The 68,303-nt window shown below is 44.9% G+C and overlaps 2 protein-coding genes across 4 annotated transcripts; both read left to right on the forward strand.

Moving 5' to 3' along the window:
• The first annotated feature begins 6,268 nt into the window (after nt 1-6,268).
• On the forward strand, nt 6,269-31,195 carry ANXA13 (annexin A13). Of its 3 annotated transcripts, XM_034065389.1 has the most exons (12): nt 6,313-6,327; nt 7,987-8,061; nt 19,100-19,178; nt 21,354-21,448; nt 23,159-23,329; nt 24,281-24,314; nt 24,396-24,475; nt 26,446-26,514; nt 26,730-26,831; nt 28,698-28,773; nt 29,601-29,713; nt 30,864-31,195. In XM_034065389.1, exons 1-12 carry the CDS (start codon nt 6,313-6,315, stop codon nt 30,981-30,983), a joined length of 1,029 nt encoding a protein of 342 aa, XP_033921280.1. In that variant the 3' UTR covers nt 30,984-31,195. The 3 variants fall into 3 exon arrangements, with proteins under 3 accessions (XP_005143900.2, XP_033921280.1, XP_005143901.2); XM_005143843.2 differs by lacking the exon at nt 7,987-8,061 and having other exon boundaries at nt 6,269-6,327; XM_005143844.2 differs by lacking the exons at nt 6,313-6,327; nt 7,987-8,061 and adding an exon at nt 13,899-13,916.
• A 7,170-nt stretch (nt 31,196-38,365) lies between these two features.
• On the forward strand, nt 38,366-43,393 carry KLHL38 (kelch like family member 38). The gene is made up of 3 exons (XM_005143842.2): nt 38,366-39,715; nt 41,087-41,192; nt 43,107-43,393. The coding sequence occupies exons 1-3, from the start codon at nt 38,366-38,368 to the stop codon at nt 43,391-43,393; spliced, it is 1,743 nt and encodes a 580-aa protein (XP_005143899.2).
• Nucleotides 43,394-68,303: the final 24,910 nt, after the last annotated feature.

Genomic DNA, 68,303 nt, shown 5'->3' on the forward strand with positions numbered 1-68,303 from the left:
AGCAGCTCACAGGATCTCCAGTGTCTCAGATAAGGACTCACTGTCAGAAGTCAGTCCAAAAACAGTCACTGCCTGGACATCTGACCTCATCCCTCAATTCTTTCAACCCCAGTTGTCAGGTTTCTTAGGAGCCTTCCTCTGTCACACCCTACAATGGTTTATAAATAAACTATGGAAAGACATTAATAAGAAACCCTTTTTACTTTGCCCATTGCCACATAAACCAGATGGTACAGGTCGTTGGGTAGTACTGCCTGTTTGCTTTATTATCAGGAATTAGACACACCTCTTGGTAGGCCCAGGCAATTATTTTCTTGTATGGTTCTCAGGTAAATTATCTTACTAGTGGCACATGCACATGAATAATACTTTTAGTAGGACATAGATATTAGAATGCACAAGCTAAAACATTAGATGCTCAGAGTAACTGTAATGTATGCAGTATTTGTGTTCCATTATATTCTTATTGGCTGCCTCAAACTTCTCAGTGATAGCACTGGCAAAAGGGAAGAAAAGCCAAAACAGTTAGAAAGGAATACTGATATGGGGTGGATCTTCAGAAAGGCAGGATAATTGGGCAGAGCTCTGATTAGAAGATATGAGTGGAAGTACTTGATTTTGAACAGGATTTTCATTTATTACCAGGAAGGGACCATACAACAGAATTGTTCTGTGTGTATTAATGAGTTTGAGAATTTGCAGACAACTGATTCAATTTCACTTTGTAAGCCTCTGTCCATCATATTTGAAAAATCATGGCAGTCAGGTGAAGTTCCTGATGACTGGGAAAGGGAAATGTAACCCCCATTTTCAAGAAGGGGGAAATGGATGACCCAGGGAATTACAGACCAGTCAGTCTCACCTCTGTGCCTGACAGAATCTTGGAGCAGATTCTCTTGGAAGGCATGCTAGGGCACATGAAAAACAACAAGGTGCTTGGTGACAGCCAGTGTGTCTTAACCAAGGGCAAATTCTGCCTGACCAATTTGGTGGCCTTCTATGATGGGGCTATGGAACTGATGGACAGGGGCAGAGCAGTTGATGTCATCTACCTGGACTTGTGCAAAGCGTTTGACACTGTCCCACATGACATCCTTGTCTCTAAATTGGAGAGACATCAGTTTGATAGGTGGACCACTCGGAGGATAAAGAACTGGCTGGATGGTCGCACTCAAAGAGTTGTGGTCAATGGCTCAATGTCCAGCTGGAGACCAGTAATGAGTGGTGTCCCTCAGGGATTGGTGTTGGGACTGGTCTTGTTCAACACCTTTGTCTGTGACATAGACAGTGGGATTGAGTGTGCCCTCAGCAAGTTTGCCGATGACACCAAGCTGTGTGGTTCTGTTGATACGCTGGAGGGAAGGAATGCCATCCAGAGGGACCTTGACACACTTGTGAGGTGGGCTGACACCAACCTCATGAAGTTTAACCATGCCAAGTGCAAGGTCCTACACCTGGGTCGGAGCAATCCCAGGCACAGCTACAGGTTGGGCAAAAAGGACATTCAGAGCAGCCCTGCGGAGAAGGACTTGGGGGTGTTGGTTGATGAGAAAATGAACATGAACCGGCTTCAGTGTGCACTCACAGCCCAGAAAGCCAACTGTATTCTGGGCTGCATCAAAAGGAGTATGACCAGCAGGTCAAAGGAAAAGCCTGGAGAAGAGGAGGCTGTGTGGAGACCTCACAGCAGTCTTCCAGTATCTGAAAGGAGTCTATAAGGAGACCAGAGGGTGACTCCTCATCAGGGACTGTAGGAATAGGACAAGGGGTAATGGATTTAAACTGAAAACCAGGGGAAGAGAAGGTTAGATACAAGGAAGAAGTTCTGTACTGTAAGGGTGGCGAGATATGGATATGTGGATATGTGTGTGTAGGATGTTGCACAGTTTACAGTTTCTCCAGCGGATTCTTCAGGCAATTGCAGCAATGAACAGATTTATCCTGGAACACAGGTACTACATATAACCTTCTCCAGTCTTTTATGACTTTCCCTGATCTACGCTAGTGCTCACAGTTAATCAGCCCTGGTTCAAAGATTGCTGCCCCTAGTTTGATGCTGAGTAGACCTATGTCACTGACTATATATAATGTATATTCATGAATTTATTTTTTCTGCTGGTTCGTACACTACTACTTACTTACATGCATTCATTTCTGGCATGAGTAATCTTTTTCTATGAGACAAGCAAAATAAATATCGAACACTTTAACCTGGTGTGCATCATCCATTAGCTGCTCTCCTGTAATAAATCTCCACTTACATTTGTTTACCCTTCTTTCTGAGATATTTTTAGACCAACTTCTCTTTTGCCTTTGATGTCTCTTGCCGTTCATAACTCATTCTGTCCATTTGCTTTTCTACATTGATTCCTGTGTTCTTGTTCTCCATATCTACTTGCAGACTCAGTTATGGTTAATCGACTTGTGGAGTTTCATCTTCTTAAAGAGAACTTGTTGCAGACTTATTCTTACTGTTCTTCCTTCCTATGGAGAAAATTTGCTTCTTGGGTTTTAATGGTTTTAATGCATTTGCTTTCAGTTATTCTCAGCAGCCTTTATTCTTGAGAGACATTCTCAAGAGGCATTACCTTTTGGTTCATTGGCCTTTCAAAAGTCTGCTTTCTTCCTTATTCCAAGTCTTTTGTAATTTTGTGCTTTAGCAACAAATTAACTCCGTTTGTCATTACCACTTACAAACAAACTACCTTCCCTTTCTGGATTTTCAGCCAGCTCATCCTTGTTTAAAATCAGAAACAGCAGTTTGGCTTCCTCTAGTGACTTCCTCTATTTCCTGAGACAGAAGGTGATTCCATTGTGCTCAGCAAGTTCGATGGACTGGTGGGGGCCTACCAGTTTGCATTTCCTACTGACAGGTAGCTGGGGTATATCTGCACAGTAAAATAGAGTGTTCTGAAAGAGCAAGCTGAGCTCAGTCAGTGCAGCTCTCCTCTGAACTGAGCACGGAGAAGTTGCAATGAGATCTCTTGTTCACGTTCTTTCTGCTCCTGGCTGGCCTGATCAGCTGCATGCCACCTTCACCAGCATGTAAAGAATATCTGCTCTCCGGGATGACTCTTGTCTCTTTCTTGGGATTGATTTGTGCAGCTGCTTGTTCAATTGGCAACTGTGAATTAGATCTTAAGACCAAATAGTTCCTAAGGAACTCTGTCCTCTGAAATAATGGGCTTTTTGCATGTCCAGGAATGGGACAGTGACTTCCTTCAAGGACACTGACTTCCAGCTGGAAGCAAATTAATTGTAAATGCATGGGTTTAGTAACGTTTGTTAACAGGCTGAGTCATTTATTTAGGACTCCCACTCCACTTTTTAGCCCCTTAAATTCCTCTCCAAAGTGAACATTTGAAACCTGTCCTTCCCACAGCTCATCCCTGTTACTAAGTATCTTGGTAACCCTATCTGAAAATCTTTTGGCCCCTGAGAGTCCCTGCTCAGTCTCTGGTCAACCCACTGCCCTTTTTGGCTGGCCTGGATAAATCTCCAAACACTGTTCAGAATTCTTGTGGTTGTCTTTACCTTCTGCAATCTCTCAGTCTCACACAGGTTCACCAGGGGTCAGTAGAGTTGAACAGAAATGCCAGGCACCGCTGCTCTGTAAGAGCTGTTTCACATACCAATGCTGCAGTGGAGGTTGAAGGCATTAATTCTGTGGACTCCACAAGCCACGTTTCTTCTGTCACAGAGAAATCCAGGTGCCTGCCTCTCCAGGGAAAGTTCTGCCTCTTCTTGCAGACAAAGCATCATCCCATTGCCCAGCTGTGTGGGCAGGCTGCTACCACAGATACTGTCTGCAAAAAGTACAAAGCTCAGCTTCATGTAGTTCTGACCTGTTACCACCTTGGTCCTTTATTTCACTTGCTTCACTAGGCTTTGGTTTTCATTGCCTTTTCCATTTAACCTCAGCTAAGGCCCATCAGCTGTAACCAATTCTATGGTTACCTATAGAGCAAAGACTTGCTGGGTGGTTACCAGCAATAATCTCCAAGAACAGCAGTGTTATCAGTCAGCAGTTATGCATTGCAGTGTGGGGTGTTTCTTTCCTAGGATAATATTTTATCTCCTTTTCACCATTTGAATTCTCCCCACTCCACCTTTCAGAGGAGAATGTTTATAGGGACCTTTTTGGCAAGCCATTAGTGCCTTATTGTCTTCTGCATCCAGCCTGCTTGGTCTTGTCATGGCATAATACCTGTCCCTCAGTTTTCCATCCTGCTGGCAAAAGAAAGGAAAAATAGGTGGAGGTGAGCTCCATTCACTAGATACCAAGAAATGCTCCAGTCTCGTTGCCTGGGGTATGTCACCCACAGAAGTACAGTCCTCAGGTCTCCTGCAGGGACTCAGTCCTGTTATTTACAAAGCTGGAAAGTACCATACAATCCTTAATTTTTGTTAATTGTACAAACTTTTAAATACCCAATACATAAGCTAAGTCAACCAAATTGTTCAGTGGGAGTAGTACGTAGTTTTCCTGCTGATAACCTATTTGCACATTTAGATAGACAACTTGCATGCACAGCACAATATAGTATGACTCAATCGGCTGTTTGGTTTAAATCCATAATGACTTGTGCGTTCATTCACAACCAGTGAAAGCAGTAGGATTGCCAGTCTGTAACATATCAAAACTGATCATATAAGTGTGTTTGAATGGGAGCAAAGTCTTCACAGGGAAGTACTGTCTACCAAAGCATTTAAAACCTAGAATTACTACCACACTTTCAGTAACACTGATTTTCTTTTGCTTATTGTTTGGATAATTTCACAGATTTTGTTTTTCCTCCTGAACTGCTACAAATTCAAGTGTACTTATTTTCTGCTCTTAAGTTTTCTCTGGCTGTTCTACCTGAGGTCTAAAGCAGGACCTTAGCTGGATGCCAGATGCCCACTAAGCTGATTTCTTACTCCCCCTCCTGAAATGGGCAGGGGTCTCCCTGATAAATAAGATGAAAATAAGATGAAAAAGGTCATGGGCTGAGATAAAGACGGGGAAACTGTTCATCAATTACAGTCACAGGTAAACCAGGCTTGACTTAAGGAAATTAATTTACTTTACTGCCAGTTAAAGATAGAGTAGTATAGAGAGAAATAAAGACAAAACTAAAACCACCTTCCTCTCCACCTTCACTCCTTCATTCACAGCTTTTCCTCCTCCTTCCCCTAAGCAGTGCAGGGGGACAGGGAATGATGGTTGCAGTCAGTCCATAATATTTTGCCTCTGCAACTCCTTCCTTTTCATGTTCTTCCACTGCTCTAGTGTCATTCCCCACAGCATCACAGGTCCTGCCAGAAAACCTGCTGCTGCATGTGGGCTCCTCTCCACAGGCCATTGCTCCTGCCAGGAGCCTGCTCCAGCACAGGCTCTCCACAGGCTGCAGCTTCCCACAGGGCACATCCCACTGCTCCAGTGTGGGGTCCTCTCCATGCTTCATGTAGGTATCTCTGCTCTACCATGGATCTTCATGGACTGCAGGAGCACAGCCTGCCTCACCATGGTCTTCTCTACAGGCTGCAGGAGAATCTTTGCTGTAGTGCCTGGAGCACCTCCTGTCTCCTTCTTCGCTGACCTTGGTATCTGCAGGGCACTTCCTCTCATGCTTTTCTCGTTCCTTTCTCACAGCTGCTGTGCAGTATTTTTTACCCTTTTATCAAAGTTATCATGAAGTCCCCATGAACATAACTGATGGGGCTCAGCTTTGCTCAGCAGTGAGTCCATTTCGGAGTCAGCTGGCACTGGCTTGAAAGCAGCCCAGGTCTCTTCTCACAAAGATCACTTGTGCAATGCCCCCACTACCAAAACCTTGCTCCCTAAACCCAATAGAGGCAGTGAGATTATGTTTGAAATATTCTGTAGGAGCTGAGGGTTCCCAATTACACATTACACATATACTACTAAATGCTATAAGATCTGATATAAACTCCTCAGTGGAGGCATCCTTCCTTCTGCAGTGTTTGAAAGCTCATGTTGAACACTCCAATAACTATCAGTTGTAAATCATTGTAATAACAATTAGATAAGTGAGTGTATATAATCTGGAGGCTTATATTGTGAAATCCTGATTTCCTTGGAGAAAGCAGCCAGCTCCATGACCCAGCAGGATGTGGTGTTAGATAATAAAGCCACCATGAATACACCCCACCTTGAAATGACTAGAATTTAAATAATGTCAGAAGTTATTGATTAACCTGGGGTTGGGTAGAACTTAGCTGCTCTAGTAAAAGTTGACTGCCTCATCTGTATGCGTCCTTTATTGAAGAGCAGAAGAATTGCATCTTCCACACTCAGGCTAAGCAAAAATGGGCAGTTCACATGTAAGTAGTTATTAAATTTGGGTTGTCAAGAATGCAACAATTTGCTGGATTTATTGTTGTTAATTTTCATTTTAAATTACATTAATACAGCTGCAAATGAAGATTTAAGCTCAAAATCTACTTTAAGTGTGGGTTGGAAACTTGCATGTAGCTGGTAGCACTGCTTAGTTGCAGTACACAAAAAGGAGTGCTTTAATGCTTATTGTGGATTAGTTAAAAAGACCAGCACTTTAATCTTGAGGTAAAGAGATGATGTGTATGATGTCATGGAAAGACTAATCTTAGTTTATCAAATTTATGTTGGAACATTCTGAACACTAAAATAATTCCCTAAAGATTTAGGAAGAGCTTCCTGTCCCAAAGGCAAACACTTTCAAAATGTGGCTGTTTATCACTGAGTAGCAAGGACAGGATTAATCTCAAAGTGCAGTGCTCACAGAAGGGCCTGATTAAAATCTATGTGTCAGGATTTACTACATCAAATTAACTTGAGTTTCAACTGAGTCAATTTTGGCTAACATTTGGGTGTTTAATAGTAACTATCTAAATCTTCATAAAGATACTTAACCTCAAAACAACCTGATGGTCAAAAGTTTGTGTGTGGTAGCTGTGAATGATCAGTCCTTCTGAAAGTTAAGGAGCTTGTGCTGAAGAAGTTGGGGGGTTTAGCTCCAATTTTTAAACTAATTAAAAGCAGTATTTATTCAGCAGGACATTTTCTCCTTGGATGCTGACAACCTGCCGTTTTACAGCATGTGTCAATAGGAGGCAGCCTGTTTGCTGAGACAGGCTAATGTTACATTAGTTTCTCTAAGATCTGTATTATTTTATTACATGACTGCTTTTTAATTCAAATTCAGCAAGGCCTTGAGAGATGCCAAACATCTGCTGCTTTTGGACCAGCTCTCCAAGACATTTTCTTGGGCACACTGAGCAAGAGACCTTATGCCATTTGCATAAAGCTCCGGCTACTAAGCCAAGGAGCTTTCTGTCTCCCTGTGGAAGGGTGGGTGGTTCCATACTTTTGTAGACTGTTTGCTTGCATGAGGGGGGAGAAGCAAGCAGTTCAGCAACCTATCTTTGCATAGGAAACAAGACCAAGGAGGCTCCTGCAGCTCAGCCCCGTGTGTCAACATAAGCACACATTGTAAGGTTGTCAGCCGGCATCTCCTCTGATCCTGGAGGGCTTTTCACTGGATAATACACTGAATGCAGTGTAGAGCTAGCATACTCAATTCAGGTTTAAACTAGCCAGTTGAGGTCTCTCTATGTCAAAAGAGATCAGAACACTGCACCTCAGGCGGGTTTAGCGGTTGTATGAGCTCCAAGCTGGACTTGGTGGCCTGGATATAGGTGCAGTACATCAGAGCTGTGCCGTAGGCATCAGTGCAAAGAGATGTGAGCCAATGTTGATGAAAATACCATGATTCAGCCCATGACTCATCTGGGAATTGCATCATTCTGCGTTTGTCCCTAGGAAATTCCAGGTAACCTTGGAGAAACGCCTGCATCTGTATCAGAGAACTGCTTCTGGAACACCCTGAAAATACTAAGTTCTTCACAGAGCTTTTCAGCTGAAGTTTTTTCTTTCTCCTAATGGTGTGTTTTGCAACCACAGGTTCACGAGTGTCTTGTGTGTTGTGTTTTTTAAACCTCCAGAGCAAGTCTTACAATCTCTCAGAGGATATACGGAAAACAACCCTAGGGACTACCAGTTTGTCAGCAGATGAACCAGTAAGCACTTCTCTCATGAAGGATGAAAGGGGCACAGTGGTGTTGCAGCATCTGTTGCTGTGGTTGTTGGTGGCTTTGGGACACACTGCAGTGCGCATAGGCAGCTCCTCTTTCATGGCCAGTACTGGTGCTAGAAAGCTGGGTAAAACTGGGTGGTTTCATTCGGTTGAATATTGCATCTTTTCCAAAATTTTGTGTGCTTTCAAATTTCAGAAATTAGATTTTTTTTAATAGCCCAAATTCTGCCGTGAGAAATATAAAATGAAGCAAACAAGTATTTTATTTGGTTAAATGGATTTAGGCTTTAAACTTTCTTGTATTTTAAAATGTCATTGTTAAATGAAGTTTTCACTGAAAGCTAAGCATTGTTCAAAGAAAAGTTTCCATTATGGGGATGTTTAAATGGAACTTTTCACTTTTTGATATGTCATTGAGACGTATCAAAATGTCTCATTTTAAGATGGAGCTTTCGCCAAAATTATTATCCCTGTGAACATGGTAATTTGAACCAAAATATAAAATTTTACTGAAAAAAAAGTGCTTTCAACAAAAGATTTCTGACCAGCTCCAAAATGTACCTTTCTCTTAGAAACTGAGCTCTCAAGTAAGAGGTGTAACTGATGCAACATTACCACTCCTGCGTATTTCCACGTGCTTTTCGCTCTCTGAACTCAATCCGGTGGCTTTTTTCCACAATCAACGTTTTTGACTGCACATCCTTAGAGATTTAAAGTCTGTAGTTACCTTGTCTGTGTGCAGTCTTGCATCAAGCTTACATGTACTTCTGCTGCCTTCAAATTACCACAAGTAGAATCAATCCACCTGAAAATCTGGGTAGCTGCTCTGCTGTAACTAAGGTGCTTTGGGGACATTTTGGCAATAGCAACAGTGATTTTGATGATACAGTGGTTTGAAAAGTTTGATGGATTTTGACTTTTTGTGTAATTGTGTCATTTTTTAATCTTCTGTCTCTGAAGAATCTTCATGCATTATTCTGTTGTTCTCTGTGATGTTTGTGACTTGAATTAAGCTGGGGGGTGGGCGAGTTCTTTGTTTTTAATTGAAACCACTATTTCAGATTCTCTGGGACTCCCTTATATCTTCTCATTGTAAAGCAGCCCAGACCTTCTGCCAGGGAGGACTCTATAGTGTAAGAAGGGGGTGGCAGCTTGTTGTGAGCCAGGGTTTGAGAACTTAAAGGTAAAAAAGTAAGTATAACATAGAATCATAGAATCACAGAATGGTTTGGGTTGGAAATGAGCTTGAGGATTGTCTAGTTCCACCTCCTCTGCTGTGGGCAGGGACACCTTCCACTAGAGCAGGTTGCTCCAAGCCCTGTCCAACCTGGCCTTGAACACTGCCAGGGATGGGACAGCAACAGCTTCCTTCAGCAACTTGTGCCAGTGCCTCACCACTCTCACAGTAAAGAACTTCTTCCTTATATCTAACCTGAATCTCCCCTGTTTAAACCCATTACCTCTTGTTCTGTTGCTACAGTCCCTGATGAAGAGTCTCTCTCCAGCATCCTTGAAGGCCTCCTTCAGGTACTGGAAGGATGCTATGAGATATAACCTGAAGAACATATCTGCCTCTTAGGCATAGGCTTACAAACACCTGTGGACCTCTATGTTGCCTATGGACATTTCTATCCTTGTAGAAATGTTTCCTTAGTACAAGTATTACTTATCACAGTGTGATTTTATTATCTCATCTCAAAGCTCAACAATTGCTATTTGTTACTTCACTGGGCAAACTAATTATTCACTGACAGTGGATTCTTGTTCAAGTCCCTGGCCATAAGCCCACAGTCTGCAGAAGACAGAAATACCTTCTTGTTCAAAGCCCTTCTTGTTCAAAGCACTGAAGAAGAGCTGAACAAGTCAGAATATGACAGTTTCCAACCATTTTAGTTATTATTCCTAATGGCCCAGGATATAAAGTGTTTTCCAATCAGGAATTATAGTCAATAAAATAAAAGTAGACAGTCCACCCCCAGTGTAACAGAGAATGATTCCAGATTTGAAATTCTGCTTTTTTCCTAGGTGAATAAAGCCATTTTTTGCCACTTTTGTTTTTCTACTTCTGTTTGCAAGACAAGTACTGAAAGGACTTGACACAGGCATGGTATCTCTGGAGATTTCTGGCATCCTTTAGTGCCTTGGCTTCAGCTGCTGCACCAGGGGAGTCAGGTTCCTGTCAGCCCTGTGTCACCTCTGCCAGCCCCATGCAGATGCCAGGTGCTCTGGCACATCTCAAAGGTATTTAAGGAACTGCACTGAGGCCCCTGGAAATAAAAGCTGTAGTTTTGCAACTTCAGCATTCCCGCTGCATGGTACCCTGGTAGCTAACTCTCATCTTAGAAGTAATCTGTGTCAAGGAGTCCCACCAGCCACAGGAAGGTTTGAACACATTAAAACTGGACAGTGGAAAATTCAGCCATGAGATAATTGCCCCCCCAGCTAAGTTTTTTCTCTTAATTGTGGACTTCTCTATCATGTTGATTTGTGTGAAAAAATGGAATGCATAAAAGATTAGCCATGATATTTTAACAGGTACTTGGAAACAGGAGGAGCATTGTAGGAGAGAGATGGATTTAATTTTGCCATTTGAGTAACTGTCAGAGCAAGTACCTTCATTGTTGCCACTTGTTTGTAATAGGAAAAAGTAAATGTTACTAATTCTATTAGGATCATGTTGTCACTGTAGTTTAATCTCAGATGTAGAAAATAAGGTTAGTTGCACACCTCTGTTTGGAAAGAGTCACTGAGTTATTGCAAAGGCTGCTGAATAATGAAGTCTGATCTACATGACTTACATTGTCTTATCCAGTATTGACTTCATACAGACATTGGTTTATTCCTCATAGCAACAAACTCACCCAACAGTATATGTTGCTGTTGTACAGCTGTTAGACCTAAAACAGCAGTGAGGATTTGGGAGAGGGACAGCCTGCCTGGCAGATGGCAAGTGGCATTCGGAGACACTGATACCATTCTCTGAGCAGTCAAAGAGGCAGATGGCAGTTTTCCAGTTACATATTGTGTTTGACTGGGAAAATTACTCAAGCAGACAAAAATGACAGGAATGTTCTACAAAACAACAAAGGAAGAAACCTTGTGCCCAAAGGACACACACAGTCCTTAAGGTAGCATTTGTCAATTGACATACATCAAATAGGTGTTTAGCAACCCCACCTTTTTATTACCACGGAACAAACCCTGGTGCTTGCTGGTACTGCCCCATTGCCAACATGCCACAGCTGTTTGCTTCTGTTTGATTTTAAATCTTAGTGCCCATCTACCCTGACCTGTGTGCTAAAAGCCTTTACATTTCACATAAATTCCTGCCTGAATAATTGCACCCAACTGTTTGAATTTCACTGAAGAACTTGTAGAGCGTCTTTCTCTGATGCAAGGATGATAGGAGACAGTGAACCCACCATTATCTAATGACAGATATCCTCACTCCTGAGCAGCCTTTCCCTGTTAGATGACACCTTACCTTGTGTGGTAGTGATTGTTCGTTGTTTCTTTTAGTTCTCCACTGTATTAAAGAGCTCTGATACTTGGAAGCCTGTCTCATGAAATTACCTATACACTGAAATGAAATGGCCTTTGTCTGCTTTTCTGCCCTTTCTAATTGATGGTCTGGAGCTTTCTGAGCAAGTCACCCTCTTATATCCAAGGAATATTTGCAGCCCTGTGCCAGGCTGGCTAACACAGGGCCCATTTGCTGGCTAACACAGGGCCACAAGTTACAGGGCCCATTGCCAGCTTGTCTCAGGGCCCTTGTCCACCCCATGGCAAAGCCAGAAGCTCCCAGTTGAGGGGCAACCCTCTGCCTCCAAGAGTTCTTCCACCCTCAGCTCTGAGGTGTGTGAGACATAGAGTCACGTCTCCAGGCTGTTTGCCATGGGTGAGGGAGGTATGCTGCTTGTCAGGCAGGTTGGGTCTTACAGCTGAAGATGTTTTTCCTCCTCTCTGTTGATGTTCATTCCAGCCTCAACTGCATTTTTAACTGACACAAGCAGGAAGATGTATTTTCTATTAGGAATGCATGGGTTTAGAATAGGGTGACGTTATTATCTAAGAATAATGTACCTTATATAGGAGTTGGAGGCTGTGACTATGCTTGTTAAACTCATACTTTCTGCTATGATCCAAAAATTGGCCCAGTTCAAAGGGGCCTAAGGTGTAAAAAAATCCTTATGACTGGCAATATCTGATTTAGGAAATCAGACTATTGAAGTACAAACAGCACCATGCTTTCAGTCCGTCTTTGAAAGTAGATCAGAATCAAAATACAGCAGTCTGCTCCCATGTTTGTTCTTACGTTTTATTCTTAACACACGGAAATGCTTAAAAATGAGTGATGAGATTTGGGCTGTGATTAGGACTGTCCCTTGGGGTGAAAGTTCAGAGTTTGTTCTGCTAACAGGATGTTACCCTGACAATGTGTGATACACCAGAAGACTAAAACCACAAGAGCTAAGACAATATTCCCCCCTTTCCCTGCCCAGTACTGTTAGCCTAGTTAACCTTGGATTCCAGTCACATTATGCTTCATTAAAGGCTTCTTCCAAGATAAACAATTCATTCTGAGTGTACTGATAAAAAATTAATCATGTGGGTGCTGATTTGCCAAAAGCTGTCTTCTGTGATCCTGGTATATTAGATACAATTTAACTAACGAGATGAGCACTCCAGTCCCATAGTTTATTATGCTAACAAGGTGACTGCCTGGTTTGGTACCTTTCTTGTAGACACAGAGAATAAATCTTCTTCACACAAAAGAGAAATAGAGAAAATCATAGAACTGGAAGGCACCTTGAGATGTCAGCTCACTTATTCATTGCCTCCAGCCAGATCAGCTCTGCTCAAACCAGTCCTGACAGCGCTAGCAGTGCTGAGAGGGAGGAGAACTGGTTCATGACTTGGAGAGGAGGTTCCCCAAAGGTCTTTGAGCTGGTGACTCAGTGACTGTGTATGGTGAGAACAAAGAAATCTCCACAGGCTCCACAGCTTCCTGTCTGTGATGGGTTTTCAGTTTGTTTTTCTGGCACTCCTGTGCTCATCTTTGGGACATCATGGATCGTTTGGGGGTTGGCTTCTTACAGGATGCATGACACTGCAGTATGTATAAATGTTACTTTCACTAAAAGTATTTGAACCCATTGGGCAATTTTTAGATCAAATTATCAGCAGGATGTTACAATACACAAAAGTATTAGTGGCTGTTATATTCCTTGAAAATCTTGAGAAGAGACTGTATTAGAAATCCCTGAACAGAAGACTGAGGCATGAGCTCAACCCTTATAAGACACTAGAGAATCCACACAGTATTGGGCCATTATGCCTGTGCCCATAACAGGAATTCTATCTTCAGCTGCAGTAGAGGCACCGAAGTCAGCCAGGCAGGAGATGTAAATCTGTGGGAGACCAGGCAAAGGGGTTTCTGGTGCTCAGCTGCTTGGTAGAAAGGACAGCTCAGATTGCTGCACAAGGAACTGGTTTATGTCATTCTTTTGAAAACCTCAGTTTCATCCAATGCATTTTTGTAACTTAATTAAACGTGTATGAAGAATAAGAAAACTGGTGAAATAGCTGTGGCATGATTCTGTTGCTCACCACCAGTAACCACTGGTGATGCCCTCAGGTGTGCGAGACATCCACACCAAGTTGACAGATGGGGGTCCAATAGGAGACCACTCATTTCTGACCAGCAGCAGGCAGTTTACCCAGGGCCATCTCTAACAGCATGAGATATCTGTGTTTGGACAACTGAATACTGCCATATGTTTCATTCCAGACCCCACTCATGTAGGTGTCAGTGATATGATGGGCACAGCTGGGTCAGTCTACACCTTCCTTCCATGTGCTGCCATTTTGACATTGAATTTTTGTTTTTGTTAAGCCAGAGAAAAATGAAAACAGCAACCAATGAGAAGCTTGAAATCAGTCATACACTAAATAAAGCATAGAAAATGGACCTGTCAAAAGTGAAGACTGGGGTAGACACTTAACATCCTTGGATCAATCCAGCCCTTTTTAGAGCTCTGCCCATAGCTATCAGACCTGCATCTCAAGTGCTCTGGTCAGCAGCTACACTCCTGCTGACTCTTCCTAGAGATTTGCTTGTAAGGGTCTGTGTCTGCATTTATCCATGTGCATTATCAGCATCGATCTGTGTTAACTGCAGTGGGTGAGCACTGTAAGCATCATCCCGAGCAGCTGCCCTTTCTGTTGTTTTCATAGAATCACAGGATCTCAGAATGGTTTGGATTGGAAGAGCCCTTACAGATCATCTAGTTCCAAACCCCCTGAAGGGACACCTTCTACTAGACCAGGTAGAAAAGGAAGCCCCATCCAACCCTGAACACTGCCAGGGATGGGGCACACAACTTCTCTGGGCAACTTGTGCCAGTGCCTCACCACCCTCACAGGGAAGACCTTCTTCCTAACATCTAATCTACACCTCCCCTTTGTCAGTTTAAAGCCTTTCCCCCTTGTCCTGTCCCTACCTGTCCTTGTAAAAAGTCCCTCTCCTGATTTCTCATAGGCCCCCTTCAGCTACAGAAAGGCTGCTCTAAGGTCTCCCTTCTCCAGGCTGAACAGCCCCAGTTGTCTCAGCCTGTATTCATACAGGAGGTGCTCCAGTCCCCTATCATCAAAGAACAGTCTCCAAACCCTCCTCTAAGCACTGCAGACCATCTTCAACTATAAACTCATCCTACATCTCCTTAAAGTCAAATGTAATTTACAATAGGAAAAACTACTTTACAACAAGATAGAAGTGTTAATTTTAGATTAGTTACACTCTATCCAGTTTAATAGAAATAAGTCCTTGGCAGTTCTAGCCAAAGCTGCAAGGGAAAATGATTGCTGTATAGAATATGCCGGAGTGAGGCAAAAACTGCTCAAGCTAAGGAATACTGTTGGCATTAAAAGTAAGTGGACACAGGCCATGAATACAGGTAGACTGGAAGTGAGATTTCTTACCACCAGAACTCTGGTTGCACTGATAAATACAGAAGTATTGGAGAGAAATGTAGAAGAAAACGAAGTGACTGAGTAGAGGGAGCTGGACCCTCAGTTTATGAAAGAAAGTTCCCTTACATCCTATGTTCCCCTGCAATATTTGTATTCAGTCTGTCCACTCGGTATTTCAGACTCCACACCATGCTATCACCAAAATTGCTACAACACTTGCAAGTCATTAACTACCCAAATCAAGGATCCTAACTCTAAATCAAGAACTATATTGAAGTGATTCTGCCCATAACTTTAAAGGCTTACAAGTTAGAAATGGCATTGAACATCAAATTCTTTTGTTATTTATCCCTTGCAGGAAAACACACTTGTCAAAATCCACAGGGCAGGAAGCAATTCAGTTCTGAGACAGCTCTCCCTCTCCTGCATAGGAAAGCTGTATCGGTGGGAAAGATCATGGCTGGGACCCAGCAGGTGGTGAATTTTAACCAGGGCTTTGCAGATGACTCAGGAGTTGGCCTTGACAGTCACCCAGAGTATCAGCTTTCCTATCTTAAAGCTGATGCTAGTATTACACACAGTACTATGATATCGCCCAGGCACATCATTTAATGTTTTACAGTGATTTATTTGAAGACAGAGGCTTCAGCAGAGCTGACCCAATAGATTAGATTTCTTTGGTGCTTTAAAACAAACATGCCCTGAGCATCATTAAGAAACAGGCATTCCTTCCCTTCCATGTGATTTTCCTGGAATTGTGCTTTGTTATTTATGTCTTTATGAATCCTCATAAATTCACAATGTAGTTTCAGTTGCTGGTACTACCATCTTCCTGCCTGTTGCAACTGTGTTACAGTTGACATTACAAGGATGAGGTGTGTGTGTGCAGAGGTGGGACAGCAGGAGCTGCATTAACAGCATTAGTATGATAAAGTGCCATAGCCCAGAACTGCTAGTGTATAAGACAAAGCACAGACCAGCTCCTTACTTTTAAGTGTTTGCATGGGTGTTTCTGACTGAATGACTGGAAGTAGGATGAAGCCTTTTTCCTCTCATTTCTCACCAGTGCGTCATCTGTCCCTGGTCAGAAGGAAGTGACTGTGCAGCAGTAGTTCTCAATCTGTATTATTAGAGTGATCTCGAAACATTGTTGGGGATCTATAAATTAGAATAGTACTTGGATGCTACAAAGTAGTTAAATCTATGTATTTAATATGTTAGCACTTGTCTCTGTATTATATGCTCCAGAACTGATTTTCCAGCTGTCTCCCTGATCCTTACCCTCATAAAGTGATGCCTTGCAAATGACTAGAATAACTTCAGTACTGGCTGCCTAACAAAGACAGCAGCATCAACTGTGTGAGTGGTGTGAACATAATCTGGAAAGCATGCTAACACTATAAATAACAATATTTTAATGTCACCATCATTTACTTTATTCACGTATTGTACCCTGTTCCTGCAAATAGCTTTACACATTGTGCAGGGAAAGGCAGGGATACTGACTCTCCAGATTACAGTGTCATTTGGGATTGCTCCAGAGAGTATGACACAGATGCAAGTAGTAATTAGGAGCACATTAGCCAACAGCGTGGTAACTCTGACAATACTACCAAATGTATGTTAAAGTATGGACTGAAGTGGTGCAAAACAATTTGCATGTTAAACTTAGTATTACAGAGAGGAGAAAACCATGCTGGCCCCAGTGCTGTCTGCAGGACACACTCAATTTAACAGGCAGTAGAGCATCCTCCTCCTGAATGCTACTCCATGATGCTTATTGAGTCCACCACCTGCTGAGGAGCACCTGGACCACGCTCCTTGTGTCAACACCAGCCTGTGCAGCTCTCCAGCACAGAGGCCCATTGTGCATTCAGTATTTGCATCCTAGGGGTGTATATCCAGAGTAAACTTCTCTTGTATTGTGGGATCCCATTATTGTCTTCCCCCAAATTCATCACCCACTGAGTCTGGTTAGCTGTCATTGTTTGTTTTGTCATTACAGAGAACAGAGGTGAGGTTTATTCTCATTAGAAGGATAATGAGTGTGTAGCAATCGGAAAAGGAGGAGGACATTAGAGCTGCTTAATTCTCAAACATGTGCAAAAAAATGATCTTCTGTACATGATTCCATCAAAGGAGAAGCATGTATACCCTGTCATAATAGAAAAATGGGAATGCAATTAATTCTGGATAAAGGCAATGATCAGTGCATCTGTTTTCTAACTTCGTGCTTTTCCCCTTCCTGTTTGACAAAATTCCTGAGAAATTTGAAGACTATTAAATACAATCTTCCCCTATAAAATATTAGTTATGTATATGCATCTATTTCCATCTTTGAAAGGTTTAGAGAAGTGTGTGTGTTGAGCACACAGCAGGATACACGTTTATAAGCAGCAGTTGTGGTAATGATGTGGCAATGAAAGTGTTACCTGGTGTGCTAGAGATGAAGAGGAATTATTGCATTGTTGTTGTACCTTACTAATTGCTATTGCTGTAAAAGTAACTTCCAGTTTCAGTGGATGGCTGCAGTACAGCAACTGCCACTACTAGTAAGTTGTATCCTAGCTGCTAACTGCATTAGAAAAGCCAGGTACCTAAATGGTCTTTATCACAAAGGTACATTGGTTAAGTAGTGCAGGGACTAGATTTGGCTCTTCTCCTTCAGAAAAGACATTTTGTCTTTTGACAGAGGATTCCGTTATCCAGAGCTGTAGTTCTTCCACCAGAGCTAGTAGATCAGCATGAAACTCTTGATGAATTCCAACAGCAGACTTCCAGGCCATGGCTATACTTGTAAATAAAACAGGTTGTTCTCTGGCCAGGTGGGTACATGGCAGAGGTCGGCCCACAGCCATATGATGAAATTCTCTTTATCCCACAAGCAGAATGATCTTATGCCTAATGTCTTTCAGGAATTGCCTCTGCCCTGTCGGGTCCCCAAAGACAAGGAGGTTAATCAGCCGTTTAACCTTCTCTGCTCTTCAGAAGGCTGGTGGCATTTTCAGAAGAGCATTTAAGCTCTTTTGAAGGAGGACATCAGAAGGACTGCCATGCCCTTGAGTATCATAATCCTTAATTAACAGTGGTGGTGTCAGCGCCTGGAAGCCCTGCAAAGCACATAGCCTGATCCACATGTTGCTATTTGAATGGAAATGACAAAACACTTGCAGTGCCTACTTAGACCCCCCAAGTCCATGGTGTGCATATAGTTAGTTCTACTTGATTTAAGAGCCCAGGACCTATTTTCAGTATTATTTTAGAGTTTAGGCATTTAAAAGATCTGATTCATCAAATTACAGGTGTTGAGAATGCTGCTGACCTGGTCTCAGATATTTCTACCCTTGTGTGAGAAACAATAGAATAGAGTATGACAGCATTTCAGCTCTTGTGATTCACAGCTTGTCAGATTAGTAGGAGCAGGCATGGTTTTCTGTTTACATTGATATGTCAGGCTGTAAACTGCCACTGCCCTGTGGACTCTGTGTTACTGTCCCGGATAGGTTTAGCGCAAGGTAACCACATGTGTTGCCAAAATAAAAACCCCAACAACTTTATCACCCTATATATCTCCAATTATCTTGTTCACATGAATGCATCTATGCAAGAAAGGTTTGCAGGACCAGTTTTTATTCGGCTGATTTGACTATAAGCTCCTAATACTTAGAAATGTACTGCAGTGCCTGGGCCTGGTTCTATACACATCTGATAAGGCATTTATATTGGCCTTTTGTTAAAGTGGTACAAACAAATAATATTTGATTTGGCATTAAGATGCTTAGTATGAAGATATTACCTTTAAATTGTTTGAACAAGCCTGAACTGGCAGAACAAAGTTATATAGGATCAGCACCATGTGTCATGTGGTGACAACTATTTGTGGACCCATTTTAGGAGCCGTAGTGATAAGTATTTCATCAAAGCCCAGTGTGAACTTCATGGTTTAGATGATGGGAACAAAGATCAAACAAGAACCAGTCCCAAACTGCTGTCATCTAGACTAATGCAAAATTGTTTCCCACGTGTCTGTTGTGCCTCTGTTTTCCTAGTCAACCAATAAACACCATCACCATGGTTTTGATGCAGACCGAGATGCCAAGAAAATACATAGTGCCTGCAAAGGAGCAGGTAAGAAAGCTCTTGTTTTGTATACAAAGGTCAATTCAATATTATAAAAAGCATATACATAATCTTAGGGCAAACCAACTGTTCCAGTTTCTTTATGCTTTCTATCACCTAGTGACTTGAACATGCACACCCATGAGTTTTTATATGACCAAGATATATGGGAAGGGAAGCCAGTTTGTTCCTCAAATACTGGTAAGATCTAGTTTGTTAATTGCTTGGCTGCAAGGGATTGGGGTAAACATGATATTTGCTCCCTGCAATAGGAACATCAAGCTGTCAAGACTCTTATGACAGTCATGGACTCTAGCCAGTCAGATCAGATTAAGGTCATGGCTCTATGTCCTTTCCCAGGCCTTCAAGGGCCCACAGAAATATCACCACCTCCATATGTTCATCAGAGCTTACTGCAACTCCATCAGCTGAAAGGAACATATGGTGTGAGAATCTGCACCAATGATTTTTAACCAAGAACACTGGCTTCCACCATCTTCTAAGGTAGTTTGAAGTAAGTTGGCTGACAGTGCACTGATGTGAATGAGGAATGCACAGTGTTCATGGGATCCTCAGGTGCACAGAGGTGACCATGTCCAGCAGAGGAAGAACAGCCAGGCAGCACATGAGAGCAGAGAGTTATTAATTCACTTCAGGCATTTTCACAGTAAACATGTATTTAAGCCTTTCTTCCTGGTATAGCACTGACATTCAGAATCAGCTAGTTAAGTGCTGAACTGTTCCTGTCCTACCAACTGAACCCTCTCCAAACAGTTCCACAGAGGACTATCCTATGGAGGGTTTCACCCCACATTGTCAGGTACGAGTGCTTTTCCTTCTGAAATTGAACCATGCCTTCTCCCTTGCTTCTAAGCAGGAAGAACTGGGCAAGATGCCCTAAACTTGTCCTGTAAATACCTGGTGGTACATGCAGGGATGGAAACATATCAGCTGTTGTGAATGCCAATATCATTTGTATTTTTATCATCTGTATTTCCTTGGAAACTCTTGTTAGTCCCTGATCCTGGGAGCCTGAGGTGAGGCATGGCATAAAGCCCAGTAGGTGGATGCACAGCACAGATGGAAGAGCACACAGAGAGCACAGAGCAGTGTCCACCAATGTGACACACATGGATCAGCAGACTGGTATAAGGCTTGATGCCTTTCATCTGCTATCTAAACCTATGCTATAGGCACTTTGGTGGTCCCTGTCACATACACATTCTGCATTTCAATACTTGTCTTGAAGAAATAACGTGTGAGACAAGCTTCTGGCCTTAGACACAAGTGCACCAGGATAAGTGTGTTAATGCAATAGCTACTGTATTGTGTGTTTCAGGAGTCTGGGTAACATCACTGCCATCCTGTCCCTTTAGCCACAAACATAACAAATGCCTTCAGGCATCTTTGTTTAGTGCAAACATCTGTTTATATGGCTGAGGGCAAGAAAAGTGCAACAGCAAGGTCACTGCCTTTAGTAAGCTGTTTCCATCCATTGCTTAAGTTACAACTCAGCACTGCCTGAGGGCTTTCTCCTGGAGAGTTCAGCTCCCCTGTGCATTCCCAGCAGATGTAGCTGCTGTGGTGCCCATAACCAGGGCTCCCAATGCTCCTACTTCACTCTCACTTTTGCCAAGCAGAACAGCAGCAGCAGAGTCTCAGACCATGAAGGCTGGTTCCTGTGCCTCTTCCTGACTCCATTTAGCACAAGGCACAACCCATTTTGTACAGGCTGTGCATCCAGGCTGTGGGTTAATGAAGCTGATTCAAACCTACCCCAGCCTCTCACCCCACACTGTTCATTCTGCTGTGCCAGTGTAGGTGTTTGCACGCTTCATGACCTGGATCTGGTGGCTGATCCCTCGGGACTACTCAAACAAGCTTTGCCACCAAAAAGGTATATGTCAGCCCATGGACACTGATTTTAGGAGCAGGTTCTGACCTTCTCAAACAGAAGACTCAGTTCCTCTGACAAAAAACAAGCGGCATGAGAGGGTGAATCTTATTTTATGGTCTGAGCATTGTAGCTGACTCCAGTTAAATATATCCTCAAAAGAATCTTAGGTGCTGCAAATCCTGCTGTTGACACCAGTGGGTATATACGTATAGTGATTTTTTCTCTATAGAGATCATGTTTACTCTTCCTCCTGATTCAGTGACTCTTGTGCACAACTTCTTTTTCAGGAACTGATGAAAAGAAAATCATTGAAATCTTGTCGAGTCGAACATCAGAGCAGAGACAACAAATAAAACAGAAATACAAGTCTCTCTATAGCAAGGTATTGTGGAATAAACGGCCTCTCTGTTTCAAACTGTGTACCTGAAATAGAAATACAGCCTCCAGGCCTCTGCTTTTGAAAATATCAACGGCACGGTAGATTTAAGGGGGACACCATTTAGTGTCTGATTCAGCAATTTATTTTATCTCCTAAATACCAATTGTACTTCTAATCTTAAGCCTCACAGTCTTCTTGAAATCAGCTTTAACCAGAGCAAGAGCGTTTTAATCAAAACTGACAGAGCTACAAAATAATTCATAGCTAAAATGAAATATATTTCAGTTTGTGTTCATCTTCAGCACATTCAGATGAAAGAATTAATGTAAAAGGGAAATTTTAAGTCAGAATTCTTCTCAGACCAAATGCAAATTCAGAGGAACTATTTGATCTCACATCATTGTATTTTTGTTGAGTTTAATAGATGTGGAATTGATTTCTTCCAGTGGTGAAGCAGAATACACATTGTAAAACTAAGAAGTCTCATTGGGCGCTTGATTTCTGGAGGAGGAAATGTAGACTGCCTTCATGATTTTGCATGGAAGGAAAATAAAGCTTCCAATGTATCATTTAGGAAAACAGCTGAATCCTGCAGAGTTTATTATTAAATTGGTATTTTCTTAAGGTCTGCTTGCTCATTAGTCATTAATGTCATTAATCATTAACAGTTAATAAGACAAGCAGCACTGAACCTGAAAGCCTGAAAGCATGATGAAAGATTTTGGCTACATAAGTACTATGAATTTAGTTCAATAATGAGGCTTAATAATAATAGGCACTAGAAATACGCAAATGCCACAAGACATCTCAGTTACACCAGCTTGTAGCGACACTTCTTGCTAGCCTGAATCTCTCAGGAAGAAGCTGCAGGTTGTACCATTTCACTTCCCTGCTGCTCCAGGCAGCAAGTTTCATGGTGGGTGTTGAAACTGCTCCAACACCAGTGTCAGCCTCTGACTTCAGTAGACTGAGTGTTCTCTCACAGTTGTGTAAGAGGGTATTTGAGAACAATAGATTTAGAGCTGGGCTTCTCGTTTGTTGTTCTGAACTTGTCAAGTACTTCCCATACTGCAGGAAATGTTAACTGCAGATACGGCTTCAAATAAATCATCAGTAGGCATCCTGCTCAGCATACATACACCAGCAGGCTCCCCTCTGGGTCTTACTAAATTTTGAATTAAGAAGATCACAGCATGGAAGGTTGATTTACTTATCAATCTGTCTGTCTGTTTATCTATCTCTCTATCTATCTATTTATTTTGGTAGAAAAAAATGCTAATCATGTGGCACCAAAGCACTTCTAGAATCTGATGTTTTCTCCAGTAAATCAATTTTAACCAAAACTGGAAGAGAAGTTTGGTAGATTTGATCCATTCTGCTGCATCTCTTTCAAAGCAGGAACTTGCTGTGTTGTGTTTCAGGCTGTTAAGCTTTCAAAAACACTGGGTTGCACCTATTTAAACTAGGAGAAAACTGGACTCATATCAGCTGGTACTTAAAGACAGGGCAATCATTTAATCTGAAACAAAAAAAAATAGGGAATTTATTATAAAAAAAAGTCTACATATTTAAAAGATTTTTTATGGTTTTGTCCCTTTTTAATATAGAAGCAGCTTTGAAATCATTAATTTCCACCCCTCCAAAAAAAATAAAATAAGAAAACCTATAATCCCACCTCAGCTTTTGCACTAACCCTTCTGACTGTCCCCACAGGATTTGGAAGAGGTCCTGAAGGGAGAGCTGAGTGGGAATTTCGAGAAGGCTGTGCTGGCTCTGCTGGACCTGCCCTGCGAGTACGAGGCCCGAGAGCTTCGGAAGGCGATGAAGGGTGCTGGGACGGATGAGTCGCTGCTGATTGAGATTCTCTGCACACGAAGCAATAAGGTTGGGACACCACATATGACCTTCCTTAGGTAGCACGACAAAGAGCTCACCAAGGGCATCCCTGGGAGGATGAGGAGGAGGGAATCAGACCAGCTCCTGTGTCTGAAACTCTTGTTGTCAGTGGCTGCAGCAGTAAGGTTGCCATACCAGGAGTTAAGAGCAATATAGAATTGTAGAATCATAGAATTGTGTTGGAAAGGCCCTTAAGGTCATCTGGTCCAACACCCCTGCCATGGCAGGGACACCTCACACTAAAACATGTCACCCAAGGCTCTGTCCAATCCAGCCTTGAACACTGCCAGGGATGGAGCATTCACAACCTCTCTGGGCAACCCATTCCAGTACCTCACCACCCTAACAGTAAAGAATTTCTTCCTTATATCCAATTTAAACTTCCCTTGTTTAAGTTTGAACCCATTACCCCTTGTCCTATCACTACAATCCCTTATGAAGATTCCCTCCCCAGCATCCTTATAATTCTAATTCCTTCCTTGGTCCTAATTATATCTCCTGTGGATGGCACAGAGGCAACACTGGTGATAGAGAAATCCCCAGGTGCCTGTATAAGGCTGCTTTAACACTCTTCTGACCATTCAGGTGGCTCCTGCCAGGTATGCAAACAGGATTCTCTTCAAAAAGCCCTTTAGCTTATGTCTAAACACAAATGAAACAAGGGGAACACCTGCATGAGTCAAGCATCTCTTAAAGTGCTGTCCTGAGCTGGGCTGGGTTTGAGCCATGTCTCTGCACTACAGTGAGTCCCAGCATGAGGAGGGAATGGGACTTTGGCTTCTATTGCCTCCATACCTGCTACACCTCATGCAACATGGGTATGGTACCGACTTCCTGAAAGAGGGGGTGTGTTTGTTTATTTATTTATGTATGCCTTTATTAAATTTATTTATTTAATTATTTATGTTTTTCCCTTTTTTGTTTGATTTATTTGCCTAGGAAATCGTAAACGTAAAGGAGGCATACAAACGGCGTAAGTAGACTTGTCATTCAAACACCTTCATTTAAAGTCTTTATCACTGGGTGAACACTCACAAAATCTTTTATTCTCCAGTCTTTGATAGGGATCTAGAGTCTGATGTTAGAAGTGACACAAGTGGCTCCCTACGGAAGATATTAGTCACTGTACTAGAGGTAAGGCTGGAGGCTTTCCTTTTATGCTGCTGCCTGACAGAGATGTTTCCTTTATCCTGCCTACCCTGAGTAATCATAATAAGTATAAGCTGGTATTTATAATAATGTAAGTATGGTATACAATATAATAATGAGTTAATCATAGTAAGCAAACTGCATTCTTAAGTATAAGAGCCTTCTATCTCTATCGCTTTTAATATATAAAATTTTAATTTATAAAATCAGAAGCAATAATATAAATCTGATACTTTGTAGACAACAGCATTATTTTATTATTATTTATAGCATGGTAATGGCTAGAATACCCATTCAAGTTCATGGCTTCATTATGCTGAAGTCTGTCCAAGTCTAGTAAAATCTGATTTCCGTCTCAGTGGAGGATTTTGCAATTCTGATAGATACAGAACAAGTAAGGAAGATTGCTGTTGTGTAGTTTTCTATTCACCAAAAAAACAGCAGATTTACCATTAGAACACACTTTATTTTAAACCACCTACCTGAAACAAATAGGTTCTTAAAGACACAGTATAGGACCAAGAGATTTTCCCTGAGGCTGGACAGCCATGAGTGGCAGGGTGTGTGGGGTAGGGGTAGGATCACACCTAGAAATGCAGCATGGAGGTCAGTCTGATCAGACGGCCCTGAGAAATTGAAAGATTCAATAAGTAGAATCTTTAAAGATCTAACAGACACATCACTGAATACATCAGGGTTAGATTCCCATTCTGGAAAGCACTGATACAGCTTTCTTCAGCCTCTTGGGGGATACTTTCCAGAGTGGTATTCATAAAATAAATTCATAAAATAAATACATATTATTCATAGATGGTTTTCATAGATTAGTCCTTCATATTTTCTACCAGGAATCCCAGGGTAAGTGAATTCTCAGAGTATACAGGTCAGTGAGGAAAACATTTTGCAGTTACCAGGGTATATCCAGCACCATGAAAACCATCAGCACTTCACTGCAGGTGCTGGAAACCTTCTGCAGTAGCTGGATGTGGTGCAGCAGCTGCTTTCCTGAGAAACATCATGGTTTGAGCCCAGGGTGCTGGACATACCCAGTAGCTCAGCTCTTTTGGGGCTGTGTTGGACCATCCTGCCCAGCTCTGCCTGCACATCTCAGCCCCATTCCCACCCCAGCATCTGGCTGCATATGCTACCACTTCCCACCAGTGTAGAAATAACTGAAACAAATGGCAGAAAGCAAAACCAAAGGACAAGCTGGGTGAGAAGGGACCTCCAGAGCTCCTCTAGTCCATCCCTCCTCAAACAAGCCTAACTCTGAACTCAGATCTCAGGTTTTCCTCTGATTTTGTCTTCTGCTCTGGACACATGGTGGCTGAGGGGAGAGTAGGAACACCCATGGGATGGCAAAGAGCCTTAGGACAAGGGGAATGGACCAGCAAGCCACCCAGCCCCAGGGGAGCATCCACAGGGATGTGGATGTCCATGCCAACCCTGATAGTCCCTTCCTGCACCAGAGGCATCAGAGTTGCAACCTCGTTAGCACCCCAGCACACAGCAAATGAAGCTGGGAGAGAAACCTCACCATACAAGCTCCATCCACTTCTAAAGCCAGTAAAGCCAGGAGCTGCGGGAAACATGGACACACCATTCAGAGCTGTACCAAGCCCCACTGAGCCCCAGTACAAGGCAATTGTCAGCAGATGGCAGCAAAGCCATAACCAAAGGACTCAGGAGGCCGTAAGCTCACAGAATCATAGACTCATAGAATAGTTAGGATTGGAAAGGACCTCAAGATCATCTAGTTCCAACCCCCCTGCCATGGGCAGGGGCACCTCACACTAAACCATATCACCCAAGGCTTCATCCAACCTGGTCTTGAACACTGCCAGGGATGGAGCATTCACTACCTCCCTGGGCAAAACATCTTCCTTTCCACTGCAAAACTTGGGGTTAGGGTTAGGGTTGATCTGGTTTTGTTATGGTCATGTCCTTCCCTGTAGGCAACCCGAGATGAGACCCAAGAGGTCAATGAAGAGCTCGCCGTGCAAGATGCCACAGATCTCTATAAAGTAAGTGCAACAGTAGGAAAGTCCTGTTTGCCCCATGCTTTGCAGTAAGGGGAACCTCGGGGTGACTGTATGCACCATGCACAGGGGTGATGGCAGTGTAAGAAATGGGTAAGGGGGGCTCCCCAGGCTGGAGCTTTGTGGATCAAGGGCTCTGGCTGACTTGTCTCTACTGTGAATAAACAAGTGCTTCAAAGAAATAATGTGGAATCTTTAAGGCAGGAGAAGGCCATTGGGGAACAGACGAGCTGGCTTTCAATGTGGTCTTAGCAAAGAGAAGCTATAGTCAGCTGAGAGCTACTTTTCAAGCCTACGAGAAGGTGAGTTATTCTCTTCCACAGTGTGGGTTGCACAGAGCCTGACATGTAATTTGCAGACCCTACAATGAGATGTAATGATCTTAAGGGTCTTTTCCAATCTAAATGATTCTGTGTAGAGCAGGTGATCCTTCCCTTGCCATTTTAAAACTTCCTGAATGAAAGACATTTTTATACAAGTGGATCCTGATCTTATGGAAGTGGGGATACAAGCTGTGTTTTCTGTCAGTGATAACCTATACAACATCCAGCCAAAGAAATGTCACCATGTTGTTCCCTTCCCACAGCTGCTTGATGCTGGTTGTCCCACTCCTGCAGGAGGACCAGCAAAGGTCAGGTTCACAGACTCCTTCCTTGAAGCAGGGTTTTGCTTTTCTGGTCTTTTCCTCTTCCATTCCAAAGCAGAGCCTGTCAAGGTCTCTCCTCCTGATCCCCTGCTTCACACACTCATATTGGCTGGGCAGAGACACATCTTCTGCCTCTTTCTCTCTGCCCATGCTGGGCAGACAACCTGTGCAGGTATTTTGCTGTCTTCAAACAAAAGGCGAAGCAGGCAGCAGGATCCTGTTTGGTTCTTTTCCCTGTGTTACCCACCAGGGACATCTTACTCTTGCCTGGGCCTCCAGTGAGACCTTCACTGAGACCTCTCGCATGGAAATGACCCAAGAAAGTCGAAGCAATGGGAGATCCAATGACTTCTCCTGCAGTGAGATGGAAGCTCAGCAGTGACATTATTCCCAGGAGAGTGTACCCCCTCCAGCCTCTGGCTCACAGTCCTGAACTTCCCAAGGATGACTTGGAGATTCATCAGAAAACTGTAACCCTTGGCAGCAAAGATGAAAAATCTCCAGTCAAGGCCATATTTAAGTGTCAGCATAATAAGGAACCCGTAGTTGGAAAAATGTTTGAAACTTAATCCAAGTTTTGGTTTGTTTCTGGCAGGAAAACAAACCCAGTCACTAACTGATACTCCCCTGGAGTGGCCCAAACCATGGGGGTGCAGCTAAGTGCTCTGATAGCCAAACTACCTTGGCTTTTTGATTCCTAAAACCAAGCAGATCAGATTGCCCAAACTGATCCACCACATCCTGCCTGGCTGTACTTGAAGTAGAAGTGGGACAAGATTAGAGCCATGCAAACATCAGTCCTCTGCAGCTGGAAAGATAAATAAGGAAGATGTAAACCAGGCTGGGGACTTGCAGAACTTAAGCCTTAATCCTCAGAAGGTACCTTGCATGTGTACTTCCCAGCTTTGACTTAGAGGTCCACTAAAACCATGCAGGGCTAACCCGGTAGGCAAACCAGAACAAAGTAAAAGCCTTTGAGGCTCATGAATTTCAGGATAAACTCTGTTTTGAAGTCTGTTTTTCCCCTTTCCTACAGACTAACACAAAAGCTGGGGGACAACTGCAGTGTTTGCAAACTTGCCCTGGGAAGCCAAAGACAATAAGCAACAAAACTTCACAGAGCTGGTAAAGCTCCAAAACTTATCTTCTTTGTGTGGGAGCCATCCAGAGCCTTTGATAGAAGGCTTAGAGAAAGCTTGATAACTAGAGGGGGGTCACTGAAGAAGAAGCTGCAGCTTCTTTGTCCTAGAAGCCCCGAGACGCAATGTGACTGATTGATGTAGGTTATCTATCTCTTAACTGCTGTGCTTTACTTGGATGCATAGACCTTCTCTTGGTGCCACTGGATCTGTGAGTGCTTATAACAGAGAAGAACTTCCTGTGCCCTCAAATTACTCCCTTGGAAAGGTTCTAAAGGATCTGAATTGGCTTTTTGCCATTGGATCCTAAATTGGATACTGGTTTTACTAGGATGGTGTGTACAGACAGCAGCTCTCAAGGCTCGTTTTTGCTGTCTTTGTAGGTGTGTGGGAAGGACATAGAAGAATCCATTAAAAGTGAAACTTCTGGAGATCTTGAGAAGGCTTATCTCACTCTTGGTAAGAAAAAAAGTGTCAAGAGCTTTCTTTTCTAGTTCTTGTCATCATCTGACATAGGTTGTGGGGATCTGTGTATAGCCTGGTGACAGCCATCGAGATAGACCTAAACTGAGGTGTCCAATCTGCGAGGAAAAGAAGAGCCAGTTTTCAGTAGTGTATTTGGACCTTTTGGTTTTAGAAATAAAACTTGCTAGACACAACTCTCCATGCAGCTGAATTATTTGCACTCTAACACATGGAAGCCATCTCCAAGCTGCCTCTGAGGCCATGGCTGTTGATAACTTCCAGTAGATGCCTGGGCATCATCAGAAGCATGCTAGCCAGCCACCACAAAATGTACAGGGTCTTCACCAGCAGTTTAGCACTGGGAATGACTGTGACAGGCATTTAAGCTTGTGTCCTGGATCTGGTTATCTTACTGGTATTGCTGTTATCCATCTGGATCTGGGTTCTCCCAAATCTTGCTCCTGTGAGCAGTGGAGTGAGCAGCTACCACAAGAATAAATGGGCAAGAGGAACTCCATAAGGGAAGATGCTCATTCTCATTCATATAATTTTCACTGTGGAATGGCAGAGTACTTAATGCTGATAATGCCACTGTGTAACACACTTTCCCCATGGAGAAATGTATGTCCTGTTCAGACTCCAAGACTTCTCCTTGCAACTGATAGGAGCCAGTCAAGATGAAAGCCTTACCAGCTTATATGTCTGAGCATAAACCCTAGATAGTTTCCTGAATTTATTCCTTATTTATTTCCTTCTTGTTGAAGATGTATTACAAAATGTAAATACATAAGTATAATGAAGCCTATTTCTGTTTTCTATAGTCAGCTGTGCCAAAGACTGCCCAGGTTACTTTGCTACACTTCTGCATAAGTCAATGAAAGGAGTTGGGACTGATGAAGACACCTTGATTCGCATCCTTGTGACCAGGGCTGAGGTAGGGTACCCTGAGACCTGCCATACCTCACATCAGCTCTGGGAGAAATGCAGATGTAGAGGGTATGGAGTGGGTCCTGTAGATCATGTATTCAGTCAAGCCATCTCAGCCCAATGACATCAATGGTCACACTTTGTACCCAGGCAACTCTAATTTTGATGTTACATATATTTCTGTTCTCAAAAGAACTGAAGCAGAAAGCATGCTCAGGTGGAGTCAACTGTACCTGGTTAAAACTAACCCATGGGGAGATCTGGCCCCAATAGGATGTGAAAAACCAAATTCCTAGTTAAGTAATGATAAAGCAGCAGTTCCCAAATTGAGAATTGCTTATGAACATATGTTGCAAATTCTCTCTGATTCCAGCTGGTAAAACACAGATGGGGAGTAGGGAAGAAAAATAAAGAGCCAAAGGAGATAATTGTCGTTTGAAAAGGCACAAAACTGCACAAGACATTTGAGATCTCAGAAACAGTCTTTAAGTCTTCCTTCCTCATAACTTGTGTAGGTTGTCACCCCAGGGCTGTGTCAGTCTTGACATAGAGGAGGAGTTGTTCACAGGGATGAGGAGAGCATATTTCTCAGTGATGACAGTGTGAGAAATTAGGCTCCAGGGTAGCCTTTCTGTTGAGGCACAGGCCAATCATGATAACATTTAATACCCCACAGAGATAAAGATCAGGCCTGTGCTGTGGGTGCCTTTTCACAGCAAAGCTCAAGACAAGGCATTTCATTCCCTCCCCATAGTAACCAGAAAATTACTGCTGTGGGTGGAACAAAACTGTCTTTTAGCCACACTCTTGGAAGTGCCTCTTTCCCTGCTTGCCACAATGGAATTGCACTAAGGCTGTGCCTGCACAGCATTGCTGAGCACAGGGCAGAGGTGCTCCTGGCCACAGGTCTCCAAACAAGCCTGTACCCCTCTTTGTAGCCAGTGTCCCCTCATCACACATCTGACACAGACTTACCTCAAACCTGAATGGTGAGCTGAAAGACCTTCAAGATATTTAGACCTCCTGGTCTAAAGACCTCTCCTCCTCCCATTGGGTGCAGTGGACCTTGGATCAAAGCCCAAGGGTCCTGGTAGGAGCAGCACATATTGCTCAAAGCACATCCCACTCTTCTAAAGAGGCTCTTGATGTCTTCTCAGAGCGACCTGCCAGCAATACAGGAGAAGTTCCAGCAAATGTACAAGAAGTCGTTAGCTGAAGCTGTCCGATCTGATACCTCTGGGGACTTCAGGAAGCTGCTGCTGGCTATTTTGCACTGAAAAGCCGTCAGGAATGAAGAGGCATGCTGAGCAGCCACCTCTTGAGTAGCTTCCAAAATAGCATTCAGAAAAATGTGGCATTAGCACAAAGGAAAAAAATCCAATTTATTTTCTTTCCAGCTGGGAAATGTGTTGCCAAGTAATGCTGGACGTGAGGTTTATGTTATGGCTATCTCGCCAAATGTACTTAAGCAATAAAGACGTGTTAAAAACCCCGAGTGTAAATTGACCTCTTTGTGTTTGCATATGTGAAAGAATCCTCTGTCATTGTTCCTTCAGGGTAGATTTTTCTGTCTTTCTCTCATTCTGGAGATTATCCCTGTTCTGTCTCCCATCTGATGGGTGCCATGTCATGCCATTACAATCCTGCCAGGAGAAAATGGATAGCAATTTCTTCTCAGCCCATTATCACAGCTCTTTAAACAACCTGAGGGCTGTGAACTAATGATTTTATTCAGGCCCTGATTAAAGTCCCGCTATCAGTAGGGAAGGTCAAAATGATTTCCCTGTCTGTGAATTGCCTTCTCAGCATCGTCACCTCCTAAGTTATTCCATGAAGGAGATAAGGACTTGCAGTCCCCCTTGACACCACCCGCTGGGATATGGTGCAGGAGCACAGCTGAAGAAGAGATGGGGCTTCATGGGGTGGATCTGTCAGGCAAGCAAATGCTGTTCCCAGAGAGGCTGACATGGGCCTCAGGACCGCTTCATGGTTTCCAGGATCTGGCTGGATAAAAGCCTGAGCAACCTGATCACACCTCATGGCTCACCCTGCTTCGAGCAGGAGGCAGAACTCCAGACCATTGGAGGTCCTTTCCTCACTGAATTACCCTAAAATCCTATAATGTAGGTGAAAAATAATACGACCCAGCCTGACAAATAAGAGAAATAGAAGAATCTGTCAAGGAGATAGGCTTGTGAGCATTTCTGTGTGTCTGGCCTCTTCCTCCTTTTGGGTGTACCACTCTGCATGGGTAAGGGTCTTTCAGGCTTAGACCCTCAGAGGTATGATGGTTGATGGCATCTAATTCCCATTGAAAACAGTATTTCTGAAGCACTGGCGCTGTTTCTCCCTGCTTGTATCAATGTCACAGCAGCAGCCCCTGGCCATTTAGGTATAATACATAAAGATGGGGAAGAACAAATGGGAGATGGGAAAGATGGACAGCTTTTAAGGGTAATGAACTGTGTGCCACACAGGTATAACAGGATGTTCTGGCATTTTAGATGCCTGACCCTCCTTTGGCACTATTTCTAAACATAAATAAGTGAAAATATCAGGGCAGATCACGGACCTGAAATGAGCCACCCAATTTGGGATTTGCCTCTATCAGAGACACTTTAATGTTCAGACTCAGAAAGAGCAGAGCAGTGCAGGATCTGCATAGCTTCCTGTTGCTGTTGCTGTGGGGCTCATGTAACCAGAGACTATAGAAAGGACAGACAAATAATCTACTTAGGTGTCCAGTGTTCCTGGTGATATTTTATCCTCTGGAGGTCACACCGCAAGATAAGCTGTCAGGTACCCGTTCTCAATTGATGTAGTTTGGAGTAAGAGACAGCAGGTGTCTGGAATGCACATGAAGGAGCTGATTTAGGCAAAGGCTTCATTTTAGGATATTCCAATCAGAGTTCCCAAAGCTACCTGAGGGGGTTCTGTGAAACCTCTAGAAGCTCAATACACTTTAAACCCAGCTATGTCCTTATTTAATGCCAAGCACATAACTTTGGCAGCCAAATTTATTCTTGCCTGAAGACTGTTTTAATTAACACTAGTAGGTCATTCTGACTGAAGAAGGAAGAGCACAACTGCTTTCATCTTAATCTTTCACTCTTTAATTAGAGATTGGCCTGAAACCAAGCCAGGAGCCCACACATCTTCACACCCACACATACTGGGCCAAAGTCATTATTGAATTACATGCTGTATCTCACTATCTGTGCACAATACACACAGTGGTGGCAGTGACACTTGTGGGGTTGCTATGTGTCTGCAGTGCTGTAAGGGTAAAATTTGTCCCTATGTTTAGGTTAGGGGTTCAGAATTTGAGTTCAGGTTTCAAGACCAGTGTCTGTAGATGTAATCTGTTACTTCCATACAAAACCACAACCAAACCCAGATTCAATCAAGTCTTCAGCTAAGCCTTAGTTCAGAATTAAGTACCGCACCAATGTGATCAACAGCTGTGGTGATAGGGCACTCAGGGAACTCATGTTTCCTGAGCATCTACATAGAATATGAGTAATGCAATAGTTACAGTTTCACTGCTTCAATGAACCTAGGATGTCAGCCAGGGAGCAGGACAGTCTAAGGGTTTTTTTCCCAGTCCAATGAAGTAAATAGTAAACCACACTGAGCATAGACAGGACTCTGGGAGGCTGCTTCAGTGGGGAGTATCAGGATGAGTCCAAAACCAGGTGCTGGAAGTGGGGAACCATTTCCTTCATGGGCATCTGGCATAGACATCACATGTGGAGTCAGGTCCCCTGGTGGTGTCATCAGCTGAGTGAGATACATATGTGTTGAGTGGAAAGGTCCCTATCCATGCCATCTCTTGACAGTAATTTGCTAGTATAGGCATACCTTCACTCTTTCAATGCACATAATTATGATATACATTTACTTGCATGTGTAAATATGCGATACATAAATCTAATAATTCCCCAACACATTAGTCTACCTTTCTGCTCCTGTACTCTTGCCTTCAGCTTATAATAAGCAAAATGGTGTCAGGTGCCCATCTGACCCTGGTCAGGGCCCACCAACCAAGCTCCACATTGCCAGGGCATGCAGCATTCCAAGCAGTGCTGGCTGCTTTCCCAACCTGCACTCAAGGCTGTGACCCAGGCAGCCACCACTGGTGCTTGGCGTATCTACCCATCCTTTCCAGCTCATGGCATCTGATTCATTATGATCCCTGTAACTGTCTCATTTTACAATGAGGAATGTTAATCCTGGATTCTGTTCCCTCCCCTGGTTTTGTAAAGACCGTAGCAAGGAATATTTTTACTTGTCCTCCTATCCATTTAGACTGCAAATCTGGGGACAGGATGCTCTTTCTCAACAGTTGGGGGGGCTGGTAGTCACTGGGGCAGAGCACATAATACTGAGTGAGACAAGTGAAGTCTGTGCCTTGAACAGTCCTTTTCCCTTATCCATATTTGTTCATTTTCACCTGAATTGTTATAGGGTCGGTGTGTGGGTTCTAGCAGTTGTCTGACATCACCAGTCTCCTCTGAGCACGGGTCTGCTGGATGATTAGATCACAGCTTTTTTCCGCTCTGTTGCTTAGTGCGTGGTAATAGACATTTCATCATCCCATTACATTAAAACATAAGAAGAGCTACTCTGGGCCAGATAAAAGGTTCAACCATCCTAATTCCAACACTGAGCGATCCCAAACACTTAAGGATAGAGAGCAGAAGGAGCAGGATGAGTATACAGCATTGCCGCAGAGGTTGTCCTTTGGTAGACATTGCCACTGTCTAGAAACCAGCCATTGATGGAGTTCATACAGCAGCAGTTACAGTGTGTCACTGTTTTTAACAGCCCCCAGTGGGTCCAGCCTTCCTGAAGGGCTATGTGGGACTTGCAGAATCATGTCCCACAGTGCTGGTTGGGTCACCTAACCTGTGAAGGAGCCCACTTTCCCACTCTACATGGTGTTCAGACCAGCCCTTTATCCATGTATCATCCCACTGCCATGGTTAATGCAATATCCTGTCCTCCCAAAAAGTACACTCAGTCCTGGTTTGGTCCATAGCATGTCAACCTAGGGAAACTGTTTCCTATCGGACATACAGAAAAACATCTTCACCAGGAGAGTGGCTCGGGACTGGAGCATTCATTCAGAACTCATTCAGAAAGAGACTTTCTCACACAGGGTACACTGTCCTACAGAGGAAACGGCTCTATCCTCTCACCAAGGATCGTGCTGCAGCAGTAGGGGCCATACAGGACATACTGTTCTAGGATATGCCATGAAAAATGATTTCTAGTTTATTTATAGAGGAAATCCTAACTGAGCACTGCTGATGTGCCCACTTGGTTGGAGATGTATCTGAAACCATAATCTCTGGGAAAGAAAGAAGAGAGCTGTGAAGCAGGCAGCAGGAGCTTCATTGCTTGGGAGCCTTGGCCCCAAATTGGCAGGGACCTGTGCGGGGACTCAGCAGGGAGCAGCAACCCCCCCGAGAGCAATAAGCTATTTAAACAGCACACGATGTACTCTGGGTTAGCAGGAGTTTGCATAACCGTGCAAAGCCCTCAAGCCTGGGATCTTCTAAATAAATGCCACACTTATCAGTATCTAAAGCAGAAGCACATCCCACCTCCCCTTCCCCGACCCCGTAAAACAGTGTCATTAGTGAAGGCATAGCGTCATTTGTTGCTGTAAGGGTTAAAAGAATAATCCACAGCCGCTGCCAGGAAGAGGCAGGACTAAACAGGCAGCAAAGAGAGCCAGAACAGAGATATAAAACTAAATCAATCATCAAAACAGACCGCAGTGAGAGCATATACATACAGAGCAAGAAAGAAACCGAGAAGCGCTTTGTTTGGGTAGCTAATGTTCTCTGGACAAGGAGAGAGAACTTCTCCTTCAGGTTTTTAATGCCACTCTAAATATTTATGGCAAGATCATAGCCAGCTGGTGAGGCAGCAGCGATGGGGAGCAGGGATAGGAGGGCACATTTTCCCCAGTGCCCCAACACCACCCTCCAGGTTGTCTCTTTAATGAAAGAGGGGGAAAAGGCTGCACATTGCCAGGTTTACCCTCAAAGTGTAAAGTTTACCCTCAAATCTGCAGGAGTCAAGCCCAGTGGCTTCTGCTCTTCCCCTCCCTCACCTCCTTTGGCCATTATCACATGCATGTGCACACAGATTGTGTGGGAAAGGAAGATGCCACAAGCTCCAAAAAGCTACTCCAGCCCAATTCCACCCTGCCCTTATCCTTCAGGGTTTTGTCCAGCAGCATTTCACCATGTTGTTATGCTGCATTGAAAAGTCTCTGGGAAAGGCCACGTATGGCACGACCTGTGATGCAAAGCTGCTGTTTTTAGAGGAGCAGACTGCCCCTGGCCCTGCAGTCTGCTGGGCCACGGATGTGGGGGCAGGAACATATGGAGGACCACAAACACCAGCGCAGCACGGGAGTTGACATAAGGGCACTGTGGCTCCCAAGGATTTTCGCTCATCTGCCCCGCTGTGAGGAGACACAGACATGACTCACCCGTGAGCTTTGGCTTTGCAAATATGAGAGGGCTTGTGCTTTAACCTCGTGTTTCCCTGTGGCAGCGATGCTTAGAAATGGCACTTTGGATTCAATCCCAGGGGAGGAATTTCAGCACAGAGGAGGGGCCCAAAACAGTTACCCGGACACAGGCAGCCAATGCCACTTCTGAAACACCCAGGATATTGGCAAAGAGCTAGGACACATCACACTGGACCTGGACCTGCTGGAGACCACAGCCAGAAGTCAGCTGGGATTGTGGAGGATCTTCCAGTGGCACAAGGTGCTCCACTGATCCCGCCCTAGAGATGGATTTAGGTTCATCATCACAGATACCTACATGTGAGTGTTAAATATGGGCACCTACATGTGGTTGGGGCAGCTGAGTACCTGAGGAGACCCAGCAGTGACTGGAGGACTGTTCACCTGCCCAGACATAGGTGGTACTTACTGGTGACCTGAATAACTCAGCAGACTTGGTTTTATCAACCAGACCTCACTGGCTGCAAAAGGAGCTCAGACACATTGCTCATGCACAGGCAACGCAGTCAAGGACCCCACTGAGGTGTCTGCCCTGGGGAGCTAAGTGCCATCCAGGGACCTGGTTCCCTGCTTGCTGCACTCATTTCAGCAACCTGCTCCAGTCCTCCTGCCTGTGATGCTGAGCTTCTTCGAGCCATCTTGAGAAGTTCTTTGCTAAAGGTTTCAGAAAGCTGAAGTCCTTACAAAAAAAGGCCACAACCTGGTGTTTTCTATATGAAATATTAAGCATCACCATAAACTGCTCCAAAAGTGAACTTCACTCCGCTTGACAGAGGTAGCTGGGCTCTCCCTGCCCACCTTGGGTCAACCATGGGCACAGCGCATCAGCATCTTCCACCAGAGTGCAACGGGGTGACGCTCCCCAGATCTCTCCATAAGGTGGAGACATGATCCATACTGGCAGGATTCCTGGAAGCCCTCCTCTCTCCCTCTTTTTCCATGAAGCTACGGTGACAGAGCATTACCTAGCGCGAGGCATTGCAGACTGTTTACAGGCTTCTAGAGTTCCCAGGCACTTTAGGACAGGGTCCTGTTTCCAAGCGGACAGCCAGGACTTTTATAAGTGAACTTTCCTCTCTGTGTCTATTTATTAGATGTAAACATTTGCCAGAAAAACACCACTCGAGCATGCTCAGTCCTGGCCAGGTCATTGCAAAAGGGAACGCGGCGTCACATGTGATAACAGCGAGAAGCCCGTGTCCCTATTCTTAGTGCTGGAATGTATACAATGCCCCACCGCCGCGCTGCTCCTGCGCACAGCTCCCGAGAGGCAAAAGTGACTGCAGAGTAAACACAGCCAGAAATCACCCTCTATGAATCACTTACCTACTGAAAGAAACGTCCTGTGGGTTTATAGGTTTTTATCCAGGCTCTAGCTATGGAAAATCTCAGCAGAGAATAAACGACAGAGAGTAAGTGCATGCAGTGAAGGACAACAGAAGGTAAACGTTTCTACCTTACCGTTGCACTGCAGGTTGAGCAGTTAGCCATGACAATAGATACTCATCCTATTGTTCTGCCTGGCACTTAATTTAGCCATTGTGTGTTGTGATTAACATAAAAACCCACAGCTAAGCAGAGTTAATAAATAACTGTTTTAATGAAGATTCCCGTCTCCAGGGTTTCGTTTTCCCTGCTGCAGAGTTCAGCTCTGCCAGATTTACATTCTTTGGGAGTGACTAACTCTAGGGGAAAGAGGCGCAAGCTACTAAACTGCTAATACTTAAAAATAGTGAATAAATGTCTAAGCACATTTATTCAACCAACAAACCGATTGCTTCAGGCATCCAGCTTTAATCCCAAATCAGTGAGATAACTTCAGTGCTTTTGCTTCTTGCCAGGGACATAGGCAGTTCTGGCCTCAGAGCTGCAACCTAGCTGATAACTTCATGTGAATTTTAAAGGGTCTTAGTGACCTTTTAGCTTCTTTATGATTTTCCCACTGTGCTTAACCCATGTTCCATTTTTATGCATAGCAGCGAATGGATATTTAGAGCAACATCAAAGTCCCAGTTTGTTCCCTTGAAGCTGGATATTTCAATAAAAGTTACTAAAAATCTTGAGTTTTTTTTCTGCCAAGTCCAGAATTCATCTCTCTCCTATTTTGCTATGGAGGAAGGATCCACTGAGGAGTTTCTCTTCAAAGACCAGGACTTCTCCTCCGAGCTGCTGAGGCAGCTGAATGCTCTGCGGCAGAGCGGGATGCTGACTGATGTTACCCTCTGCTCCGGGGGCTTTGAAATCCCTTGCCACCGAAACGTGCTGGCTTCCAGCAGTCCATACTTCAAGGCAATGTTCTGTAACAACTTCAGGGAGAGTCGCCAGGCTAAAGTCATCCTGAAGGGCATCGACGCCGAGATTTTGGACCAGCTCATCCTTTATGTTTACACAGGGGAGATTCTTATATCCACTGAGAATGTCCTGTGCCTATTGGAGACAGCTTCCATGCTGCAGTATTCAAAGCTGTTTGAGGCCTGCTCTGCCTACCTCCAGGACAAGCTGACTCCTGACAACTGTCTGAGCATGTTCAGACTAGCAAAAGCCTTGAACTGCCAAAGCCTGACTAAGAAAGCCAAGGCTATGGCCTTGAAATGCTTCCCTCAGGTGGCCTCTTCTGAGGACCTGAAGGACCTTTGTCCCTTGGAGCTCATTGATTACCTTGGGGATGATGAGCTCTGTGGGGAGGAGGAGCAGGTCTTTGAGACACTGATGGTCTGGATCCGGCATGACCTCCAGGCAAGACAAGGCTACATCCAAGAACTGTTCAAGAAGGTCCGGCTTCAGTACGTCCATCCAACTTTTTTCTTCCACTTCATTGCCAATGACTCCCTTGTTCAGTCCTCACCCACTTGCAGGAGCATCCTTGAGTCAGCTTGGAGACATATGTTTTCCTTGTACAGCACCAGTGCACCGGACATCAAGCCCATGCTACATGTTCCTCGCAGGTACTCCAACCAAGAGTTCCTCATCATCATTGGTGGTAGGAAGGACAGCCAGCAGACCACAAGGGAAGTCCTGCTCTATGATGACAAGACAAACCAATGGCTAAGCCTGGCCAAACTTCCCATGCGCCTCTACAAAGCCTCTGCAGTGAGCTTGCACAGCAATATTTATGTGCTTGGAGGGATGCCTGTTAACAATAAGAAAAGCCCGGTCAGTGGTAATATTTACATTTACTCCCTCAAACTCAATCAGTGGAGGTTGGTTGAGCACATGTTAGTCCCACGTTACTCCCACAGAAGCTTGGCTTATAAAAATTACATTTTATCATTCGGTGGTATTGGTGAAAATCAGGAAATCCTGAATTCTGTGGAAAGATACGACAGCGTCTACAACACCAGTGAGCGCATGGCAAACATGCCTGTTGCCGTCCTTCACCCTGCTGTTGCTGCCAAAGATCAGAGGGTCTACCTCTTTGGGGGAGAAGACATTATGCAAAACCCTGTCCGGCTGATCCAGGTAATGATCAGTCCTGCTTGTTATAAGCAGTTTCAGCCAAGGTATGCAGCAGGTCACTATCCTCCTGAGTAAATCAACCCCCGAAAACCACTTCATTGTGAGCTGCAGCCAGAGGCAGGATGAGTTGAAACATAGCTTCAGGGAAGCCTTGTCTGAAAGAAGCATTGCAATCCTGTGAGTGTTTTCTAGGCACAAGCCCCAGGGTACTTCTTTGGGTGCCATCTCTGATGCTGGTAGGCAATGGGGCCAGGGCTGCCGCAGGTGATGCTGTGGCAGGCAGCAGCCAGTCCCACTGCCTGGCTTCATGCCTGCAGCCAATCTCACCTAAATCAGTGCTTTCCACTTGGCAGCCGAGATAGGGTCTCAGCCACACATCTGCTCGCCCGCAGCAAAACAAAGATTCATGATCATTACAGCGATTAGATTCTCACTTATCAAAGGGCCAGAACTTAAACTGACAGTTATTTCATATAAACAGTTGTGTTAAAAATGTGGCTCCTGCCACATGTCGCTGGCTCGCTGCCTGCTTTTGGTGGTTACACTCTATTAGAAGGAAAAAACACATGAAATCTTTTCTTTTCTGATCTGATGCTTTAGCAACATTGCAGAGCTCCTTTCCCCACGTGTGTTTTTCACTGGCTTAGGTGTTTTAACTGAGAAAGATCATTAAAGGCTAAGACAGCAGACAGCACATGAGCATCACTTTGTGATGGTGATAGCACATCTTGATTATCAGGGGGAAGGAAATATATATCAATTGTCCTGGAGATATTTGCTATATTAAGAAGTGGTTGACGTGACATAGAAGTTTGTGTCTCCCAGATACGGATGACTGAATGATCATCATCTGGCAACAGCTCTTTTTCTCACATAAATCGATGACTTAGATACTACTCTAAGTCTCATTTACAAGTCCCTTTGCCAATCTCAGTGCATACCAGCCACCAGCACAAGTACAGCAACTGGGCAAACACTTTGGCTGCCAGCTGAGCTAAGTGAAGTTTGCTTGCCCAGGAAATTGCTAAGGCAGCAATGCACAGAATAACTGGGAAGTTAAATGAGGTGGTTTGCACATTGGAAAAGAGATACCAAGTGATTCAATGGCCATGCAAAGATTTACAGGCAATAAGCTTGCATATTGCAGATACACTCTGCCTTAGGGCATGGGCTAGCATCTCCGGAGCAGACAAGCCTAGAAAACTAGAGCACTTTCCAAAAGGACATATTAGGAAAGAAAGTGGATAAATTCTCAGCTTAAGCCAGAGGATTGTGTTAATTAGGACAAAATACAACCCATAAATTCCTCTGTAATTACAATTGCCAGATAAAATGCAACACAAACAGCTGTGTGTATCTTCATTTATTTGTCAGGTTTATCATGTCTCCAGGAACACATGGTTTCGGATGGAGACCAGAGTGGTGAAGAATGTCTGTGCACCAGCTGTTGTGATTGGAGACCAGATCATCATCATAGGTGGTAAGGGCTCTGTTTCACCCTCCCTCCTCTCTCCTCCTGCCCAGCTCCTGCTGGATTTCACAGCTTTCCTCCTTGGGGTGCTCCCTCAAAAAGCATTTGGAGCTTGGGAGGGAAAGGAGAAGTGTGTCCACCCTCCGTATACATCTCTCATGGGGTGTCACGGCCATGGAACTGGGGACAAGTTCTCCACGAGGCACATTCTTGTTCCAAGTGGTGGGGAGAAACTGAGGAAAAGCCAATGCAAGTTACTGCTCTGCAGAAGAATGGAGGAAGCCAGGGGCATGCGGGTTCTGATCCTTCCCTACTGACTCACAGACTGGCCCTGCCTCACTGCCCTTCTTGGAAGGGTGGAGAGCACATTCACCACAAGGCTATCGCAGCTTGCTGGGATGAGTGTGCTGCTGGGCTGTGAGGGGTCAATTGGTCCTGTAGCTGCCTCCTGAGGTTAACTGTGAAATGTCCTGAGAGGGGCATGAAACACTCAAAGAAGGGAAAGTTCTCAGTGTCCTTTTCAGCCTGAGCATCAGCTTCTACCCATGGCGCTTTGATGAATCGCACCTCATTGGTAGCTCAGTCCTAAGTGCAGCTCCCTGACCACAGGCTGGCAGGAGGAACCATGTGTTAGATTATTCAAGGGAAAATTAAACATAGAGAAGCCTAAGCAGAGTAGAAGACTGAACCCAAATGACACAGGACTCAAATGGGATGTCATCTATCAGTGGGAGGTCACTGCTATCCTTTGCAGAATAGGGCAGAGCTGGGTCAAAAGGTCCAAGACCAGCAAGACCCTGTGTGGCAGATTACCCTGACCTCAGACTACAGTGCCCAAAATACAGTATTTTCAGCTCTCTTATCATCAAATGCATTAATATGAAGAGCATACATTGATATGGGCCTGCTGCTGCTAAGCTTAAGATCTTGATTTATTTTGTATTTATCTAATAAAAGCCACAGAAATTAATGTTAAATATCTTTCATTTTGTTTGAAAGTAGAGAGATTCACCATGGTCAATTTTTATTTACCAAACTCCATGCCAAAACATTGGCCAAACACTCTTAGTTTATCAACAGTAAATCCCACAAAAATAACATTTTGTCTTAAAAACTGCTTTCATCACATTTCAGTTCCTCTTTGCATGACTGGTCAGATCATAACAAAAGGGAGTGGGTTGGTTTAAGCAAAAGAGGCCTTGATTTTTGCTAGGGGACATGGCTACAAGTCCCACAAAACATGATCAAAGCAGATTCTTTGCCATAGGCACAGGAATACATAGGCAAGGTGCTGGTAGACACCAAACTTCCACATCCCCATTGCTCCAGGGCAAGAGCCGCGGTTCCAGCCCTTCCCTGTCACCAGCTGCAAGGTTACATCACCCCTCAGTGGAAGAGCTGTCTGTTGGGTCACTGGCATGGTCACTAGCATGGATGTGGCACTGAGGGCTTTGGGAGTGGAGAGAACACCAGTGGCACTGCGCTGTTGAGTAGCAGCTCCATTCAGTAAACAGCTACAATTCCTACCCAGCGTGGCATCTTTGCTCCCTTCCCACATGCCATTGGTTTCTTTATGCTTTAGGAGTCTGTTGAATGAAAACAAATACTTTGGGATATTCACCTGCAGAAAACTGCAAGCTCCAACTGTGTTTGATGGGTTGATTGCTTGATCTGATGGGTTTTGTGGTGCTCGTTGAGCCTTGGCTGTCAAGGTGCAATGGACAGGATGAGGACAAACAGGAAGGGAAGACAGACAGACAGGCATTCTTGTGACACATCATCACTTCCCACCTTAGATATCTTAATTCTACCAAATTATGTACTTGTATAAAAGGTTTCATTGAAGACTAGCAGGAAATATATACCTTCTGGCTATAAGCTCTAATTCACATCTGTCTCTTCCACCTCTGGCTTTGCATTTAGGGTACACCAGGAGAATAATTGCTTATGACACAAAAGGCAACAAGTTTGTTAAATGTGCAGACATGAAGGACAGACGAATGCATCATGGGGCCACTGTCATCAAGAACAAGCTGTATGTCACAGGAGGACGATGTCTCACTGCGGACAATGTCATCGAGGACTTGGATTCCTTGGACTGCTATGATCCAGAGACTGATACATGGACACCAAAGGGGAAACTGCCACACAAACTCTTTGACCATGGGTGCCTTACGCTCCAATGTGTTCCCTGTTCTAACCTTCTCTAAGCGACCTTTGACACTTCCCAGGCCATTTTGTGTTTTCCTGCACAGAAAGGACCCACTTTGCTCTGCAGAGAGCACATGGGGAATCCTCATGGGGTCCCACAAACTCCTGACCTTGAAGGCACCGGTGGCATTTGTCATTCCCTAAGAGCTCTGCCAGAAAGGTCATGAGCTCTGTGCTCATGCTGTGCTCACCTGACTGGTGCTGCATGTGGTGCTGCTAAATCCAGCCCCGCCACCTCACCTAGAATCTCAGCAGAAAACAGGGAAAAGATACTGGGTAAGAACCTGGCACAGGATTTGGCCTTATGCAGACTTTCAAGTGAAAGGTGAATGGGAATGCTGGTATCTCCAGGGAAAGTAAGATCTGGGTAACCTGCATTTGTTAGCATGCAAACTCGGCTGCATGCTGCCATACTTTGCTCTTTGGTGCTAACCAAGCCTTCCTTTCCAGGGGTGGGGGCATTTAGAATAGGCAGCCCCAAGCTTTAGTCTTGTATCCAGCCCAGCAGCAGCTGCCTGCATTAGCTATGGCAGTTATCTCATCAGATATAAAATGTTAATGTTCCTAACATCAAGTTAGGAATTAGCAAAAGGCTGATGCTTTGATGTGAATTCTCGCATTGTGACAAGATGCAGATTTGACTTTTCTGAGCTACTGCTCCTTCAGCAGTGCAGGGAAGACTTTTGTTCCATCTCTGAAGGAGCAGGAGAAGGTGGGATGGAAAGGAAGATGTTCTGCATCTTCTTTTTCTAGGAATTTTGTTTTGCAGGGAGCTTGCTTCTCCTTTTGCATCCAGGATAAAAGGGGCTAATTAGGAAGCCCTTTGGCTGATGGATTTCCTGAAATCTGGAATAGCAGAGAAGACATACAGAGGAAAGGGGATGTAAAAGAGAAGAGGTATTGGAGAGGAACATTTTCCCTTTCTCCTCTCTCCAAACCACTGGAAAACAACAATGAGAGAAAGCCAGGGACAGGAAACCCGCTTTCCAAGAAGAGCAAGTCTAAGTCTGCCACTTGGCAAAGCAGCTCTGGCTCCACCAATATTTTCATGGGGTTCTGCCACTAAGTGCATATTTTTCAAGGGAGGGGATTGATCATCAGATCCTGAACAGGCTGTGAAGTGCTGCCTGGTCACCGGGCTTGGTGAGGGTGCTGAGAGAGCAAGGAGCTCTAAAGGTTGCATTGATGCCCACCATCCAGAGAAGAGATGGTAGAAACAACACTCCTTTTTTACCTCATATGTGAAAGACAGTGGGACTTTCCAAAGGGAACGAGTTGGCATGAGGAAACCACACTCAACCTTCCCCTTCACCGAAGGCTGCACAGCCATGTGGTCACCACCACATTGTAGGACATCAATTCCAACCACTAAGATACTAAGATCCCCCCCAAAAGGTGTATCTGGGAGCAGAAGGGTGACACAAACAGTTAACGAAGTGGGGGGCTGGAAGGCAGTATTGCATATCAACTGCTGGTTTAACAATGCAAAATAAAATGGTTATTACTGTTTATATGAGGTTTGCGTTCAGGAGTCTTCATTGTTCCCTCTGCATTGTTGATAAAGGGAATTGTTTTTGTACCCGTGGGTTTTGCCAGGGTTTCCTTCTAAGGATCTGAGTAAACCTGCAAAACATGATTGTAAACCCAAACTCATCTCCCAGCTCGGAAGCCTTTGGCTACATTTCTCCTGTGTCTTTCAGTCTCTATCATCATCTCCCTGTGCAAAGCAAGGCTAAATCATGGCACTTGCCAAATTGGATGGAGCAGTGATTCATTCTGCTTCCTCACAGACCAGCTCCAGCTCTCTGGGGAAAGAAGCCTTGTCATGGCCAATTATGGAAAGTCTGCCCTGGGGAGATGTTTATTCCTAACCCTGCAGTGCTGCCTTCCCAAAATCCTTCCTGTTGTGACCCCACTCAGCTCCAGAACTCCAGGAGACGCCAGTTGCTGCCACACATTTTAGCTGACACAGATTCCTGCCAGGCTCGTGACTGTACCCAGAACTGAGGGAAAAGAGCTGACTTGAGGCCATAACATCATGTTTGCGAACTACTGCCACAGTCATTGGTTTACACTTGGAAGAGAACAGATTTTCTTCATTCCCATATCATGTAACTAGTGATTTTCCCAGCATTTATGCTGCAACCAAATAGTACCTTGCACAGCTGTAACTGGGCAGGAGTGCACAGTTGCAACAGCATTGAGCACACCATTCTTCCCCTGGCCCTTGGGAAACCCTAATATCACCCCCAGGTCATTGGAGATGCCAAGGGCTATGGCTAGCTCTGCCCTGGCTGCAACCCTTTGCTTCTTCCCTTTACAAACTCCTCACCTCGTGCCTGTAATTCAAGGAATTTGGGTTCACTGAGCAGTAAATACAAAACCTGTTTTCTGATAGACTTCTGTCTCTTGGTCGATTTGATGCAAGTTACAACCAATGCTTTTGGGTCCCTTTGCAAAATGGGTTGAAAGCAGGGAACAGTGTTGAGCCTTACCGAGGCAGATGAGGGCTGGCAGAGTCAGTTGGTCACAAGGATGAGGATGTAGATGCAGTTTCAGAGCAGCAGATATGTGGGCCTGGGGCAGATGCTGTGGGGAGAAGGGATGCTGCATTTCAAATCAGGTGCTGGCCACCACCCGACCCACCTAAAGCAATACCTGTTGCCATCCCAAGTGTTTTGCAGTTGTCATATCCAGTGGTGTTATGGATGAAAGCACTTCTATCAAAGGATGACCAAGGTACCCCTTTCTCCACTGTCAGGAGGGGACTTTCCTGAGCAGGATCTGCAAGGCCACCACTACCTGGAGCCCCTTCTGAGTCACCACATGCTTTTCCAGATGCCTCATCATCCTAGTATTCAGGCATCTGAGTGCTCACTTTGAAGGGTGAGCAGCAAAGGTATTTCTTGAGTACAGTGACAGCCCCATGAAGAGGTGGGAATTTGCTGCACTTTAATAACCCTGAAGACCAAGGAAAAGAGGGGTTTAAGAAAGGGATCTGGGGGTCACCTTTTAGAAAGGCTGAGCACCTGCTGCTTTTTTTCACATCAGGGAGTGCTGTGAAGGATCATCACCTCTAAGGTCTCGTTCTTGAGTGTCCCGAGACAGTCACTGCATCATGGAAACCACAGGACCACATGGCTGCAAGCAGCCTGCCGCATGGAATGGAACAGCATGTTACCCAGTCCCTCACAGCAGGTACTTGTCCAACACATCGACAATCTCCCATGAGATTTTCACATTGCTCTCTCCCTCAGTAACTCACATGAGTGCCTTATTAACCTCACAGGTTTTAATGCTGTCTGTCCTATATCTTTGCTGTACCTTCTGCCATACCCACGCAGATAAAGGGCAATCAGTTACACTTTTGATACCATATATTTTTTCACATCTTTAAAGTTTATTAGGATGTTTCATATTCTGTAGACTAAACAAACCCAGCCCTTTCAGTATTTCCTCATAAGTCATGTTCTCTAGACCTCTGATCGTTTCTGCTGCTTTTCTCTGGACGATTTCCAGTTTGTCTGTTTTGGTTTTAGTTTATTTAAGTGCAGGGCCATGACTCAGCCTCACAGTGCTGAGAAAGGCAATAAACTCCTTCTGCATTTTACCTATAGCACTCCTGGTCTTCTGCAGCAGCAGATTACTGCCTTGGGTTCCATTGTGCTCATGACTAATAAGCGCTTGCAAGCTTGGGCAAGGTCACATGGAAAGACTGCAGGAGATCCAGGATCTCCCAGGGTTATTCCATAACTCCATCTTTGCTTCAGCTCACCAGGATCCTGAACCAAATCCCACTGAAAACAATAAGTCTCTCCACGGGCTTCAGCAAGGGGCTTTGGAGCAGATCCTAATTATTGTGTTCTCAGTTGGGTTCTTCACTAATTCTGTTAATTTTAACAGCAAATATTTAATGTTTGAGTCATTTTTTATAACGGGGGGGGAAAGTTTCAGGCAAAAAAAGGAACTTTCTTCCACTTCCCCCCATGCAAACCCCGAGCTGCATCCTGCTGCACTGGCGGGCTGTGGCAGCAGGCTGCCTTGCTTTGATCTCAACAAAGAGCTTGGTAGGTGAAGCCTGGGTTTTCTCACTGTAACCATTTAGCAAACAATCCAACCCTCTCCCAGGGCAGCCTCCTCTTTGCGCAGTAACGTGTTTATAATTACACTGCATTTCCTGATCAAACACACCTGACAGAGCAGGGAAGATGTCAATGCATAAATAAATGGGCACTCGGAGCTCATTGCTTTGTCAGTCCCTTTTTTTTTCCTAACACAGAGGAGTTCACTGTGGGGTGAATCCTCTACTTGAGAAGGAAACAATGGGGAGAGCATGTATGAATAGCGTACAGGGTAATTTATCCCTGGCATTGGTCCTTAGCCTGACCTGAGAGCCATTAATAATTGACAGCAGCAAAAACAATCTTTTTTTACACATATAAACATCTATACTCATTTTCCAGCTGCTTGAAAGCTCCCATACAGGACTCAAACAGTCATATTCTCCATGGCACAAATGAGCATGAATTCCTTGGTGCAATCTAAAGGAGCTAAAACCTGCTCATTGGTGAAGTGCTAACAGTGATTTCAGTGGCTATTTCGATGAGTTTGCCCAGGGTCCAAGCAGAGCACAGAGCAAATGGGTGCCTCAGGCTGCAACGGAGTGAAAAGGGCTCCTCAAGGCTTGTGCTGGAGCACTGAGAGATTGATCTGGCCTCTTGTGTTTATTGAAGTTTCCAAAATAGCAGCACAGTGAGGAGCCCAACTGCTCTGTCACCCGGCAGGCACCCACCGGCACCAGCTGCCGCTTGTCACTTCTCTCCCTGGGGCTCTTGCTTTGCCTGCGCTTCTTTCATGTTGCAAGAACCCGTTCTGAGAAGAGCAAGGAGCAGCGTGTCTCCTGCAGCCCTGGGCTGTTCGGGGGAGGCATCCCCATAGCTGTTGGAGATGTTTGGCTTCAGACTGGGGTGAATCAGGGGTAAAACACTGGTGCAGGTGGGAAAAGATGGCAGAATCTGGTCCACTTCTTCATGTGGCCAGGAAGATGTCTATAAACCACTCTCCTATATCTAATCTTCCCATTTCCAGTCCTCTGAAGGTTGTTTCTTGATCAGGCTGTGTCTTCTGATGAATAAGCCATGTCCCACCACCCCTCCCTAAAGCAGGCATGGAGGACAAGGGCAAAGGCATGGCCCCTTCCTCAGGTGCTCCAGTGCCACAGCTGTAATGGCATCCCATGAGTTTTGCCCTGGTCTTCTGAGGTTTCTCCCTGCTCTTGGACACCTTCTTCTGCCACACAACTGTGCAATGTGCTCTGCAGGTGCCCTGCACCCATGTTAGGAGGTGGCCAGGAACTAACACCAGGGGCTCTCAAGTTCAGATTTTCAAGCTGCTGGGATGCTCCTGCTGTGGTAAATCAGTCAAAACCAGTCTGAGCCTCAGAGCAGAGCCCTGACACCTCTCCACAAGAGCCAGGTCACTGCAGGGGAACATGGCCAGTCCAGAGGAGCAGAGAACAAACTGCAATGGGGAGTGCTGCAATGCGAAACTTGGCTAGAAAGCTTCATTGCTGGGAAAGTGCAGTGTTTTATCCAGATCAGCAGCAAGCCCTGGAATTAATAGGGTTGATTAAACCATTTTGATGTGCATGGTATGTGGAGATAAGGGCCCAATTCCCAAGGGCTTCCAGTGAAAATTAGATGTTAACCACAACAGTACGTGACATCCCCTGACAGGGGTGAGGAAGACTAGAGACAAGTACAAACCAAGGGGGCAAAAAAGGCAGTTCTTGGGAGAGCAGAGTGGCCATGAACGTGCTGGATCTATTTTGATGCTGAAATGATGTGGACCCTGGCACCAAGCAGATCAAAAGCAAGGGAACTATGCCTGCTTTATGTTGTTATGACACATATATTTCCGTGAAGATGACATTAAAGAGTACCAGAGGCTCAAACACTGCTGTGTTTATCGGTTCCCTGGGTAGGGCTCTTACTCTTGGAGACAGCCTGAGCCCTGCAGAATACAGCCCTGTTCAGAAAACTTTGCCTCTGGCTTGAGGACCATGGCAAGCATGACATGGGGAGCCAGCCCAGAGGGTCAAGGGCTCACATAGCTATTGCCCACTGCTACCTGGCAGGACAGTATCCTTTTGAGACATGCAATGGGATGAGCCACCAAAAGAGACCCCCCTGTCATGCACTGAGGCTCACAGATAGGAAGCTGATGGCAGAGAAAGATTCCTCTCCAAGGTGTTCATCCTGTGCAAAAGCATGGAAAGGCTCCTCATCACCCAGGCTGTGTTAACGGTGCCTCCATGTGCTTCAGGCCATGGTGTGGCCCTGGGACTCCCTTACAATGGAGCTTGCACCTGAATTAGCCATTAATGGGATCCCAAATTCCCCCTACCCGTGGCATGAGCTAACCCATGCTTGTCCAAGCAACGCACACATAGCCATGGCATCCTAAGGAGAAGACTCCCAGCAGCTTAACTGGGCACCAGCTTAAGCCTTGACTGAGGAGGAAAGCAGAGAGGTCCTATGGACATTCTTCATGGCACTGTGATACTTAATGGCTAACTCAGACCTTTTTAAAAGAGGGCAGTCTTTGGCTTGGGAGGTGCTGGCTGAAGCCCTGAAGGCTTTGAGCTGAGAGACTCTGTTTAGAGCCTGCAAGAGTTGTCTTTCTGCTCATTATAACTTGGAACAAATGTTGGTAAATGGAGTCTGCTTCTTCTCCAGGAATAGAGGGCCCTGGAACTTTTCTCCAGAGAAAAACAGCAACACGCTGTGAGAGAAGTGGTGCCTGCAGACTGAAATACAAATGGCAGAGAAGCCAAAAGCCTGTTCACCCGTCCAAGCTTGAGCTTATGTTTTTAATGGCATGAAATGTGACATGCACAGTCAATCAGATTTAAAGCCGAGAGTCTGTCATTTGTGATGGCATCATAAAATACATGAGTCCTTCCTTACTCCAAAGAGCTTACAAGAGATTCAGAGCAGAGGACACAGATGATGTTCAGAGCATCATCAGCTGGAGTTTCAAAGCATACAGCATACAGCTCATTCGTTAGGTGAGAGCAACACCTTATGCCATAACCTGGATCAAAAGAGAAAAATCAGCTCTCCCCTGTGGCTTCCTGGTCCACAGCCATTCCCACAGATCAGCACACAAATGCCATCAAGCAAGTGCCAAGGCCTGGGGTTCCTGGAAACTCAGGCAACACGTGGCTACACCAACCTCTTCTGTCCCCAGGTGCCCCATAGCCAGAAGGGCATCATTACCCTAAAACATACCTAGGAGAACAGATTTTAGCCTGCTTTTCAGCATCTAGATTTTCCACTCCCCCAGAAGGTTTGGGACAACTCTAGGAATGGGCATGCAACTGGGAAAGTGGATCCCTTCTGCTTTTAAACACAAATACTTTGTAGAGTGAGAGAACATTCAGACAGCTCAGGGCTCCCTGATTTCCAGGAATAAACTAAAAAAGCTGTTTAGATAACTGAAAATACTTTGCCATTTCCCTTTTATACTTCCAGAGCAATTTCAAAAGCAGTGCAGGCCGATCTTCCTAGCACTGTCACCAGGGAAGGGAAATGCAGCTGGGGAAGTGATTACATGGATCACTGGGATCTTGCCTTTATCACATTTGATTCTGGAGTACATTTTCCTCTGCTGATTTGAGGCTGGATTAGTGAAAACACACGGATTTTAACACAAATGCCACATAGGGCTCTGTGGCTGCAGGGTGTTGGTGAGCTCAGCTTCATCAGGAGGAAATCCCTGCCCAGGTTTTAGTAGAAATCAGCACACGCACTGCTAGCAGAATCCTGGTACTGCCAGGCTCAGTAGGATAGGGCACTTGCGAACAGTGTGACTCATCTGCCCTGGAGCTGCAGGAGCAGAGACCATGTGAAGATCTAGATCAGATTGGTGAATCAGCAGCATCTGACACAGTTTAAGAGGTTAAGCCTATTTATATACAAATGAGGGTAATTTTCATAGCTGAAGGGATTGGATTTTATTACTTTTTTATAAATTCATAATAAACTCTAGGGAGGAGAATACTGAGATCTGCTCTCAGTTAACTCCTTGGAAACAAGAGGAATTTCGTCCAAAACAGGGATGGAGTCAAAGAGACAGAAACTCAAGACTGCATTATCCTCACTGCTTTGCATTTTAACTACTCGCAGGATTAAGTTATGCATTTAGGACAGTACAGAGCATGTCTATAGAGCCAGACCTTGGTCTCCCTGCATTGCACGTGGTTGGGACTTCCCTGGCACCCACAGAACTGTATTTAATGGAGGAAACTTGGAGGTACAAATCGGATGTGCACCCTTGGGGAAACAAGTCTCTTCTTTACAGGGGACTTCCTGTCCATCATCTCTTGTCTTAATTCATACTTTACTCTTGCTTGTCACTAATGGTAGACATAGTTTGTCAGGGTGCATCAGCAGTGGAGTTACGTGGCATAATCAGCCAAGTAATACAGGATGGGACTTGCTGACTGTGGGTAAAATGTTACTTGTGTCTCTACTGCCACATCTTTAAAGTAAGGATAATACCAATGGCACAAGGGCATTGCAAATGAATCCACCAAAGCCTGAAAAATGCAGTCTTGTGAATTGCCAAAGACTGCTGTTTTACCATCCTGCTGCAGCTACTTGCTGTTTAGGAAGTAACCACACCTACAGAAACAGTGCTTTTAAGTGAAAATGATTATGTTCTTAAATGAGCTGGTAATTGATTGGATAAGTACAAAGACTTATAGAATGAATGTGGGTCTGGGTTTGACATACCCCTCAAAAAAAAACCCCCTGAATGTTCCTTTAAAGACTATCAGTGCTAGGATAAGCCTTTTGTAAAGAATAGGGCTGAAGTTAACCACCACCTCATTTTCCTACAGTATGATTTGTACACTGCTTTCCACACAAATCAAGAATGGATTGAATATGGAGTTATAGACCCATTGGGAAAACAAGCCTTATCAAAAGGACACAGGGACTTGTAGTGTTTGGAGATTGATTGTGCCCTTGGACTAGTAGTGATTTTACTCAAGCAAGGGCTCCTCAGCTTGGAGGCAATCTCCCAGGTAAGCTTGAAGATATTAAAATCATCCCTTTCTTCTTTTCAGACTCAGAGTAGTGATGTACGGAGCATTCCATGCACTCATTTACTTCCCAGGTCTGCAATTTCAGATCATGCCAAAACATGGCGTTTCCATAACATGCATTTCTACACCCACAGTCTGTAGGACCACTTCCTTGCTTGTTCTCTTGGAAAACAGCAAGTTTTTCAGTTCTTCCAATGTTTTTGCATCAGTCTTTCTGAGACGCCTTCTTATAGCCTCCCCTCAGCATCTGTTTTATTTTAAAAGGATAAAAATGCATCAAAGTCTCACACATTCTTGCTACTTTCAAGGTTCTCCAACTATGTTATTTATATTGGTTTTTCTGTATTTTAAATTTCATACACCCAGTGGCAAGGACAGAGACCTGCAGGGTGTGTTGTTTCTAAAAAAAATCTTTTATTTTGTCTGTTCTGTGCTGAAAACTGCCTGCAAATGTAGGATTACAAGGATGTTTGGGCACCCGCCATCACTCTATTAACTTTAAGCTGATCTAGGAACTGGCAGTACTTGACTATCCAGTTCCCAAGCAGCACTGCGAACCGCAGGAGTCCTTCAACCTTGTCTTCCAAGCACAACTCTTTAGGTCCCTGCACTCACCACCACTCTTGGTAAGCTCAACTCATCCTGAAATCCTAAACTAACATGAGACATCTCCATTCTTTGGCCTCCATGTGCCTGTCTCAGCACAAAAGGAGACAGAGCAGTGGAGGTGCTCAAGCTGGCAACCCAGAAGACTTGAACAGAAGACTTTTTGGCAGTGTTCAAGGCCAGGTTGGACAGAGCCTTGGGTGGCATGGTTTAGTGCGAGGTGTCCCTGCCCATGGCAGGGGGGTTGGAACTAAATGATCCTAAGATCCTTTCCAACCCAAAATGTTCTATGGTTCTCCGAACAGCACACACTTCATCTGTGCTTGTCCAAGTGAAAATTCCCTGTTTTATCCCCTGGAGTTTGATCTGACAGTAAACTGATCAAAAGCTTCCAAGCACCTGTGGGGTGTTGGTTAAGTCCCCCAGGACTAGCATGGGGGTTCCTTGGTGCTCCACTATATCTCACACCTTCCCAAAAGCTGCTCTGCTCAGCATGCTTCAAGCAAGCAAGCAAACCAATTAACTGTGTTTGAAAATCCTGGCCTTGGCCTGTTATGACAATATTCTCTTGATAACAGCACTGCTTGGAGTGAGCAAAGAGCTTTCCTTGTTTTCCTCAATACAAATTCAAGCAAACTTCTGCTGACCTCTTCATTTTGGCCATTTGATTTCAATGGGAAATGAGCCTCTAACTGAAAGCCTTGTATATTTTCTCTAATATTCTTTTATCTTCACTAAGAAACATTTACTAATATTTGAAGCTGATGTTTCTCTTCAGAGGGTCACACACAGTTCATCAGCATCCAAAGATTTCTCTAGGTCTCTAGAGCTGTTTTCCTAAACAGGTTGGGTATTTACTTGCTGTTGCTGAAGGCAGCGAACAGAGCCCTTCCAGCTGGCATATGAAATAATGAAAGGAAAACAATATGTAAACCATACTTTCTGGAAATAAACTGACCCTTCTACATTTACAGAGTCAGGGGAGTACAAGTGACCCAATACATCCCCATGTGACTGCCCAAGTTTCTACATAGCAAGAAGGAACAGGGCACAGCGATGTAGTTACAGAAGATGAAATGGGGATGCAGGGCAGATGAGGAAATGCAGCCAGATTTGGAGTAACAGGTGAGACCCGCGAGGGATGAGTGGTGCTGAGAGCAGCCTCTGCTGAGCAACCACACGGCATGGGGTGGAAAACTGCAGGGATTTAACCCATGGAAATCAGCAGGGAAACTGCCACATGCAGCATCATCCCTTTTCCTAGGATTGGTCCTGCAAGGAGCTCTGGAGAAACCTGACCCTGCGATAAGGGCTGTACTTCAGGACGTTGGAAACACGGGGTTTAGGCACCTGCTGTCCCAGGCTGTGTGGGACGATCAACAAACCGCTTGGCCACGATGTGCAGATCCCAACAAGTGCTTAAATACCTTCACAGTCGTGGGTGTTGGTGTCTCAGTTCTCCTGTTTCCTTTCCATGTCAGGGGAAAAAATAGCTCTTCCCTACCTCGCACTTTGGAGAAGACAAACGCGTTCTGCTGTGCCAAATGTTGTTTGAAATGAGGTCCTTATTTTAGGGGCCTACTCGGCTCAGAAGAAATAACCCATGCCCGTGTCTCCAGCTCAGCACGGGTACCTTGTGTGACCCTGCAGGCTTCTGCCTGGCAAAGGACAGGTCATACAGAGGCAGTGACAGAAATCCAAGCAGAGCACTGCAATCCAGAGGAGACTATGAAGCCACAGGCAGCTATGAGAGTGAACTCATAGCATGTCAAGAAGAAAACAATTAGCACAGGGTTTGAAATGCAGTCTCTGGGGAAGCTCAGGAAGACTTTCCATAGGCGTTTTAGTGTCTCACTTGGACACTGTTTCTTCCCCACCATCCTACCCCTCGTGTTGGCACAAGCCTATAAAGAATGTATGAAATACCATTCAACTTTATGTCATAGTCTACCTCCAATTCATGCTTTTGAGCCTGTCCAAGAGAAGGAAGAGCTGGATTTTTACATACTAAGCTTACAGGATTACACTGCTGCTATGTGACTGGGGCTCTTAGATGTTAAAGCCAGATGGAGCCAGACCTCTCCTAGTCCCACTGACCTTTTCCCATTGATGACTAACATCAGGCCTGCTATACGAATAGAGAGCAAACAAGTCCAGAATGGCAGTTCCTTGGCAGGGACTTAGTTTACCTTTCCGTGCCACATTTAATAACACTGGATGGCACTTATCGGAATAGATTTTCCAGCAAGTGGCATGCCAAAGCCTTGATAAAATCAAGCCTTCTGTCTGATGTCAATCACGTACCCTTTGCCAGTTCAAAAGTGCTGTCCATGCTGGAAATGCAAGACCCAAGGAACACTTTAGCCCAGAAGTGCACAGCCAAACCTTGCCTTGCAATACACAGTAGTAAAAAGAGGTCATCAGTGCATAGCCTTCAACTTGTTCTTCTACACTTTGTGTTAAACAACAGACTCACCAAACTGCTGGATGTGCTTCCACATGTCTTCCTACCTGTTCTATAGGGAACCTTTCATGGACACTGGAGCTGTAATACATGCATAGACATGGGCATCTGTCAAGGTATCAGAAGTAAAAGTGCATTCACCACCTTTTTTGCAGACATTCCATAGTCTTTACAATAGATTGACCCAAACAGCTGATCACACACGTGAAGATTCAGGGTGTGGGCAAAGCTATTTCTCAGCTCATGGCCCGAGTCCATCCTTGCTAAATATGCAAGAACAGACATTGTTCTCACCCTAGATTAGGTTATAGTTTCAGTTCTTGTTGTTCCCTGGTGTCAATAGGAAGTATGTTCTCTGGCATCTGCATTAGGCCCATTTGCACCAGTCCCCGATGGCTGCAGAGCTGCAAGTTCTGCTTGTGGGTGGTGACTTTGCCTCCTGATCTATTGTTTTCAGAATGCAGCTGCAGAGGAGAGGAACATGGCATCATCACTGCTATGAAAGGTCTTTTCATCCTCTGTGGTTTCCGGGTTAGAGCAGTGTTGGCTGAGGATTCCTCCCCCAGGGTGGAGGAGTAATGGAAACGCAGCCTAAAACAGGATCAGGAGGAAGATGTGAAAATGAGCGCAAACGTACAGCGTATGAGTCAGTACCACAAGGAATCGCTATCCCATAAGTCAAGATCACACCTCCTCTTGGTACAGCAGAGCTGTTCCCACACAAAGAGAAGGCATCATGTGGTGTTCAGCATCTTAAAAAGGACTTATGTCCTGACTGAAAGTTTAATAGTGGGAAAATGCTTTCAGGTCAGTAACACTGGAGCTTCAGAGGAGGATAGGAAAAGCAAGCACAACATCACAACATGCTGCATTCATTATCTGCTGTAAAATAATATGGACCTGGCACTGAGGCCAAATCCTCTGCATGTGCAAATCAACAATGCTTCACTGGTGCTAAACTGATGCTGAACTGATTAACTCCAGCTGATGAACAGGCTTTTGTAAACAAAACCAGTTCTTGTACATGAGGGGTCTCATGGTTTTAAAGTGTCATTAACAGCCTCACCTCAGGCTGTGCAGGGGAATGAAACTGTAGCTTTAGCACAAGGAATAGGTGAAACTACAGGTCCTCTGTCAACTGTCTCCATACTCCAAGACCCTAAAGAGGCAGTCAATGGCAGCCTGGAGCTGCCTGAGGTTGGAGCTCACACCGGAGCCTGTGGGTCCTCCAAGGCAGATACAAAGTCCATCAGAGTGGGAAGAATTTGTCCCCCAAGGAAAGAGTAAAGGCCCAACAGAGAAAGAGCTTCTCCTCTTAGGTAAGCATGAACAGGGCAAGGCAGAGCCAAGGCCAAAGAGTAGGGCCAGGTTTGAGCCCAGGCAGGATTAGGAGGTACTCCAGTCAAGGCAACCACAAGGCAGACTACAGAAGCTGTAGTCTACTCTGAACCGAAGGGACTGGCATGGTCGAGGTTAAGGATCAATATAAAAAGAGTTATTTTTATTGCTGTTTATATCTTGAGGACCTGAAGCAGAATTGGGATATAAGGGGGCAGGACGGATCACAGCAGCAGGGGGTGGGACTGCTACATAGACCTAACCATGGAGAAAGCATCAGCCCTGCTTCAGCTCCTCCTAGTGAAGCTTACCAAGCCCTGCCTCTCCCAGGGAGCTACTTACAGTCAGGGACAGAGACGATAGCCTGGGTAGAGCCTCATGTCCATGCAGCTGCACACCTGAGCACACATCATGCTTGACACCAGCTCACCTCTTGTCTGGATGTGCCTCACCGATAGCTGCAGAGCAGCCGCATGCCGCACTGCCTACTCACGTGTCACAGGGCACACAGAGCAGTGCAGCACTGAGCTGCACACAGGACACCCTGCAGCCCCGAGCAGCACATCACATTCCTCTGCCATGAGTAGGGCTCGTCTGGCCGCACCCAGCCTGCCACATCCACATTGCAGCACCAGCCCTGCCACAGCTCCCCTGGGGAATGCAGGAGGAGCCTTTCCAGGAAAGAGGATGCTCACAGAGGGGGTGGACTGCAGTGGGCACATGGCTCTGGGGACAACCACCTCCAAGGAAGTGCAAGATGAGGATGCTCGAGCATCCTACAAGCCTGGGAGATACCCCAAGGAACCCAGAATAGGGGAGGACCAGGACATGGCCCAGGAGGGCAGCCTGGGCCGTACTGGTGCTCATGGTACCCATTTCCCAACTGACTCTTTAGGGGTCCCAGGGCAGATGTTCACTTGCACTGGCAGAGGGGACACCTCTGTCACCTCTGGATCAGTAGGACATGGCCAAACGCAGGTACTAAGCCACAGTGAGTGTGCTATTTTCAGGGAGGGGCAATACTACTCTGTATTATAAACCATGCTACTATATATTATAGAAGCCTCTGTGTGGTTTCTCTCAGTGACTGGTCTCTGCCATGTTCAGTTTATAAGTGCAGTGACTCTTTTCCTAAGTGCTGGAATGATGAATGCCGCTGGCCTCTGAAGTTCAGGATGCTCCCAAATAAAAATTGTGTTTCCAAGGACACATGCACATCTTCCTTTCCTCCATGAATTTGCATGGCTGGAACCGAGTGAACTGCTGACAAGGCATGAGCAGGAGCAGGACCCAGGTCTTTCTCTGGTATCTATCCTGGCTTATTTGAAAGCAGATCTTGTTTCAAATACAAAGCGCTGAGCAGAAGATGCCATTTGTCACTCTTTGGAGCAGATTTTCATTGTAGAGGCCCCACTCATTTACAATAAGTTGCCTCATAATGTGCAGGTGATTTATGCCATTCTTCAACTATAAATTGTATTTACATCTACTCCATGGTCTTTTTACATTGTTAAAGTGTAGTAGTGTGACTGTGGGGTGATAGTGATAACTCGTCTACAAGGAGAAATACATCAGGATAACTGTGTGCATGAAGAGAAGTCTTTTTCATCTTGGAAAAGCATTCTGTCTGGTTCCCTAATGTGAAAAAAACATTTGCATCACAGATTTGATCTACAGGCGCCGTTTCCCTTGACCCGAACACCACAGATATGTGCTATGTCTTCCTCTGAAATGGGGTCAGGAATTATGAATCTCTTCGGTAACTCGTTGTTATTTTTATTCACAGTATTCATCCAAAGATCCCAAGCAGGGAGGAGAAAGCTTCTATCAGCAGCAATTGAAATTGTGAATGAGGATATATTTGTCCTGTTTGCTTTTCTGGTTTGCTTTTCCAGCATCCGGAGACTATATCTCTCCCTATTATAAGCTATTTTTCAAGGGTGATTTTACCTACAAGCAAAAATGAGCATTGTGAAATCAACTGTTAAATTTAGATCTTCGGCTGTTTTCATCAGAACAAAAACACAGGGATTTGTAGCTGTCAGCTTTCCTAAAACTGATTCATACGGAAAGCCCAAATCCCAAGCTCAGTTATCTTAAGGTGGTTTCCAGTGATACCAGAGCCACAGGCATGAAACCAAGGTCCCTTCGGACCTTAGGATGAGTGATCTTTTGAGCATTTCAGGAGATGACCAGATCAGGAGAGGTAATTGGGAAAGAGCCATTTTAGCGGTTTCTTGCTGCTAACTTCCTGATGAAACTTTTGAAAGAGGAAAACAACATTTCTGGTTTCTCATTTTTCTTTCTATTTTAGGATATTACTTTGGCTACAGTTGGAGCTTTCTAGCTTTGAGAGCCAAATTCTACTGTTAGTTCTGCAGGGCATTTTATCTGAGAGAGGAAGAAGAGAGTTGGCTGGAACGTGTAATGGAGGGCCTGCAGGATTCTTCTGTGCTCCAAATACTGGTCTTGGTGGATCCATGCCAACTGCATGCTTGGGATAATAATGCATTTTGTTCAAGAGGGGGCACTTCTAGTACTACCTTCACCACTGAAACACATGCTGTGATTGCCTGTACTAGGGGCTAAATCCTCCATTGTACTCTCTGATGACTTCTCAGGTCATATTGCTTAATATGCTAAATTACAGCCAATTACCTTATTATTACAGATACAGTATTTTCATCCAACATGCCAGGGAGATGAATATTGTGCATAACACAATGCCTCTGAAGTTCACAACAGTGATTTCTGAGAAGAGACATCCATCAAGTTCACTGGTAAAAGTGATGTCATATATCACTTCCCAGCAGAAGGAATCAACCAGTTACTGGATGAGCCTTCAGAGCTGTACTTTAGTCTAGGAATTCAGAAGAACTACATCCAAGGCCAAAACTCTGGTATCTGCCAACTTGAGTTTTCACCCTCCTCTGTTAGCCCAGCAAATCAGATCAATGATCTGACTGATACTGTGTCAGTTTAATTGCAGGAATCGTGTGGCACCACTTAAAGCTTTTATGTGCAGGCTCGTTTCTGTGTCATTTTGGATGTCCTCTACATCAGGTTGGTTTGTCCCAGCTTGGATCCTGTGCATCATCTCTGTGTTGCTTTTCTAGGGGGAAAAACAACAGCTTGCTAACAGATTCACTGATGCTGATAGTCTGCACAGGATAAAGTAAATTAAATCCATGCATGTGGTTGGTCAGAAAATGAGTTTTACATGTGAAGAGGCTTAACTCCAGTGATGACTTTTTTGTATCCCTGTTAAACATTACAGGACCTGTAGTTAACAAATGTTATGCTGCCAACTGTATGGGCTATTTCATTGGCAAAGACCAAAACCCCAAGGAACACTGAATTCTGTCCTCCTGGAGAAGGAAAACGGTATTTTACAAGAGTCATTGGTGCTGGTGCACCACAGAAGACCTTCTGTGGCTGACGACAACCCATAGAAAAGGATTGAAAACCAGAGAAACAAAGATCCTGCCTTCTGGAGTACACTCAGGTGACATGATGGCAGTGAACCCCTCACATTTCTAAGCCCAGAGTTTCCCTGGAAAGCAGACACTGCATGAAAAACATGATAAAGTTGAATTTAACCTTTTGCTGCAGCAAGCATTGCAACCAGGCATTTTGCCTGCTGATAGAGGATACCCCTTTCCCTTTTTCCTTTCTTTTGTTAACAATAGAAATCTTCAGGCACATTGTATGGACAGTCAGGGCATGTCTACAGCTAGGGGAAAGAGATGGAGTCGGAATTTGGGAGGTGATGTCCTCTCCTGCCCTTTGTGCTCTCCATGCCTGGGGAGCAGGGGGATATTTTTGGAATATTATTTTATAGAGCAGAGAGGGGCTATCAGGTTCCGCTTCATCTGTTGGTTCAGGTCTGCAGTGCCAATCAAGCTACAATTGTAAATCACAGAATGGAGCCCTATGCAGCGAGAGGCAAAGGAGGAGACAATGCCCTCCTTCGCAGCTGGGGTATACCTGTGGTCACCTGCATTTTCACCACTAAGCCCATGTTACTGCAATTACTGTCTGCCTCGGACTTACTTATTTGAAGCCTATTATGTCAGCTTAGTCAGATCAGTGTGGTAATGCTCTGCTCTCTGTGCTACAGCCCTCGGCAGGAGAAAAAATAGGTTCCCCTTTCTAGAGGAAACTGAGGCTTTTCTGGCAATGTGTGATAGTGCACGAATACATGGATAGCTGACGTCACCCAAGGTCTCAGGTCTTTACCCAAGACCCCCTCAGGAAGATCTATCCAGACCCCATGCACCCTAGGGAAGGAGGATTAACAGGGAGCACAAATGACTCCCACACACACTCCTCTTCTGTCTGGGAATAGCATCCATCTGTGCTTTGTGTTTTGTCCCTTCTTTACAGCCTACAAATCTTTCATCCATTATGGTTAAACTCCAACTTCCGCTGTTGAAGCAGCTGATGATTGTACAGCCTGACCATGTGAGGAAGATGGCCCAGAGATGCACTGAGCATCTCTGTTTATGTCCAGATAAGGCTGGATACTGGGATGGGGAAAGACTTTGAAGATCCATCAAGGTTAGGGAGTTGAGTGGTATCCCCAGTTGACCTTCCTTGAGAAATACATTTCAGTGTAAACTTGCACAAATCCAGCACCAGGGAAAGGTGGAAAAGGGATCAACTGTTCTCATGGTATCAGCCACCCTTGTAAGCACTCAGCTGCAGTGAAACCACACCAGAAGATAAGGTGGGTTCTGATTATAATGACACGAACGCTTTGGGGCTGATCTTGGGTCTAAAGATTTTAAGTAGAATTTACCTTCTCTTTCTTCCTTAAACACTCTATTCAAAAGACAGCAGGAAGGCTTGTTCCAAAAACAGCCTGAAATGAGTTTTATGGGAAAAGTAATAAATTTACATTTTGGCTTGCAGGGCTGTATATTGCCTACACTGCCATGATGATCTAATTTAGCTGGAGGAGTTAGGCTCCAATACAATGACAAAGCCTGTTTCTGCACAGGCTAAACAGTAACAGCTTTGTACAAGGTAAGCTTCAGTGCCTGGGAATGGGTGGAAAAGACTGGGGTCAAGCAATTTAAGGTAGGTAGCTGTCCTATAATGTATCTGCATTTCAAACAGCTCTGAGATCTAAAACCTCAGCTGTTTAATCAGCTGTCACCTGTTCAAGGTTTCCTAATTCTCCTATGCTACACACACAGCCTTAGATGATACGTATTTTCCACAGACACATGATGAGACCTCCGTTAGGCCCCATGTGTCGTTACCCTCCCACACCAGAGCTTATGTCCTTCCCGTAATGCATGTAGATATACAGATGAACATGACACATCCCCTTCAAAAAAAAGCTTTCCATGCTTTTTCTCCATTAAGTTAACCTCAATTGTATTATCTGGAATTAATTTTGCTGCAGTAATTGGATGCTCAACAGAAAGATATAAGCTCTTACACAAGTTTTATGCTCACTGGAATAGCTGATCACTAAACTTGGATCTAGAAGGGTTTTCCTTCCTTGCGTTCCAACTGATGGATTTACAGTGGTCACACTTTTAAAGTCAGCATCCTGGGCACAGTGCTTAATACCTTCCAATAAATAGCACAGTATCTGCTGGGAAATGCTATTTCTTGGCCGTCAGCTTTGCCTCCAGGCTACTGGTCCACTACAGCTGTCAGCAAAAAGCCTCATTTGCACCACCACAGAGTTTCCAGCTAGAGTATTTCTTAGGGACACGGACTGCAAATTTAAGAACAAAACCTGCTCCACTAATATCAGTAGGAAAGTCACCAACAGCAGCTGCAGGCACCAAGATAGATGTTCTGGCAGCAGAAGAGGAGACTTACTTTGCACTCTCAGATTGATAGAGGTACTGTGTCCCTCCTAGCCTGGGCAAAACCCACGTGGGTTAGAGCAGAAGAACCTTAAAATTAAATGCAAACTTGGAAGGACTGACCTTTTTTTAATACAATATGGGTGGTAAATCACATCAGATAATAAAGCTCTGAATAAAAGCAACATCTGCTCTTAGGGACCTGCAACCTAAAGAACAGGCTGGGACAGACTCAACCAACAGACTCCTCCTTGCAGTTAAATCCTGAGATTTAACAACATTCTGCCTGTGAGCTAAGCTGCAGTAACTGTCCTGAGCACACTTCTGACTCCAGTGAAACACAAGGTAATCTGACCCGTTTGATGAGCGGGGAGGCAGATTGCATCACCATCAGGAGCACGGAGCCACCGCATGCCTACAGCTCTCCTTGTGCACCAGGACTTGTTAAACCCAGGCAACTGTGCATGTCGGCTGCCAAAAACCAGAAGAAAGGTCCTGTCCTGGGCAGGGTGATGCATTTTGGACCAGAGGGACAAAACTTTCTGCCAGACTGGCCTCTAATTGTGATGTGGCAGCTCACATATCCTTCCATAAGCCAAGGCAGGATGGAAGGTAACTTTTTTGCCCTTTAGGATTGACTTGCAGTGGCTGGGTACAGCACCTAACTGTTTCTGCAGAGCTCAGAGGCTCTTACCACACACCAGCTCTTGCCAGCAGGAAAAACCCCAAAATCAATGTTCCAGCCATGCAGGCGGCCTGCTTGGGCTCCTTCTGAATTATGAGCCTGCTGAACTTGCTGAGTTATTCGCACTCCTGCAGCCCCATATCCCACTTTTACTATAGTAGGGATTATTTATTCCATCAACCCCAAACACCTGATCCGCTGCCAATGTGTAAAGGGGCCTTTTTGTGATTCTGAGGGATTGTCATGGCTTGTACCTCAGCCCTTGGGAAAGGAACCAAAAAATGCTCCTGCCCACCAGCCAAGTGCTGAGATGAGCAACTCAGCAAGAGGCTGTGTAGTTGCAGTATTAGCCACAGTTAGGAAATGGGACTCGTCTTTTTTAAATGGGAAGATGCTCAAAGCAGCAAGTTTATTTACTGCAGTTTTAATTATATTTTAAAATCAAGATATATTTAGAATATATTCCTTAGAAAATAGATATTTTGATATTACTTAGGTCTTCTTTCTATTTTACAAGAAGACTGCATCTTTCCCAGCTAAAACTCGGAAAAGAGAGAACTGCTGCCACAGAAATATGTGCTTAAACTCTGAATTCATTCCTGCTGTTGCAAATACCAGTGTTGTGCCTTCTCCTTGCACTTCCCTCAGTCCAGGGCTGATGAAAAACCTCTTGGAGAGTACTGCTCCCCCTTTCTGGCATCTTCTAGGAGTTGGGCTCCAACTGCCTGCAGAAAGACTAAATGATCCTAAAGATGAAGTAGCCACCCATCATCAGTGTGTGCTGAAAATCCCCTCCTTGTAATAACAGTGATGCTGCTGTGACTTCTTGGCACTTTCTCTGTAAATCCACTTGCTTCCTGGAAAAAATCAGGCATGCCTTACTCCATGCCTGGCCAAGAAAGTCCAGATGCTTTATTGCTGCATCCCTGTGCTGCGCTTAGTTTGTTAATGCTTTCATGTGAAAACAGTGTGACACATGGGAACCCTAAGTTGATACTCTATTTATTTCTTCTGTAAAGTCATTTCTTGGTGTGAGAGCTAAAGGTTGTGAGTGAATGGCTGCTGACTCCAGGGGTTACTCTTCTAAAGCAAACCAACACTGATTTTTATATCTGTTTATCTGAAGCTTGCAGAACACTACACATCATGTAAACATCACAAGGCAGCAAGGGGGGAGTTGAAAGCAAGGACTGACCACTGTGATTACGTTTGCAAACAGCACAAGGAAGCACAAGAAAGTGGATTAAAAACTGTGGTTGCTGAGCCACAAAGTCTTTGCCTCTACTGGAGCAATACCAAGCCTGAGAGACATGATGCCAAAGCCCCTCAAATACATCTTTGTATTCCCTATTTGAAGGCAAAATCTCTGATGTGCAGTGATCTTCAGCAGGAGAAAATGTTCTTTCATGCAGCTATTCATACAAAAAGAAGGGTTATAAAAATATCTTACTTGTCTGTATTTAAGTCAAGACTGCTGGCATTACGGTTGCGTGTGGGCAGTAATAGGCAGGGCAAGGGAAAGGAGACAACCTGGTCGGATGCCTCCTACCTGCTCCTCTAAAAGGTCCTGGGTATGAGAGGTGGCCCACTGAGCTCACCACTGTCCTTCTCAGCACTTCATAGGAGTGAAGGGAAGCATCCATCATCTATTTCAGGACACCTAAATCCCTGCAGTCCTGGATCTCAACATTATAGGTAGCTTCATAACAAAAAGGCTTGGTACACAGGCTTCTTTCCCTGACATTGCCAGTGCCAAGTGCTTAAGAACCACAACTTAGCCTTAAAAACCTTAATATTCTGATTGTTTTCTTAACCAACACACAGGGTATTTTGCGTCTTTTGAGAGCATGCTCAGAAGTCACCCCAAAGCTTGTCTCTGCAACTGTCAAGGCTGCAAATGCTCATTTAAACGAAAGCTGAGCTTCTCACCCCAAAACTATGCTCGATACCAGTGCTCTCAAAGCCAGTTTTCACAAGACAACGATAAAAATCAGAAAGACGGTGACTGCCCTTCCAGCAAAGCATTCTCTGTGGCTACGTGTAGCCAGCTGAATCTCAGCTATGTGGTTTTAGACACACAAGTTAGTTCCTCCAGCTGCGTGACAGCAAGCCTTAACTATATTAACTCAAGAAGGCAGCTCCACCAGTGTCCCTGCTCACAGGCACCCACATTGGCCTGATGCAGAGCTCAACAGAGGACAGTGGTACATGCACAGCATCCACTGGATGCTCAAGGAACAGAGAATAAAGCTGAAAAAGTGGCAATGTTTACAAGTCATAGATGTGAGGGGTAAAGAATAGATGGTGTTGGGTAGAAAACAACAAAAAAGACCAGTAATTATAATACTTCTGGTCCAAGTACAAGCACACAGGCCAAACGTCCCTGTTCAACTGAAAATGTATTTGGGAGAGGTCCCACACGAAGCCGCAGCACTATTCCTGGCCACACTCCGGGTGAGCTACGCCGGGCTGGAATGCGTGCTTCAGGAATGCAGCTGGACAGGCTGTGTTTAGGAAAAGTTGTGTATCCTACCAACAGGGAGGAGGATCGGAACTCTCTAATAACCACACTCCTCCCTCCGCGGGGGGTTTTGCACGGCAAATTGCCCTGCTGCCCTTTGCTCCCATCACTGCACTAGGCACTGGCCACCCACGAGACCCAGCCACCCTGGAGCAGCTTTGTACGGCCCTCCCTGTCAGGCAGGGCTGTTCCCTGTATCCCACTGATGCTGCAAGGGTGGTGTTGAGGTGGGGCTTGCTGCAGACATGGAGGCAAGCATCCTGATCAACTCCTGTGGGATCTTCACTGAGAACAAGCAGGAAAAGCTCTGGCTTCCATAGAATCAGCTGCTGGTGCAGGAGAGGACTTCTTGCATGTGGAAAATGAGCTGTTCTGTAAAACAGGTCATTCTGGCATAGAAACATGTAAGGGACAAGAGGGTTAGCTAAGGGGCACCTTCAAATCCAGTAAGGAACAACTACCCAGACTGCTTCCCCTGCAGTGGTTTCTATAGCAGACCACGAAATCTGCATTTGCTTAATGCTTCTATGATTCTGTGAGAAAAGCTGGGAGAGAGGGTAGATGTGCTGGGTGGTCCAGCTACAAGGAGTTACTTATCAGATTTTCCCCCCCATCCTGTTGAATGAAGGCCTGGAGTGGGCAGCATGCCCAATGGGCAGGGCTGTAACCCCCTGGCACCTTCCCACACCTCGCCTAGGGCCACCTCTCACCTTAGGAAACTGCCCTGCCCAGGGATGGCTCCTCACACAAAGGAAACAGCTGCTTTCTGAGGCTACAGGAGGGACAGGAGGGTGGGAATTTCACACTCCATTCACTCCATGTTCCTACCTTCCCTTCCAGGGACATCCGTCCTCTGCAGGAGGCTCTGCCCTTGGACTGCACCATCCTTCCAACTCTGAAGGCTCCACATCCCTATGGGAGATTAAGACGCAAGAAGGCTGCAAAAAGGAGTACCCTGGCATTAACCACCTCCCTGCTAACAGGCATCCAGAGGAGGACAGCAGTGGGCAAAACCAGGGAGAATCTGAGTCACCAAACTGGATCCCTTGAGACTGCAGGCAGACAGGCAGCGATGCTTGTTGCACAGGGGGGCCTGAAAGCCACAGAAAACACTGCAGTGCCAATAACAGACTTCCCACCCATTGTAAGAGCCACAGCCCTAATGTGCCACAAGGAGGACGGGAGAGATGAAAAGCATGACCACTATGTGATGTCCCTGGGGTAATTACAGGAGCCCACTGATTATTCTAGGAGCTCAGCCATGACCTGCACTACAAAGCCAGGCCAAGCCATCCCCACTGCTCATTTGAGCTTCTCAGGTGCAATGCCCTCAGAGCTTAGTGCTTTTGGTGCCTTTTGCTTTCCCCATCACTGGTGGGGCAGCACACACACCACCAGCAAGGCACTGAAGCTGATCCAGCTCTTGGCTTGGTGCTTTGCTGTCCCACAGAGAACCTGTGTGCTGCAGGGCTGTCACTGCAGCCGGTTCAGGCACCGCTGGCTGATTGCCCACTGCAGCTCTGAACTCCTGCTCTTCTCCACGGTGGAACTGAATGTCAAGTACTAACAGCTCCTGGCTGCAAAACCCTCGGCTTCGCCCAGTGGGCGGAAGGTGGAGACACCCTTTGACATGGAAAACATATATTTTCTATGAAATCAAATCCCAGTCCTGCTGTCAGCTACATCATGTACAATTTACTGTAACCAAGAAATAATTCCCAGATATACTCCCAGTTTGACAAGACACAAGTCCCTCAGGCTGCTCCTCTTTTCAGCTTGCTGATAGTAATTTGCTGCCAGCCTCTTTCCTCCTTTAGCTCTACCTATGGCACAGGGAGGAGGGAGCACTGGCCCATCGCGTGCGACATACATGGAAGCTGGCTCACAGGCAACACCCCACTGTTCATCTTTTGTGCATGGGGAACTGCCAGTACTATTGCTGCTTCCTCCTCCCTGCTATCTGTTCTAACCACATCACCCGTGTTCAGAGGCACATTTCTGCTACTGAAGGTAAAGCCAAGTCATCATTTTACTTTTGCTAAGTATTTTCTGTTTCACACCAAACCGCTGGCAGGTATTTGCCCAGGAAGCTGTGCTGCTCCTCTCCCTCTGCCTCTTGCAGAAGCTGCGGCTCTGCACTGATCCCATTCCACTGCAGAGCCGCAGCTTCTCTCCAGGGAGATCAAGTAACTCGCCCAAGGTCAACCAGCAGCTGGTGAGACCAAATCCGCCCTTGGGGCCAGTGTCCTGGCCTGAGTCCTCACTTTACACAAACAGTCCTCTCATCCCAACATCAGCACCAAGACCCCATCCACAGGGTTAAATTCTTAGGCTTGGGCTTTCAAAAGTGACAAA

Source organism: Melopsittacus undulatus, chromosome 1, assembly GCF_012275295.1.
Source record: "Melopsittacus undulatus isolate bMelUnd1 chromosome 1, bMelUnd1.mat.Z, whole genome shotgun sequence".
In the NCBI taxonomy this organism is placed as follows: Eukaryota; Metazoa; Chordata; class Aves; order Psittaciformes; family Psittaculidae; genus Melopsittacus; species Melopsittacus undulatus.

What these genes read in the sequence shown, in the direction of transcription:
- KLHL38 (XM_005143842.2), top strand. Translation starts at nt 38,366, where the DNA reads ATGGAGGAAGGATCCACTGAGGAGTTTCTCTTCAAAGACCAGGACTTC. An exon ending in ACCCTGTCCGGCTGATCCAG is followed by an intron (nt 39,716 to 41,086) that starts GTAATGATCAGT and finishes TTTATTTGTCAG; the next exon opens with GTTTATCATGTCTCCAGGAA. An exon ending in CCAGATCATCATCATAGGTG is followed by an intron (nt 41,193 to 43,106) that starts GTAAGGGCTCTG and finishes CTTTGCATTTAG; the next exon opens with GGTACACCAGGAGAATAATT.
- ANXA13 (XM_034065389.1), top strand. An exon ending in ACAAGTCTCTCTATAGCAAG is followed by an intron (nt 21,449 to 23,158) that starts GTATTGTGGAAT and finishes CTGTCCCCACAG; the next exon opens with GATTTGGAAGAGGTCCTGAA. An exon ending in TATTAGTCACTGTACTAGAG is followed by an intron (nt 24,476 to 26,445) that starts GTAAGGCTGGAG and finishes CCTTCCCTGTAG; the next exon opens with GCAACCCGAGATGAGACCCA.